This window comes from Pleuronectes platessa, chromosome 5 (genome assembly GCF_947347685.1).
Source record: "Pleuronectes platessa chromosome 5, fPlePla1.1, whole genome shotgun sequence".
In the NCBI taxonomy this organism is placed as follows: Eukaryota; Metazoa; Chordata; class Actinopteri; order Pleuronectiformes; family Pleuronectidae; genus Pleuronectes; species Pleuronectes platessa.
This window is the reverse complement of record NC_070630.1, coordinates 15149630-15221718: the sequence shown is the minus strand read 5'-3', so window position 1 is coordinate 15221718 and position 72089 is coordinate 15149630. Positions and strand designations below refer to the sequence as shown.

Sequence of the window (72089 nt, the reverse complement as noted above, 5' to 3'; positions counted from 1 at the left end):
AAAAGGACATGTTGGTGGAAATGAAAGAGGATTTTAATCAACATTGGCTTAACGTGTCTCTTTCTGGAGTCCCCCTGGGTCACAATGGATTGTAACTATCTGGAAAACTAATCTGGTATCATTCAGTCCAAAAACATGTCCCCCCTCAAAACCAGACAGATGGTTTTGGATCATCCAGAAACCAGCTAATGCACTGGAAAGAGGGTTGATACACTTTTGGCAAAATAAACCAGAGAAAAACTTTACATATTGGATTTTTTCTTTTCATGTGAACCAGGTAGAGCAGCAGTGAGGTGCAGTGGTTAGTACTGTTGGCTCACAACAATACATAATCCACGTTTCTGTGTGTGTGGCTACTGTGGCTTCCTCCCACTGTCCAAAGTAATTAGGTTAATTGGAGACTCTAAATTGACAGTGTGAATGTGAGTGACAATGGTTGTTGGTATCTGTATTTCTGCCCAGTGATGAGCTGGGGACCCGTCCAGGGTGGGCTCCATCTCTCACCCAATGTCAGCAGGGATTGGCTCCAGTTCCCAACGGCACTTAAAGGATAAGGGTTATAGATGATGGATGGATGTGAACCAAGTATGTGGGTTTGGGACGGGATAACCTTCCATATTTAAATGAGGAAGACAAAAATGAGAGTAAGCCTGTGGCCACCTCAAAATGCCCACAGGCCCATGTGTAAAGGCTCAATGTGTGATTCAAAAGTGAGGGTGTGAAACTGATCTCCTTCTCTTCCCCTTTCTTTCCATCTCCCTCTTTCTCTCATATTCACACAAACACTGGTTCCCTCTTGCTCTCCCCATCCTCCTCTTTCTCTGCACTCTGTTCTTCTGTCTCCTCCTAGGTAAGCGGATGGCATGTAGAGAGGATGCTATGGCGGCTGCTTTGCATGAGCTATGATAACAAGGTGTCAGAATTCCCTTGGGGTGGATTTGCACTACTGGAAACTTTGCTGTTCGTCGGATAACATTGTCAGATAAGAGAAATACGGCAGAAAGGGAAAAGGAAGGAAGAGGGCCACACAGACACAGTGAAGGAGAAATATTAAATTACATGAGGAGATGTACACATGCACGCCCATTAGAATAAGCAGTGCAGGCCAGACAAAAGATAAGAACACACACACAGACAACTACACACTGGTGAATAATATGTTGCACAGCATGCAAACAAGATGAATGCAAACGTCATGAGAAACATTAGCACACAGCCCAGTATTAATAAGAATTAGGTTAATTCCAATTTTTAAAGGAATATTTTAATAATTTATATAATTTGTGTGACCTTTGGAAAGAGTCAGGCTAGTTCAGTCCGCCTCCGCTTGGGTGTCAGCTGAGTTGCCTGCTTCTGCTGCTGCCTGGGACCTTGTGCCGAGGCAGCCGCCTTGGTCTTCATAACCTCCGCTCTCAGCTCCTCTACTAGCTGCAGCGGGAACTTCCTCGTATGTATTTTGCTCGTGGTGCATTCCTTGAAGAGGATGTGGGCATTTATGCCAGCCAAGTCCAGGATGTTATAAAACACAGCCACTGGCCCTGGCCATCTGATTCTTCACGTCCACACCATACTTTGTGCTGTTGTAGTACATCACAGACTCCGGCTTTGCCTTTGGCCCAACGGTGATACCCACATTTGTGTGTGCGGAGCTAAGAATGCAAATATTCTTCCTCTGCTTTCCCTGGTATATGGTGAGAATCATGTCCGCTTGCTCTTTAGCGGAGAGGGTTATCTCACGGTTAGTTTTCGGCAAAGATAAGCACACAATTATTTATATATATAATATCACCACTTATGGCCAAAATTGGTTTTAAAAATGGTATAATTTATATACAAACTATTTAAGATTAAGATACACTCACTTATAGGAAAAGACAGTCACCAGCAAAGGTTTTTATTTTTTTATTCAAGAAAGTTATGACACAAATACATTTCGAAATGATCATAATGACCGTTGTTGCGGCTCTAGTATTAAGTAGTACCTGTTAGGTAAGGGCTGTTTTCTTTGCCTGTGGTAATGCTGGTTGCAGTTTTCTTTTTGAAATGTAAAAATGACCTGCACTAATTAAAGGTAAAAGAGCTTCAAGCAGGAAGTAAAGACCGGCTGCAGGATTCAGTCCACAGAACCCTGAAGCTGCATCATACAGCTGCACAAATAGCAGTTCACCTGTTAATCTAGAGTTTGGTGTTGTTCAACTCAGTACACACAAAATGGAGAATCAGTTGTTTTTCCCATTGTCACAAACACAGGTTGTCATGAACGCCCTGTTGTCATTATGGACAATGTGACTTACGTCTCTGAGAAGCTATTGCAGATGAATGGTTCAGACAGACAGACAGACATAGATTTCTGGAATGAGTTGATTAGTTGATAAATCGACATGAAGTAACTTGGAGTTTGTGGTAGGGTCTAACTCTGTTGGAGACAGAGATTTGCAATTAACAATCTTTACTTTGTTAATCATCACACCTAACATGCCATATTTCAGATGATGTTGAAAGGATGGAGGTTAAGTACACTAGCACATGAGTTCTTGTAGAATTAGCCAATGGCAATACAAAAAAAATCTGTGTTTAATGTTGAGTTCTGGACATCACCAGTCAAATTTGGGGAGTTCTAGGTGTTATAACAGCAATTAGAGAACGTACTGCTCCTTTGTATTAATGCAGATCATTATAAATGATATCCTATCATCTTTTGTTGTCTTTCATTTAAATAAATATCAGTAGACCGAGTGGGGGACATGAAGAAAACTCACCTGGGAGCATCCCACCAGGCTTCCAGACAGCTGTTCATTTAAAAGATAGATTACAGCTTCATTTTCAAACTGTAATTAATACACACGCAATGGAGGGGGACAGAGATAAAACAATATAACAATAATACACTCCACGCCGTGGTGGCTGGGGAAATCGACCATATTCTAAAGCTTATGTAAAGTGAAAAAGTTACTTTGAATGTCTGACAAAGTGGAGAGCATCTCACGGAAAGTTGGCGTCTACTGCTCGATATAATTAAGGGAATAGGTCTTTCATTTTCTCACCATGACAGGACATAGAGATAGACTCTGCCTCAGGCTCCGACAGATTTGCCAAAGAGGAAATACTATGGATGAACATTGCCAAGAATTCATGAATATGCGGAGTAGAGACAGCAAAGTATAGGAGGGCGAGAGTGTGGGGCATTTCATAAGATAAGTGACTGAAAGTCTTGACAGAAGATGACAGAAACTTTTCAAATAAGGCTTTGATGTGTTGTAGGCACATACTTTCAGTAAACAAGTTATTATCATACACAAAGGATACAATATTTCAAAGGCAAACATATATATTTGTTTTTATTATGAGTTTTTGTGTTACGTGTGGGCACCTTGAATTACCTCGGCTTGTTGTGCAGGGATGCAGCAATCAATTGGTTTGGATTTGTCTTGGGCAACCAGCCAACAAAGTTATATCAATACCAGAATACCTTGAAAAGTACTGCAAAAATGTCTTTGCAGCTATTCAATCATTTAAGATTTTAAAATGTAACATTATTAAAGTTAAGATTATTACATATCCTCAAATATATAATACAATTGTAATAAAACATTTTTTTTCTGTAATTGCATTAATTCGCAACGAGCAGTTTGGCCTATTAAAGCTGTAAAAAGGCCCAAATGTCGGACAAAACAAAATGTAAGTTCTATTGACACATTTGATGACTTTAATCGTAAAACAACTCCATTCATTTGAGTTTTACCAACTAAAGTATTTATGAAGCCAATAACTATTTTCATTTTTCACTGTACATAATGTTGTCCGTAAATACTTTCCCTTGTGTGTCTGCACTGTATGAGAGTGAAAACATAGATATTGCCTTGCACAGTCCTGCACACACACACCCACACACACCATCACGAACAGAGCAAGAGCTGGAGCCAACATCAGTCTCGGCCTATAACAACAACCATATCCCTCAGAAGTCAACAGAGTACGATAAAAAGAAACTACAACAGCAGTGTACCATATAACAGTACGCTGCAGGGGGAAGGTCAGTGCGCCGCCGCCCCCCTCTGCTGTATAGTATTGATGTGAAAATGTCAACCGTGCCATTCAATCATCTAGCCAGCAATCATTTAGTAATCAAACCTTTTCATAGCATGGCAGAGGCAGGAGGGGTGTGGGGGGGGGGGGACAACATGTGACTAAAGAGGGAAATGAAGGGATGGAGAGAGAAAAGGTGAAGACAGTGACAGGAGGGGGAGCACACAGCAGCTGAAGCGTGCACGTCCCTGACAGCAGACAATAGACCCAGATGGTGACTCTGCCTTTGATGGATATTTCACATTCAAGTGTGAGAAAATTACTGTATCACCTACAGTCGATTGTTAGCCGTCATTTACCTTCTGCTTCCACCCTGAATGCTAATGGAGGAAGTGTCTCTTTTATGATGCTAACTACTCACAACGCTTATGGTCACATAGGAGTCTTGAAAACCAATCAATGTGATTACGTGTACCACAGACAGGTGACAGAAATGTCTTTCTATTCCACCACAGGGATCCTCCTCAACACACCGATGGGCAAGAGGAAGTAAATATGTGAATTAATGAGTGAGCCTGAAAGTTAATCATTTTTATCATAATCATAATAGCTTGACATTAAGGGCAATAATAATAATAATAACAACAATAATAACAATAATAAAGGACAACAGTGGAAAAATTACAAAGTAGCCTGGGCTTTCTGTCATAATTCTGCCCTTGTGTTGATCTTTTGAAAAGCTTTTCAAGGTATTTGGAACCATTGAGGACACCTTTGGGATTTCTGATCTGCTCAAAACTATGTTTTGATTTATTTGTGGATCTTTTGTTGAAATCTGTATGTATGGACTTTCACCCTGTTGTTTGACTTGTCTTGTTTTTTGGGATTTGATTGCGATGTTAGTTCTTTGTTTCCTGTTTTAGTTTGAAATATATTTCCTTGTGTGTCTATCCTTCTGCTTTCAGACATGCTCCATAACGGTCCCCTGAAAATCTCCTCAAATCATCCCTATGGGCTGTATGTGAGGGAGTTTATGCCAGGTGTCGGTCTGCATCCTACACCAACACTTGCCTGGATGTTTTTCCTGCTGTTGTAAATGCATCTGACCAAATTTTCCTGCTGTGTTCTTTGTATTTGAAAGGCACAATCCAGACAATGTCCTGAACCCTGTGGCGGGCATTTTCTGGAGATCATGTCTGAAAACGGCTTCACTTTCCCTCCTGTCCTGGTCTGGTTACCCTCCTTTGTTTATTGTCCACCATGCCTTATGCAGTCTTGCCTGTTTTTTGTAAAAAAATTGAATTTAGTTTCTGCATCGCCCTCCGTAGCACATGGCTATCACCACTTGCACAAATGTATGCACCAATATGTTGAAGTTCATCAGCAGGCCGTAAATATTTGAGCAATGCTTGTATTGGTATCTTGAAGAACCCGTCAGTAATCCCAATTGTTGAACTGGGTCAAAAATGTGATCAACTCAAGGAGTAGAAGGTTGACAAGGTCGGAGGACTTGGACCGCAATGTGTAACCACCGCTCTATTTCTCCCGGACTTTACCCTCTGACAGGATTAGAGGCTTATAAGGGCGACACAATGGCTGCACAATGACCATGACTTTGGGCCACAAAAAGGACACGGGCCATCGCTCTAGCAACCTTCCATGGTAGGGGGTGTCAGGGTAAGACCACCCTAAATGAGCTCGACTGCCTTCACACGGGCCAACAACCGGGCCAACAGAACAACCCCCAAACCTGCCCCTGCCTTTGAAAAGGGAGAGAAAGGGGGCAGGAGCTCAGCAGTCATGTCACCGCCTGGGACAGAAATAGTCACGCAATTCTCCAGTAATCGAGCGGTTCAGGAGTTCCATAGAAAATAAACCAACGGGAAAGAAAGAAAATAAACGATATTTGAGTACCATAATAGTTTTATTATGATTTATGAAGTTTCTAAAAAAATACTTGTTTTGTCTCCTTAATAATGAAAAAGATTTACTGCCTCCACCGACTGGCCTATCATTCAGTATGTTTACTGTGGGCTCATTTAGCCTGAGACACCCATTCCAGCTCATTTAGTGAGGATGAGGAATAATAACTCCCGCAATAGAATATAACTCACGCTGTCTCGGGCAGAATTTATAAATAAATAAAGCAGGAATAGGTGATATCACATTAGAAGAGAACAGTCACAGAACTTACGAGCCTCAACTGCAATTTAATCACGGTGAGAGTTGGGAGGAAAGATAAAGATTTAATTATAATTGTATTTCCCCCGGCATCCGGTATCAGAAGGTCAGATTGAGATTGGCACCAGTGTTCCGGTTGATCTCCCCCATTCCAATGCGACTGTTCTGCAATAAAAGGAAAGAACATGCCCAAATATCCCCAGTGTAACAGAGACAGATAAAAGTGAATGTGGCGCTCTGACAACACACTGGGGAGGAAGGAAGACAGACGCCTGTAGCCAGGGGACGATGTGCTCCTGTGATGCCGCCGAACAAGAGGAGCCAGCATCTGAGAATGCTCTCATGTAAACACCCGTTCTTTAGTTCTGGGTCTTTAAGTTGACAACAGTAACAGTTGCTGACTATTAATTCAAAGGTAATTGAACATGCCTTCTCCTATTCTTTCAGGCAGTGATGTGTCGAAAAGAAGACCGTTTAACGACACTCTCTCTGGAGTGTATTTTTGTGTCTGCATGTGCTTCCACATAGTGCCGTGAGGTTTCAGTGTACCCTCGCCTTCTCTCTCTTTTCAATTTTTATTTGTCTTCTTCCGCCCACATATTTCTCTCTATTATTTGCTTGATGATGAGAAGTTACAACACACATTCCTCAATTATGGAAAAAATGTATACTGTGTGTGTGTATATGGTATATATCACTTCAGTGTGTACCTGAGACTGGTGCTGTGCCATACCAATCAATTCCATATTCTTTAAGGAAAAAATGTACAGAGAGAGAGAGAGAGAGAGAGAGAGAGAGAGAGAGAGAGAGAGCTAGAGCGAGAGAGCGAGAGAGAGGAAATACTAAAGTTTTGTGCAATAAAATTGCTCAGGAGGTTATGGGCCACACATACACACAGTAACATGACATCACACTGGCATAGTTTCATTGTGACAAATAACCTTAATCAAAACGACTACTTGCCTAATAACCTCTCTTTATCTTCACTTCCTCTGTGAAGAGTCTCAGTCAAGCTCATGGTATCTGCGGTTGTTGCACCAGTGTCCATCGGCCACTGGAGTTGCCTCTGTTCCTAGAAGACCTCTGGCCAGGAATCAGTAACTTGCTCAAAGACAAGGGACACTCTTTTGAGACTGGTAATGTACTTAGTTTGGAATCCAAAAAAATGATGTACATAATGTTTGTATTTTGGGCAGAGAAGACAAATGGTTTGAAAGATTCAGCCTCAACAGAGAAGAGGGTCTAAGGCACCAAATTCAGGTTAAATACCTTAAAACCTTCCGTTTGGCCGGTAGAACAGAAGAAGCTTCTTGGATGACAGGAGAAATGCACTCTGCAAACACATGAATATATAGTTGCCTCTGTGCACTTGTACAACTCCTGAAGATGCCGTCACCTTAAAACTGAAAGATTTCCGTAATGAGGCCTTGCTTTTTATCTCTTTAAGGTAGACAAGTCACATTGTGACTTTATAAACAGATATAGGTCCCAACAACGTGAGTAATAACTGGAACATCCACACACAGGCAGGAAACAAGTCAACTTCTACAGCAGCTGAGAGGCACCTCACAGATTTGTTCATGGCATGTGAGCACACAAAGTGAAGCCTAATGACGATTTTAAGTGAGGCCAACAGATCGTCCTTTAGGTGTCCACACTCCAGTGATGCAGATACTGTAATGGAACACACACCCCGTGGTATCCAAAGAATTTATTTTTCGACATGTTACAACTGAGCAACATGGACCTATAGTCCTAATAGGGATAGAAGCGTGCCATGGGCGATGTGTGGAATCCATGTTGACACTTTCCACATCCCCAGACTCTGGAAATTCCCATGAAAAGAGCTATAATGGGTAGGATGTGATGTTTCTCTTCTCCAGTGTTGTGTGTATATGTACATACAATCTTGCAAAGTGAATATTGTTCTGATGTGAGTACTTGGGAGTACGTTAGTGGTTTACATTATGTGGTTTAGATATAAAATATGAATATGACAGTAAAACAGTGGTAACAAGGCATAAAATGTTTAAGTCATTTGACATGGTGCTAGCTTATACTCCACTACTCTTATCGGATTTGATCGTGTTTAAGCCATTTTTGGATATGAACTCTGGAGGATGTCCAGAGAATTGGGTCCAGAGTTCTCTGGAGTTTGCTTTCACTGAGAGTCTCTGCTATAATGCATTTGCAACACAGAAATCTCTGAAGTGTTAAGGTCACATTAACTTTTGTAAACTATTGTCACCCTTTATAACCTCTGTCATAAATCATAGTGAATTTGCCTTTTTTAGTCAGTGAAGTAATGTTTATTTTTTAGATGAACTATGAAAAGAACAGCTGTATGATGGCGAGTTGACACTTTTTGTCTCGGCCCTTTTGAGAAAGCGAGACAGAACAACAAGTAATTTAGTTTAAAGATTTTTCCCCTTGTCAAGGATACTATCTAAAAGTCCTTGCCACTGCATTGGCAGCACATGAGTGGAAAGTGGCAGTACTTTGAGAGAGTACTTAAGCCAGCAGAAAGCGGCAGACAGTGGAGAAAATTGTGATGTCGGAGGTAGGGAGTGTGGAAGCATGACTGAAGAGTTACATTAAGGTCAGTCCTTAATTACAACCCAGACTCATTCTCTGCCTCTGCTGTATATTTAAGTGGCAATAATTAACCACTGATTGGACAGGCCCGTGATGAGCAAATATTAACATAATGGTGTTCTAACAAAGTGTGTAATAAATGGCTGCATTTCACCTGGACATACCATAAATTCACAAATTAATTCCAGTACTTGACCAATGGCTGGCTCTCAAACAACAGCCAGAGACGATGGATTCAAATAAAGATCAGGAGGATTAAAGTGAAAAGCAAAATTACTGGCACACAAGTGGCTTACGTGAGATATGCAGCATTTAAACAGCATCATTAAATGTCAGCAAAACAATGTGTGTGTCACACTCATCACTCTGCTGCTCTGGTCTTCTGGCCTCACTTACTGATAAATTACTGCTGATACATTCTACTCTGCTGTGCTCTCTCAATCATGAGCTGCTCTTGATGAAACCTAAAACTTCCTGTTGATGTCTTACGGGACGGGAAGATTTCCAGGAAATCGATTGTACTTTGCAAATATAGCTTGGAGCAGGAAGGAAGATGAAATTAGCAATACTTAATGCTACTTTAAGTTGTCCTAATTTATTTTTCCTATGAGTTCGCTCTTTTCACTATTGAAAGCAGCGTGGCTCTATGGTTCGCAATATCAGTCTGCCAGTGGGTTCTCAACTTGATCCAGACTCAACCATCCCACCAACTATTGCAGTACAATGCATAGCATGAGCATGACACAGGATGTTGTTTGAATATTATTCCCAAAAGATTGATCCCACTGTCTTTGGTGATCTTTTGACATTTGACATCTGTGCCACCATTCGGTCGACATTTCAGTTTTTAATGAGATGGATGGACTACCATAACATTTGGTACAGCAAGATGATGTCCATAGAATGAATATTGGTGATCCCCCGATCTTCCAACTACTAGCAACACAAGATCAGACCAGCAAATTTATTTTCCTGTACTTTGTTTTGTCTAACAAGTCCAGCTCATTCAGTTAATAATCATCAGATTTCTTCATTTAAACATCACACATCAGAAGAAAAAAAAAATGGGTTGGTGTGTAGGAGGGGGGCTATCCTGGAGTTGGGCAATATTTCATTGAAAAATGTCAATAGAGGCATCACGATACACAAGATCAAGTTTGAAATTACATATACCTAAAGTCAACAGGTTGATATTTGACTCGTATTCTGGAGACATGGTTGACAGGTTACTGAAATAATCAATCAATGGTCTCCATAACTTAAAGCAATTTTGAGGGTCACAACCATCCGTTCTCTCATTCCCACCAATTAGCAATTTTGAGTCTCCATTTGTCCTAAACTGCTTTTCTTTGTACAAATGGAGACGGAAGGACAGAAGACAGAATTGGGAGGTTCGAGTCCTAACCGCTGTGCCCATGTGCTGGCCTTGCTAGTCAGTACATTTGAATTTTTTAATCAGAATGTTAAAACATGTTCTTTTCTTGTAACTGAGCTCCTTCTTGTCTGTTGTTGGTGTGTGTGTGTGTGCGTGCGCACACACGCACGCACTGCCAGAAAGACCGGCAGTCACTCCTCATTCACCCCTTTGCCGTAGAGTGGGGAGGGACCCATCCATATTTAATACAATTCTATTCATAATTCACGGACCAAACCTCAGCGCCTTACAAGTGAGGGACTCTTAGTCGTACGGGGCGTCATATCTCATTTCCCCTCTAACTCTATTACACTCTGTGTCTTTTCCTCTTCACATCTTTCTTTCGTCTTTGTTTCCCTTTGTCTTAATGTCTCCTTCCACAAAGAAAGTCTGGCTGCAGTATCTGTCCATCTGTCCCTGCTGCCCAACCTAACTTTCCAGTTTTTATCACTGCACGGAGCAAGTACATCCGACAACCCATTCACAGTCTCTAATAGCTTCGTTCAGAGAGAGTTCTCAGATAATCTGCAAAGGCAAACTTCCAGACTTGTATTTTAAACTGCCTGCAGGCTGTTAAAAGCAAGTGCGATCCTCTAAAATATTCCTCCGGACACATACGGCAAACAGATCTACATGCAGTGTGTTCAAGTGTTTACCGACACCTTCAATCCTACATCTTTGGACAGACTATATAACTCTGCTCCTGTTAAAGTGACACAATGCAGATTTTTCTCTCAGCTATACCCCGTTTTCCCCCACAGGTGAATTGCATGTTGAGGTCTAAGCATCCCCTTGCACACAGCTGTACACTCTTGCTTTGTAGACAAGTTGACAGAGAAGAAACAAGCAACCTCAGAAACCAAAGAATAGAACAAGAAATTAGAAACAAGCTAAAGTTTTAACTCACTTTTCCAACAACACCAGGTCAACATCTGTCCAACATCCTTCGGCCCTTTTTTTAGCTCTCACCAAAGACTGAAATATGCTGAGTTCAATCTTGTTCAGTTTCTTAATTGTTCACTTATTCTTTTCCTCTTACTCTTCTCCCCCCGACAATGTCCTCTTCGGTGGCTCTGCCATGGTGGCCACACTGTCAATGGCCAGATAGTTGTCTCTTATAGGTAGTTGCTAGCTGCGGCTCTTGTTTTTGGTATTTAGCATTTGCTGTTGAGCAGGTCAAAATGGTCCAGCACCACACACCAGAGTAAGAATGCAGTTCTAGTCGTCTATTTTGCCAATTATAAGTTTGTGTACCATTAAAAACTATTTTAGCTGTTATGTTAGGGTAAACCAAGTACCTTGTGTTGCTTTAGTAACAAGATGCAGAAAGGTTCCACAAATTATTCTTTGTTGTACTGGAACTCTATACCTTTGCCAATTCATCCCATTTGAAATGTATCAATTGCATCCTCACAAAGTGTCGACGCTTGTTTTCCACAGGCAACTAATGTTTCACTTGATCACTGCTGCAACTGCTGATATGCTTTAGTACACCACCCGATAATTTACATATAAGATTCAAGAGAGGTGAGAAAGTGATCACATGTGATATAAAATGATTATCCATGAACTGATTAATCAGTGTACTCATTAACTAGTTTGAGTATCTATTAAGTAGTTAATCTATTATGGTTATCCAACCGTATCACATCTTAGATTCCTTGTCACTTCCTCCAATCAGCTGATGTATATAATCATAGTTCTGCAGCCATTTTAATCTTGCACCGTACACCTTTAATCTCAGTCATTGACTTTTACTAATAGAGCAAATATCTTATTAAGAATATCTATCATCCAGCCTCCACATCTCTCGCTCTTGTCCTTTTCTTCTCAGCCTACTCTCCTCCCGTGGGTTGGTCAGTAATTATGGTGGATATAGGGTCTATTCTCACCTCCCCCAGGCTTAATATACCTCCACAGACTGGTCAGCAGACCATAGTCTGTGGTTATGACTCACATTAGTCTACATTTTTTCTTTTAATCTTTTGTTTTTCTTTCCTAATGTTTGCTTGAATATTCCTTTTTATTATTTATTATCCTTTTTTTATTATCCTTTATGCATTAGTTGGCTCCCTGGTGCCTGCTTTACTCTCCTCCTCACATCATGTCTATATTCTTTTCTTTTCTGTCCATCTGTGAGCACCATTCCCTCTCACCTAACACTTTTAATTTGCTCTACCTCCGCTCACGCTCAGTATACCTTATCATGCTTGTTGGGTAAGGTTGGGTATCGTTTGGGTTTTTTCTGATAGTGGTGCACAATTGTTCAATACTCAAATGGTAAAGGTGCCCAAATGGTGCCAGATCCACAAAACAACAGTCAACCATACAACTTTACAACTAACCAAATTGAAGTTGAAATTTAACATTTTAACAGTTAAAGGTGCAGTGTGTAAGATTTTGGTAAAAGGGACCTATTGGCAGAAATTGAATATAAAATAATCCTTTGTAACAACTTGATATTGTTTTCGATGGTGTGATCATCTAAATTGGCCACTTAAGATTTAAATAATTCATAATTACTTCAGGAGTGGCTCGTCTCTACGGAGGCCGCCATGTTTTATTTTGCAGTAGCCCAAACTGGACAAACTAAACACCTGTTGAGTTTTTATGACAACTGAAGGCTACCACAGGTTCTCTCTCATGTTTGGAAGGCGAGCGTGAGATGAGGAATGTTCAGCTGCAACATGAGATTCACCACTAAATTCTACACTGTGATCCTTTACATGAATAATGAATACGTAACTTTAATACACAAGTGCCTAAAACTTAACCAAAATGCAACAATTTAACACTAAATAAGTACTTAATAAAGCAAAATAGTCTCAGCTCCAACTCAACCTAAATGTCAGACATTTGCTGCCTGTGAAATGCAGCCACACTTTTGACGATTAGCTTCTGGCATTTTGTTTTCCTGTTGACTCAAGCTTGAGGTAGACAACCGCAGGCCAATGTGACGTGCCACCAGATTCATGAAGAGAGGGTTTTACCACCAGAGTTAAGTGTTCTGTTAACTAGCCATGTGCGGTAATGTTTATGGATGATAACTATTTTAGAACAAAGCTCAGGTACTGAAATGAGAAAACGAAATGTGCGTTGAGATTGGCATTGGATTTGGGGACTCATTCCTATGTTGTGTACACTGCATGACAACAGTTACGTGAGTGTGCTTGTACATGCACGCTCATTTGACAAGTGTGATCTGAACTGCAGGATGTGACACGGTGGGAAAAGGAGTCATATCACATAAAGGAAGATGGTATATTCATGTGTGGCAGTCATAGCCTATCCGACAGATATGGCCTCTTGTATTCCCACTGCATGTGTATTTATGCATGAGACACATTGGAACAGTTTTATTCCTTCACTAGGTGTGTTGGGAATTAAAAAATTAAACCCCAAACTCTTTGTGCATGAAGCGTGTGTGCTGTTGTTGTGTTAGTGCCTGCCTCAAGCCACAGCATGGTACAAACTGACTGAACAGCAGTTTATATCTTGCATTCGGCTAAGAGGTTCCAAGTACTTCACAGGTGTTTCCACTGGGATAAACGATCCATTATAAGGTAATAAATGTTGACAAATGTTTGTTTTTTAATGTAGAATGGGATATTTTGCGAGGGCTCCTGGAAACGACACATGTCACAAATTTCCCCAAAGGATACAATTTTGAAGTGATAACATGTCATATCCAAAAGGACAAAGGTCAACTTCAGTCTGCCATCTTAACTCCTCTGAGAAAAAAATTGCCTGCTCTTTATTCAATGCCGTAAATCGGGAAAAGAAAGGGAGACTTGCAACCCTTAGGTGGTAAGGCAATTTTCTATTTACAACCCAATGCATGTCTAAAGCTCCAATTTGGGAAGAATTTAAGAAAAACACACACTTAACCTTGCATGAGGGGTTTATGTGATTCTGTTTGATACTATGATCATCGTTCCATGGGCTTGCTTTTGCCGTCAGTTGTTAGAAAAACCGATGCAACTTCTCTTTGTTTGAGTGATCAAACAAAACATAATTAAAAGAAGACTGAAAAAAATTAACTTTTTGATTAAGTTGAAGAGACGTGTTGCATTTTCTGCCTTCCTCTTCACATTTTCTAGAATGTGATTATTATAATCAAAAAATAACAATTTGATTCAAATATAAGCCCTTGTACACCTTGTTAAAAAGTTATTCTACTGAATGAAGTTGTTGATTGATGTTAATTGATGGCATTTGAAAGATTATGGCATCACTGTTGCCTCACAGTAAAAGGTTACGAGTTAGAATCCCGGCTCCACCACTAACTTGTGACAATTTAAGTTCTCCATGTGTCTGTGTGGGTTTTCTCCTTGTACTGTGGCGTCCTACTACAGTCCGAAGACATGCAGACTGGGGATAGGTTTCATTCGAGACTCTATGTTGTTTGTCCGTGTGAATGTGTGAATGTTGAGCCTGTGACAGGTTATCAACCTGTCCAGGGTGTACTCTCCCTCACACCCAATGTCAGCTAGGATTGGGTCCAGCTGCCTTGCGACCTTCAAAAGGTTAAGCATATGTATGTCGGATGGATTGATCATAAAAGGAAAGTTCTCATTGACTCAAGGCAAAGCCACACATACACAGTGGCAGTTTTGCATATGGTCAGCTTGGGCTACCACCTAGGTCTTAAACCTGCCAGGAAAGTCACAGGGTGCATGCACTAAAAAGACTTACATTGATGTGATTGGTATTCTATCATTCTTCGGCACATCCACTGTGTGGGACAATTGACCTTGCTGGAGTGAGTGCCCTAGTTCGAGATTGTGAGCGAGGCAGGCTTATGCCTGCTAGGAATATTTCACTGTCAGAGTTACAGATGTAAGAGACAGGGAGTGGGCAGGTCGACCTCATGTCTCTGATCAATAGGAAACTGCTGGGCCGATTTCAAATGATAATGTAATCGATGACTTGGCATCAAAGAAAGGTCATTAAGATGGCAGCTGTGAAGCATTCATTGATTCATTAGGCTATCTTCTTAACTAGTGTGTTGATATATTTGTCTGATATAAGATAAGTGAAATGTACTTTTTTATTCGCAATATTATATCATTTGTAATACATTTATTCTTTATCCTATTCATATACATATACTCATTTTATGTTTTTGTGATATGATTGTATGTAATGTTGATATTTATGCTTGTTAATCATATGGGTTCATCCATATGGCGACAAACAAGATTGTCAAAGCACAAAGTTACAGAATGCACTCATACTGTATGTTTTGCACAGATTTGAAAAAGAAAAAAAAGACACATGAATACAAACTGAAAAAATATTATGTAAACTTGTTATGTTCTGCTCTTTTCTCACATATACAGTATGCAGACATAAGACAATCTAATGGTGTCCTCTGACATCGAGATGGGTAACTTCAAAGGCTTTCGCTAAGAAAGCTCCCACCTCTAATACCTGAAACAACTCCCAGGGGTATTGAGTACACACACTCGCATACTGTACACACACACACTCTTGCACTTCAGCAAAAAAATAAACTGATTGGTCCCAGTGCAGAGCCACTGAGAGGAGGAGTAAAAACCACAGGAAAGAGACAGAGAAGACAGTTTTTTTTTTCCCCTTTTCAGAAAATATTTAATTGTAAATGTATTATTACTTTATTTCTTTCCACAGAACTCCCTGTCCTGCTTTTGTTACTTTCGCATTGAAAACCCATGTTTTTATTAGTGCAGGCAAACCTCTAACAAGCTGTATAGGCTTGTTTCTGCAGGGCATCACAACCAACCCTCCTGGTATTGGCTATAAAAAAGCTATAACACTCTTAAGTTGTCATCCGCCCTGTCAGCAACTTAGAAGTGGCAGAGTGACAAAGTTTGAGGTGTATAGTCGGCATTGAAGCACAGTTACAATGTGCAGTCTTTGTCCTGCTTCACACACTCTTTGCCCTCGAGAAGAGCCGAAGGGGACGAAGCGAGATTGGCCTGCTCCTCGCTGGTTGCACTAACTTTGATCTCGCACAAAACCAGGAACAAGCATATACACCTCTGCTTGCAGCTGAAAGGCAAGAAAGCAGTCCACCAAACTCATGTAGGGGAGAAGATGGGACAATTTAACACCTTCACACACTAAACCCAGCTGCACTCCAAATGGATCTGCAACCATAGAGGATCCAAATAGGCCGGCACTAACCCTGCAGTTTCATTGCAGGGACCGCTATAGCCTACTCACTTGTTAAAGCAAGACTTTAAAAACCATTAGCAGGTGGGTACACAGGAATATTCAAACTGACTTGCGGATAGAAAAAAAAGTTGTTTGATTAGTGCAGATTCTCCCTTGCTGTTGCTGATCCTGCTGAGTCTGTCTCACATCAAAGCGTTCCCTTCCAAAGTTGTTTCCCTTGAATGAGTCTGCTGAAGGTCAGAGCAGATTTTACCCCCAAACTCCACCAGACACCCTTTACCCGAGCTCCACTTTTTCCAGTATAGCCATACACTTCATATATAACTATTTATAGGAGAAAAAACCTAACCAACCCAATTCCTCATTAAATCTTAAGCCATCACCTCTCACGTGTTCTTTTTCTTCTGTACCTGTATTGGAAGGCACACACAGATTTGGAATATGACCACTGCATCATGCTGCAACCTAGAACCAACAAAGTATAAAATAAGACAGGCTGCGTATAATGTTGACGAGGCATAATGTTGACGAGGCAATCGATTTAAGATTGAAAGGGCGAGGGAACGAGTTGCTCAGAGAAAGGTACAAATTTAAAAAGGAGCTGCGGGTGAATGTGCAGTGTCAAATTTAAATAATGTAATTGCTACATGTTACATACTTGAGATAAACTAATTGATGTTCCATGCATCGGTGCTTCTTGCAGCAGATTCAGTAAAGGGTTTAGGGGTTTGTTGCACCTCCATTATAATGTGGACAATGTACCACATAAAAAGCTGTATGCATTTTGCAGTAGAGGAGTTGTAATTTTTTTACCAAGGGGGATGGTCTCCCATACCCTCCCCAGGGTATACTCTGTCTCAAGATAATCAATTTTTGGATACCATTCTGGAGAGTATTTACTGTTTGCCTCTGACCACATCTCTGACCCGATCTTTTGTTTTGCTTTGCCAATGGAAGTTTCAATATTTAATAAACTGTGGATCCTGCAATTTAGTCAGACGCACTAACTATAGGGGATGGGGAGATGGCTGAGATGGGATGGCAGAGTTGGCAGGTTATTATGGGGATTTGGCTTTTTTGTTCGTTTGGCTTTAAGGGGGATGGCTTACCCCTCATCCCCCTCAGTGTTTCCCATTAATTATCCAGTCTGTGACGGCACGCCATATTCCAATTTGTCCTGCCACAGTTTCATTATAACCCAAAACTGTTTTACACCTCTCATAATAATATTAGAGACCTCAAACCTGGTGTGTGCAGTGCTACTGGCAGAACAATTGGCCGTTTGCGGTGGCACTACCTTGAGCTAGTGTGTGCTTGTGTTCAGTCGTGTTATCCTTTCGCAGTTCTAACTGTAGTTTCAAATAAGTTCTAAAAAAACATGATTCAGTTTAGACTCACACTTGAAAAAAGGAAAAAACCCAGCCCCCAAAAGTGTGCAGACTCAAACAGATACACACAAAGGTCTAAACTCCAACACGCACACAACAATAGATTGTCATTCTTTAGCTCTGGTCAATGGAGAAGCTCTGGCATTATGTTTCATTGTCCCCACCATCAAGACAGAGGGAGGTAGAGATGGAGCATATTTATGTAACAAAGAATGCGATTGTAGTAATGAAGGTGACTTTGACTCCAGACTGTTAATGTTTAAGCGAATCGTGCCCCCATCCTGTCTCTTCTGTCTTATCCCATTTCTTCATACCCTCTCTCCTCTCTCTTTATTCTCCTCAATCCTTTTATTGTCATCATTATCCAGAGTAATCTCTGCCCACCTGCTACTCTGCCTATTGATTGTCTGCGAGTCCTCTGCAACCAGCTGGGCTTTCAAGGGTACGCGCAGGTGAAGCAAAAATATACCCACCTCGTCAGGATGTATAAACTACACTGACACATTACACTACCTGCCACTGATATATATTGCATCGTCATGGTGACATGAATAAACGCCAAGGCATTATTGAAGTACTTATGGTAGATGCATTCAATCTGTAATTTAATACACTTGTGACCTTGCTTGTCCCTGAATGGAAGATGCATTGTTAAATAGGAACTGTTTTTAAACCATTTTCATAGAAAATACATTTCCCAAAAAGTCAAAACACTAAAATCCCACCATAAAGCTTGTGTTCCAGTTTTCCTCATGAAAACAATGACTGGCTTAACATGGACAGCGGAATTCAAACCATTATCTTGTTCTTAAAAATGAATTATTTTGATTATGATATTTACATAAGATGCTAATGCAATATTCCATATACATTCCCACATAGATGTTACAGAGCACAGTCTGATTACGACTCATGTCTACATCACGTCATTACCCAATGACCCAGGGCAGTTTGTAAATGAAGTATGTCAATGTTACAAAACGCTGTTACTGCATACATGTTCTCAAAATGTGACCAGCCTTGGAATATCTTTCTTGGTGGTATTGACGTGTTGCTTATTTATGTCTACGCACAACATTTCCCATAAATTCTAGACGTTTACAGGCGAAATATCAAAACTTAGTAGAAGCGAGAGCTTGAGTCCAAGCGAGTCCCCAACTTAGTTGAAGGGTTGTCGCTGGGAAGTTCACAAATATCTATAAAGTGTTTAGCTGGACTCAGATCAGTCCCTTCGTTTTTACTAAAATAAAGTATCATCTTGGAAGAAAGCAAAAGGTGACACTTGACATCTCACATTGGTTTTAAGTTTGTAATCAGTTACCTATATTTAGACAAAAATATCAATTCAAAAAATGAATAAACATCTGCAGTTACCACTTTGCAACCCTGGATATTAACTCCCCTCTTTTAAGCAATTTTTCCTTCCACTCTAGCCTTTATCATCAGCCACTAATCTGTTTAAGTAGGAGGGATCCTCTCATCCAAACTTTGACGTTGACAAAACCATAATAGCACCGAACAGAATCTCCCTGTCTGCTTGTCTAAGTGTATAAAGTCATTCAGTGTATAAACGCACAGCGTGATGCTCCTCCAGGCCAGTGACACAGTCGTAGAGATCCACTCTATGCAGCCTTGTCATTGCCTATTAATGACTCTTCACACTCAGCTGGTGCTTGATGGCCTGCTGTTCTCCTGTTGCTGTTGACTGCCATTCGTCGCTTCGCACCTTTTCCGCACCTCTTATGTTAAAATAGACTCATGGAACATGACAGGCATCACATACTATTAATGCCATCATTTAACCTTGGAGCAAATCACGTTCTATAAACGGCGCTCTACCGAGGTGCTAATAGGGAGTGATGAGAAGTGGGTGCTGCGTATTTCCAGTACTGCACAGCGCCTGTTTTGTAGAAACACAGCATGATTAGAAGTTCATTTACTAACATATGTTGCAGTTTCCCTTCCTTTAACCTCAAACTGATTTGATACTTGTGCAGTGTCAGTCCTAACATGCCTATATGGAAAATGACTTGAAAAAAGAAGAATGACTTGTGTACACGCTCCAGAATTATTGAGATATGATTTCCTCCATAGACAGTCAGACAGTTATCTTGAATTTGTATATAATGAATTGATTGGCTGGTGGGATGCTGAAGTTACAACTCCTTGATTTTTGGTTTTGACTTAACTGGTCTACAATTGCCACTTACTTTCTGTTATTGATGTCGACCAGTTTTTGAATGAGTCCAGTATACAGCCTCTTACCTTTGCATTTCCCTCTTGTGTTAGTCACTCCTTCACGAATTTTCCCATGTCACTCAAGCCCCCAGATACTCATCTAGCCACACATCTTCTTTGACACATCTAGAAACACTTTAAAGAGTATAAATCTAGCCGCATGAATGAGTGTGCCCTCCACGACTTTACCTGCAGCTCCTTTCGCACTAGCATTCATCTTCCTCGGCTCTATTCCTCCCCCTCACAAATCTCCCTTCCTCTCCCTCTTTCTCTCATCCTCCATGTTTGTGTGAACTGCTTGACTGTGATCTCTAAGTGCTCCATGGATAATGCACCATTTCATGGAATGCTCACTTACTAGTTGCTAAAAAAAGAAAAGAAACAGCAGTGAATGAGCCGTCCCTCGTATCGTTCTCGATTTTTAATATGGCTCTCATCTTTGGCTAGCAGTTTAGATTTTATAGTGATGAACTGAAGGTTGTTAGGCATAAGTGGCTGATAAACACTTGGCATTTAGAACAGCGAGGCTCTAATTTGTTCCATCTTTGCAAGACGCTAAACTAAGCTGCGTGTTTTGGCACCATTGCTGTGAAATTAAAGAATATTATAGTCGGCCTACCTCACGTTCACATAGATATATATGCAAAATGCACACACACAGAACTGCAGGTTTATACAAACTTCAATCGAGTTGTAGCTTCACTGTCTTTTGAATTGGGTTACCTTTTAATGATGCATTTGAATATTGTTTTTTATGTCTGTACGTGAGACTTACCTACCCTGAACACTGGGCAGTTGATAAATAGGCAGAGACAGGCTGATGTGAGCCCATCAATCATCCAGACCTTGGTCTATGGCAGGCAAATAAAATAAAACGTCCCAGGTGCACAGGCAGGAGAAATATGGAATGGACCAGAATGACAGTGACAGAGCCCTCCAGACATGGAGAGATCGGATACACCTAAAAGACGTTACTGCATGCAAACACAAACACATCTCTAAACACACACACACACACCTTCCCTGCTACCTTCTGCCCCATCTGCTCTCACGCTGTGGGCCTAATACCCAAACTTTTCGGCTGCATATCAGTTAAAGTCTCTGCATGCAGCATGTCATCTGTTGTTTGTTTTGGTTCCTTTAAAGAATGTGTCCTCTTCTTCACGTCAATGAAAATCATAGTAATTGAATGTACCAATTCAGGAGTCACTTCCTTTGGTCTACACCTCATACGAAGGACCTCGGGTCACAATTGAGACGTTCTGATCTTTGGAATATTTCTGTGATTTGTGTCACCACCTTGATCTGCCCTTACCACTGTCGCCGAGCTAAAGATCTACATTTTGACACGATGACATTTTTTTTATATCCCGTCTGTTTTTAACATGAGCACAGTTCACTGTCCGGTGGAGTTAAAGTCTGTTACTTACATTTAAAAGAATTGGGCGATTTGTCTCGTCATTTATAATGTGCAATGTATCCACCAGTTGGATTGGAAATGACTCCAATGGGTCGTCCCAAGAAAGATCACCCGGTTGGGTCTTTCATTGCTTGGCAATGAGAGGACGCATTTAAAGAAGGCTAGTTGCACTGCTGTGACCTTATCGGTCTTAATATGCAGCCTGTAAAGGAGGCAGCCCCTGAAATGGGACAAAGATAAAATGTCACGGTGTGTAAACTCTAGAATCATTTATTTTGTTAGATGTTTATATCAAAGGTGGGGGTAACTTTAAATCCTGCAAAGGACATATTTATTGAGGAGACTGGTATTAGATGATCTTAAGGAACGTGCCTGTTCTACGTGCGTAGTATCTAGCAGCTCACTTCTGCTTGAATACACAACAGGTAATGTTTGATTAATGTTCTCCTCAGAGGAGACTTTAATATGTTCGGAAGGTTTGAAAGTCCCTATGGATTGTGTGAGAGAATGGGTAATGACAGGTCACATGTAATAACATGTAATAACATGGAAAAGCCAAGAGGGAAAATGGAGACCCGTCATTTTCTATAAATACTGTCTTATCTAAATGTATTCTGAAAAGTCCATGTTGACTGCTGTTATTGATTCTATTAGTAGTAATAAGTGAAATTTACATTAATGTAAATAACATCCGAAAATCCAAATAACATATTAGTGAAGCTATAATATATATAAAATTCTAAAATGTCAGTTGATTAGACAATATTCCTGACATGAATATACTGAGTGAAGTTTGAGGACTAAGGAACACAGACATCTGTCAGTATCAGTCTGTCCTCTGGTCCTCTGTCGTCTGTTCTCTGCTGCTGCTGGATTTCACTGCCTGCAGCTTCATCTTTACAAGAGCTTGTTGCATTTCAAGATTTCTGGCAAGCTAAGATAAATGGTAAGACTTTTAGCTTGTGCATATCAATTTATGAAAAGGGTGAAACCAGGTGGCGAACATAGTTAAGGCATGTAAAAGCTAAAGGACAGAATTTCAATAAATCAACACCATCAGTTCCCCTGAAACTTGCTTTCAATTGAATCTGTAAGTAAACCCTGCGGCTCTTTGTGACTGATAATTAAATCATAAATCAAAACGTACTTTACAAAATTCATTTGACACTGGGACAAACACGCTGACCTGATGACAGAGTAAGAAATAAAAAGAAATCATTAAACACTCACTGTTTGTATTACTATGTCCAATCAAACTCAGGCACACAGATAACCTACAACATTAGCGCGGACATGTTGTGGTGATAAGCAAACCACAGCGGCTTTTCATTTGTTGGCTTTTGCTGCTGACGTGCACTCAGACAATTAGTCACACATCCATCCATTCAATACTTGGAAATCAATTCTGTGCTAGGTTGGTTTGAAACGTTAGTGTTGGGACATGGTTTTTGTGCAAACCACAGGCCTCCCTTCAGTCAAACTTGAAACAAGGGAGCCGCATGTTCTGGAGTGAACTCAGTCTCCCAGAGTGCCACATGTTCCCTTTGTCTTAAGACAGTCAAGGAACTCAGTCTCCCAGAGGATGTAACAGGATGCTGCATGTCCTGGGATTTGGGCAATATCACACAAAGGTGTCAAGAACCTGGGGGGTCACTCCTATTGGTCACTCTGGTCCAAGACCTGTGAGGTCACCGGGGCCAATATAAGGAGAGGTCTCCCCTCTCTTTCTTTCTCTTCTTCCATCACGCCGAGGGCGGAAGGCTGTCTCTCTCTATCCAACCCACAACCGGAGGTCAGAGGTGCAGCTCCCAGCTCACCCCTCTCAAGGAAATCTCCTCGCCCTTCAAGCTCTACAAAACTCCTCGTAGCGACGCGATGTCCTGCAGGAAAACTTCAACCAGCATCTGAGCACACGGCTCGACAGAATCGCGAATGCAGAACTCTACGACCACCAACCCAGGAGACGTCACAGAACTGCAACTGGACTGCAACTTCTTTTCCCCTTTCCCTCGGACTGGTAACATAATCTGGGCTTAATAATTATACTACGCTAAGCAAGACTGTTTATTTGATCGGTGTGTGTTTATAAGTTTGATATGTGTTGTGATATTGTGGCAACAAGTTATTTGAAAGTAATTGTTAGTTAGGCCCTTCATAGGCCTCCTTTGTAGGTCTCTCTGACTCTTGCATTATCTGATTAACATCTACACAGACACACGCATAGTCTCCACCTAATTAAACCCACCCCCATAAAGCAACCTCAGAAGAAAGGGGGGGGGGGGGCTCTTATCTTAGGGACCATTTTTAAAGCATGCTAATTTACATTCACACACTCACACACTTCCTTGTTAGTTAGTTTGATTGTTTAGTAATTTGTGTTTTTATACTTTATTATGTTCATAATAAATGTTCTTCTTTCACAAATGTTCTGTCATTAATATTGCATAAGTGAATCTTGCCAACTGTTACACTGTTAAGAACTCCATAAACCTTCAATGTTCTTTATATAATCTTTAATGGTAAAATATTGAGATTTCTAATTGAACTAGATCTAAATGAGACTGATCTTAATCAATAAATTGGCTATCTTTTCCCTTCTATGAAGGGTGGTGCCCCGCGAGAACTTTAATCAATTAAAGTTATGATTTAATATTAATATTTTAAATATAAATGTTTTACATTTTATTTTGATAACCAAATTTATTGAGTGCCTAAAGGCACACCATTCTATGGTAACACTTTTTACGTACTATTGCACAACATTAGAAAGCGAGAAGCTGTGCGTGTAGAGTTGCAGTTGCCCGTGCTGAGTATGAGGCTACACGTATCTGAACACAGGTGTGAGTAAACTTGGTGTTTTATTTTTATTTGATATCATTATTTACTTTACTCATTTTGCGAAATTTGATCATAACAGATGGCGTGTTTAGGTTTGTAATGGAAGCAGATGGTTGGCTCCTGGCAAGAGGAAGTTTAAATAGTAAATACACATCCCTCCCTGCAGTTTTCCCAATGCATTCAGTTTGTTTATTTGCACTTAATGCTCAGAAAGGTGGTGCGAGCACTTCATCATCTTCATTTCATTCATTAAAGTGTTCCATTGAGCATTCACAGTGCCTGTTGAATAAGTGAATGGTAGCACCGATTTCAAAGGGTTTCCAGTAGTCAGGGATCAAGTGTCCAGAGCTGAACATTCAGAAAGAATTTTGGACCATTCTTCTCAAATAAATATTTCAGCAGAGCAATATTCATGGGACTTCTAGTGAGGACCCTGATCTTTGGGTCATTCCACTGGATATCTGTTGTGTTTATCTGGGCCTCTGACTCACTTCACTGCATCATTGTGAGCTTACCACTAGCTCACTAATGGATTTAATGCAGAGGTAAAGTGTTATGTCTTTCGCTCGGGGCACACCGGCAGTGGAACGGCTTGCTTTTAGCTTGTGCACCTATGTTAACAGATTAGAGTTGGCACACTGGCTGCTGACTGACATTCCAGGTCTCGCTGTTATTTGTCACATTCAGCATGCGGTATAAAATCATTCAAGCATTTCTGTTCACTCAATCCATTAATGTGTTCTTCAAAGGTTGTTATTGTGAAATATGGAGTGCAATAGGCACGACTTCATACTGTATAGTACTGGTATTTATTTGAGGACACAGGACTTATTTTATACAAGGAAATACAGTAGTTTTAACAGAAAACTCAGAATGGCTGTAGGTATTTTAAAAGTTAACGTAAAGAACTTCAGGTGATGGTCATTAGGCTCTCTCGCTCGCTATCTCTCCCCCTCTGTCTCTCAACCTTTGGAATGTGAAACTGCATGGGATGTATTCAAAATGGATAAGGGAAGAGAAATGATTTGTGTTTCATTATTTAAAATGTAATTCTTGTTTATTCTTAATTAAAATATGACGACTGGGGTTAAGGAAAAGTAAGTCACTTTTTTGGTACCAGTGAGCTCCAATCCTTGGACAAGACGCTGAACCCCAATTTCCCCGTGACAGATATTAGATAGACGCTCTGCTACATGTAGCAAGTGCTGTTTTAATGTGTGTATGAACAATATTCTGTATCTAAACACGAACAACGTCCCTCCACCTCTTCCCACTATCCAGAATCGAAGAAAAAAATATCCTGGATACGAACATTGCCATCTTGCACAGAAGAACATCCTTCAGAGCCAGAGTTTGAACCATTGGGGGATGGCGCTGCGGTTTTAAGGTCCCAACAATACACTCACTTGTTCAATCGAGAACCAGCATCACATCTGTCTATCATGGTGTTCCACCCCTGTTGTTATAGCATGAAATAACTTCTATAAAACCAAACGCATCCAAAGATTGAACACTAGAACAAACACCAGAGTGATCAGTTACAAAGCAGTAATCATCTTTATTAAAAAACTATTTGACGTGTACTCTGTGTTTGATTGGTCCATGTCCTATCCACTAACACGGAGGAGGCTAGATTTATAACCTACAACGTAGCAAGGTGGTCAAGACGCTTTGGCTCCACTCTAGGGAAGCTGACCTGTCATCCTTTTTTACTTCTGGTCTACAGTGTGAATAGGATCATTTTATCTGTCATGTGAAGCATGTTTGAATGGTCACATAAAGTACATTCATCCAATGGGTTCACTTACTTTTTCGTCCCACTTTGTACAGAAATTGCTACGTGATGGCTTTCCAATACAGACCAGTGCACTCATGTTCATACAGCCCCAGTTCTACTTGAATCCCTGTATCTGAATCTCTCACTGTATGGGGTTTGTACAGCTATTGCATTAAACCAAGCAAATTACATGGTATCAATAGGGAACATCAGCAGTACATGAATTGAAAGTAAAGGAGCATGGACCGATGACAGACACACACACAGGCTGACTGAGGACGTGTAGACATCACATATTCATTGAATTTCATTCAGCATTAATCCATTATACAGATGAGTGTGTGCATTCGGTGTGTTCTGGTCAGGTGTCACGGCCGGGCCTCCTCTTCCTCTGAGATTGTTTTATATGCAATGACTTGGTGCCCTTTAAATGCTCTGCAGCATAATATAGAACTATTTATAGCACCTTGGCTGCACGACACATAAACATGCCTACTGCACATATACCTGCAGAGATACTGTCGTATGCAAACCATGCAGTCACACATACAGGGTTCAACTCTCTGAAACAAAGAATAACAGGCATTATTCTAAAATCTGTCTTTCTGAAACCCTTTTCCTAAAAAAAAAAGTCCAGTTCTACCACGCTCTGCAATCCATCCCTGACAGCTTCAAAACAAAGGATTCTTGCCTGCAGGAGATGACGAGAGGAGACCTGAAAAATCTCTGCAGTTATTTTTAAATGGTGGCAGAAATCTAATATTGGTCAGAAAAGGCTAAAAGATTCAGCCGGTGCAGGGGAAGAAAAACCTGCTGACATTTTCCCCTTTCTCTGTAATAAGCACAGTTTCTTTTCTATCCCTTTACACACACACACACACACACACACACACACACAGATATATATATTTGCACGTACACACATACATATATAAAGGATCAAGTATGTAGCTTGTACTTTGACTGAAATTGAATTTGCTGTGTTAAATAGATTGGTATTGCATGCTAAAAAAAGTAAACATGCAAACACACACACACACACACACACTTAAAAAAAGGTGTAAAATATGCAGCGTGTTTTCACTGAAGTTCAGTATGTTCATTCAGCTTTGCTCATGACCGACCAAAATAATACATTTTAATGGATTATGAATTATTGATAATGCTTGAGCTCTAGTCCATCTCTTGCGATAGTGAAACTATGAGTGTTTGTACCCTCTGGTCGACTCTTCTGTACCTGTGATTAGCAAAGAATGGGCCGTAACGTTAAAGATGATACATCTTAAATATTTATCTCTGCCAAGGTCTTATTGTTTGGTTTCACTCCTGTTCATTTGTGGGTTGTTTGTAAACGAGATGTCACAAAAACTACTTTGCAGATTAGCATGAAATTTAGTGTAAGGTTGCGAAATGAATCACTTAGACGCCCATCACAATTTTGGGGCAGATCAGATGGTGGATGGGGGTATTTTTTATCACTCACTATATCATTGGTTGATTGGGCTTTTTTGAGATTCTCACTGATTTCCCAGGTGATTATACATTTATGTTTGAGTGCAATGTGATGCAGCTTGAATGACTATAAGGGGACTGTAAGGGGGGGTATATAATCTGCCATTCTTGTTTAAGTCAGGATTCAAGGATTCAAGAACCAAAAAGGGGAAGCGCACGAAACATGGATGAGTACATAGTAACACCTCCTTTGGCAAGTATCACAGTTAATGGATACATTGCTGGACCATGTTGTGTGTACCTACTGCTGGTTTGAGGTCAATCCACAAATTACTGATGATGTTTAGGCCAAAAGGCTGGAAGGGCCATGGCAAAAACCTTCAGTCCAGATATGTCTTCAGCTCAAATTTGGTTTCACCGACTTTTCCAAGGTATCAGACTTGAATAAGCAGGTTAGATCAATAGTTTGTTCACAATCGTCAGTAGGCTACGGCTGAAAGATGCACATTTCAAAGCTTTATGAAATCAATGACTCCTCAAATATGGTCCCAACGAACAGCTGCCAGGGGCTCCTCAGAGCAGCTGCCTCGTAATGTAAAGTTTTAATAATTGAGTACAATTAGCTATTCACAGTTTTGAAAAATGTTATGTTACTGCATAAAAAATGTCAGTTCAAATGTGCTCAGCCAATCAAGGTAACGGTTGAGCACATTCAGACATGACGGCTCGCTGTAAGGCTCGTCTCCCTCGCTGGACTGTGCTTTTTGATCCTTTGCTTAAAGACAACACAAGACGTTACTCTTTCTATTTTATGGAACCTTTAATTGAAATGGTTAAGCTCTTTTGTACATGTGAGCTGACCATTCATCTTGGCCTCAATTGACAAGACCTTTGCCCTTTTTTGTTTCTGCTGAGTCTCTGTCATGTCTCTGGCTGCACATCGCTTCCTCTCTCTCTCAACATCTCTGAGTAGAGACACTTGTAGTCAAGTGAATTATGTATGAACTGGGCTGTGCTCTAGTCTTTGGGGAGAAGAGTAAAACATGCATACACTTCCTCATTCACAGGCTTTGACCCAGATTATGTTAAAATTTCCACCCTGCATTCACAACAAAATAGATCCAGGAAAACCTCAAACGCCAACAAAACCAATATCATGACAATGTAAGGGCAGGCACGAGTTTTACTCTGCATGTGTGTGTGTTTGTGTGTGCGTGGGTACATGTGTGGGTGTGTCTTGAAACGTGTGTTTGTGTGTCTCCTTTATCTTGACATAGAGCAAATCAAGTTGTATTTGCACACACACAAGGCTGGGCATGTGTGTGTGAGTACATGACATCCAGTAACTCATCCCAGTCTGATTGGCCTGAGTGGAGCGGCATTGTGGTCAGCAGAAAATAAACTGCTTACGCTGTGCTTTGTTGATGTTTTTTTGGTTTGTTGCAGATATGAGTGGCAGTCGGGTCAGCACAGAACCCCATGGGTCACACACCCAGAAACAGTGAAGTTATATTGCTTGTGCAGTGTGTGTGTGTGTGTGTGTGTGTGTGTGTGTGTGTTTGTGTGTACGTGTGTGTTTGTGAGGCTTCTGTAGAAAAGATAGACAAAAGTAGAAGAAAGTGACGGGTTAATAGAGGGGAGGATCAAAAAAGTGAAACATTCTTGTATTTTTGCAAATGAGGTTTTTTGGATGGAAATCATGCAAACCAATGAGTTGCATGTGATTAATATAACTAATGTAGTGTCCATCAAGCTGCAACATGACTGAATTATGATTTCACATGGTGACCATGGTATTAGAGGGGTGATATAAGGGGGTGTAACCCAATAACGTAATGCTAACTTTAATAGTGACATTTCCTCATGACGGCATTCATCCCTTTAATGATGAATGATGTTAATCAAAACATGATGTAGATCCCTATTCTAATCCTATTGGTTTCAAAGGTCATTGCAATATTAAACTGTGTGACATCATTGTTGGACTTCAGGGATTCCATGATGACATCATTCCTACTTTATGATTATAACTCATTTTGCAATCTGTATAAGCTTTATATCATGTCTTTCTTACTTTTCTGTTGTGTTTTTACATTTGAAGAATCGGTTTACCATTTACTTATTTAATACTTCATAGCTGCACAGATATGTCAACGCACAGGGTAATACAATGAAACCTTTTAAAATGTTCTCAATCATCAATTGAACTTGACCTTTGATCAGCACTTTTAAGTGTGCACTGTGAGCTTTTCTGACCTGGGTGTAGTCCTGTTTATTAAAAACATGTGGTGGCAGCTGTCTGAGGGATGAAATTGTAAGCGGAAGAGCTGATAATTGCAGTGATAGATAATCACAGCACTTCAAAATCCAACTGTTAGAGAATAGAGAGCAGTTTACGAATGGAGAGAATTTTTCATCTTGTGTGTTGATCCATCTTCTCATCAGCTGGTAAACTATTAATAACGCTGTGCTCATTATTTGACTCAAACTCAAAGACACAGGACTGGAGAGAGCTGCATGACTTTAAATACCGAAAAATGACTGAGATCCAAAGCAATCAACAACAGAGGAATACGGTCAATTATAGTGTATAGTGTATAAAAGGTGTTTCATTTCAGATTCATGCCACTTGATTGGCACTGCTCATCTTTCACTGCCAGCGCATTAGAGCTTAGCCGGAGTACTTTTTGTCTCATTTAGAGTCGTCTTATTGCCCCAAAAGTTTAAATATTCCTCAGACTTCTAAAAAACTGTGTTTTTACTGCCGGGAGAGGATGAGCAATGCAAAAGCCTTCTGCTCTCCCCTTCAAATTGGACATCTTTAATAGAAGATAACACTCTGTGAAACTCAGTGGCTTTTCATGTTTTGGGGGAAATTGTCAAGTCATGTTGTTAAATTCTCAAAGCATTTGTAAAATAGAACACAGGCAGATTTTAAATGGTAGAAGTGCCCAAAGGGGATGTTGTCAGGAAGAGGTTCGTTTTTGAGTTTAATTCAATTTTAACCTGGAGCACATATTCTTGGCACTGGGAGTGTCAGTATGTTCATAGTGTGTATTGACTGAATGATTTGTACTGGGTCTCGGGTAATGACATGTTTTCTAACTGGGCCGTTATTAATGGTGGAGGTCAAACATAATAATAATAATAATAATAATAAAATACATGTAGCACCTTTCATACCATAAAATGTATCTCCAAATCACTTTACAAGAGAAGATAATTAAGATGCTTTAACTATGGGACACGTTAAGGCATTAAAAGATAATGAAATAATAATCGCTTGAAATTAAATAACCAATAAAATAATAGGGAGATAAAAGAGGTGACACAGGTTGAAGACACAAGTGACAGTTAAATCAAAATCAAGAATGTTAAGCTGCTCGACAATGTTTGCTACAATCTGTTTACAACACTCTGTCGGGCTGTTTATGAGAAATTAAATTTTATTCAAGATGCATTTTGTTATCACTGAATAACAGTAACATCGTCAAAGTTAATTTAAGCACAAGTCTATTTTTATGACGTCTTGAACTGTTGAAGAAATTGAGCTCATGAGCACTTCGCAGGAAATTCCAGAGGTGCCCACATTTATATTCAGTGTAAGAATAATCACAACAATAAGAAGGTACTCAATTTAAAAATACACTTTGAAAACAGTGTGATACTATGTACTAATTATTTTAGAAAAAAGAATATCACTTATTCACTGACAGTAATGATGACAGAATGACAACGGCAATGATGGTAACGTTGGCAAGACGAATAATTATGACTTCCGCGATGACAGTGAGGAGATGATGGTTATGAAGGTGACAGTCACAAGGAGGACGACTGTAATTATGACTAGTGGAGCAACGCGTGGCAATGATAATGACTGCAACCGCATAGGAAGAAGAAAACATCAACATCAATGAGGTGATTATGTTTATGAACATGATGATAGTTTCAGTGACGATGGCGACCGCGGTGATGGCAGAGATGATGAGGGGCATATGGCAGGAACAGTGCAGCAGCCATTGCCAGGTATTACTCAGCTCATAATGTGATGAGAGCGCCTGGATGTGATGCTCGGTGCTTAACCTCGCCATGAGGTAAAGGCAGGAGCATAGAGAGGACCGGAATAAACTATGCAGTGAATTCAGATGTAACTCACAAACATGCTAATGCTGCTAACATGCTAATGTGAACGTGTCGGATTTCAGAAGTAGTATACATCGCTCTCAATGCTCATCATTCTATTAGTACATGCACATGCAGGAAACATTTCAAACTAATCAATTTTTTGGCTGCATGGGGCTCACAAGGTTAACATATCCTCAGCAGATGGGAAAACCACAGTGGTTCCCATCAAGGACTAATTCTCTACCACTCTCCTTTACTCATCCTTGATTCCATCCAACCATTCCACCTACCCATCCATCCATTCATCCATTTTCAACTATTCCATATTCCGTCCCAATAGTCAGGTTTGGTAAACACAAGTCAATCAGTCCACCCATCTATCCATCCATCCATTGTGTATTTATATATAATATTAAATATATCCATCTATCTATCTATCTATCTATCAAGGAGCGGTTCGTCCTTTTTGATTGTTTGAATAGTGCATCTCTTGTGGAAAGACAGCAAAATGCTTTTATGTGAGGGAAATGTTTGCTCCACAATTCACTCAAATAAACATTTGATGTTGACCTTTTAAGTGCCTTGCAGGAATGTCATGTCGGTGATGTTCTTATGCATAATTAAAGGGTAATCTGAGTTAAGACCATCTGAGATTTGACCTTGGAGCGGGAACACAAACTGTAAGTGCTATATCAAGTTTGACTGTAATTCTTCAGTTTTCTGCAGTTTCTCGCGAGGCCCCTTTTAAACTAAACAGCAAAAACAAATTGTATTCATTGTGATTACTCACATTTACCTTGACCTACTCATTAATGAGATTCAAATTATATTCACACTCTTTAAAAAGATGTATTGATATTTTTTACTCCTGCGAATCGTTCAGGGATGAAACTACATTGTTCAGTCATTGACAACATGTCACTGTTACCCCTGACTCACCATAGTTTATTTTAATTCCAGTTAAATTAACCCATTAGCGTGTCTTTGTCCATGTGATTCAGTGTTACATAGTAAAGTATTGCCAATGTGTCAGACATGAGCCACTACACCAGATAATAGTGTTCTTTCTTCCAAGAGGGAAAGAGACTAGTGCATGCTGTTAATGCTGATGTATCTGGCATGTTCTTGAACGTAGCTATTACACAGCACTGAACCCAGGTGAATACTGAAGCTATCAGAAAGAAAGGATCTACTAAATCTTTTTTATTTTAGCTAGGCTGAATCATTGACTGAGACCCCCCCCCCCCTCGAAGTTGGCAATATAGGGGCCATCTCCATCCTTAACCCTATGTAATAGTGCAGCCAGTATCATAATTTACCTATTTTTACACTTTTTGGACACTGCTTCCATTAGTCCAGCAGCCTTTTTGCCAAGTTAGCAGCTTCTTATTTTTTTTAATTTTCTGAGTGAAACTGGGTGATCGCATGAATCTTTATTCATTAGTTCATAATTATTTGTACTCACAGTAGCTGACAAATATACAGCAATTACTTAGAATTATATTTCAAATCATTAATACAGATTTAAAATAAGTCAACGTTTCACAGCTGCATCTGTGGCCAGTATATTGGGCCGAGGGGCTGCTGCCAGACCATTTGTGCCATCTGCTTCTTGAGGCCAAAATCTTGGAATTTAATACGGCCTGCATCTGAGCCTGCAGACCCGGGCTCTGGAGAGGACCTGGCACCTTTACATGCATCTGCTTCCCTGACTGGGAGTTACAATCTGACAACTGCACATAAACACATCATTTAATGTCTCCTCAAAGACATAAACAATTTTAGACTCCGGGGTTAGAGTATATCATGTGCCAAAAGCTCTGCTCCCTCTAGCAGTTATATTCAGCACACAGACAAACTCATGTAAAATGCATTATTGAACACTGTCTTCTGATGGGCATTTATCTCTGGGGATCATAATCACCATAATCACACCAAGGCAATTTCCTGTATGTGAAAATATACAAGGCAATAAAAAGAATTCTGATTCTGATTCTGATCATTATCATCAAGCCATTTTATATCATGTCAAATCATGACAGAAGTTATCTCAGGGCGCTTTCTGTACAGAGAAGGTGTAAATGTTCCCGCAACTTTAAAAACTCCTTTTTCATGGCCTTCTGTCGCGCATCGTTGGATTGAGAAAGAAAGACAAGATGTAGACTTCCAAACATGCATTATTAGGATGAGAGTATAAATATGTAACAGTCTGTCTTTCTCTCCGGTCACAGACAGACCTAACTCCAGAGGCCACGCTTGATGTTGAGGATCAGCGGAGCTCCCTGGGCTCATATCTGTCCTCTCTGTGAAGGATGGGTTCCTCAACCCCAGCGCGCCACAATTTGCTCATTGCATCTGAGTCACTGCAGGAGAACGGCTGGATACAGGAGACTGGGGTGAGCCTGTGTGTGTGTGTGTGTGTGTGTGTGTGTGTGTGTGTCCACCCATGCCTGCCTTCGGCCCCCTGGCCAGCTGCAGCTCAATATGGGGCTGTCACTCTACATGGAGTAGGATGGATGAGTGACATGTTTGCATGTGCACTGTGTGTGCATTGTTGTTTGGGTGCATCCACTGTGTGTACATATCATGGTGGGTTGCAGGCAGGGGTGGAAAAAATGTTTGTATGTATTTGAGAGAGAGAGAGAGAGAGAGAGAGAGAGAGAGAGAGAGAGAGAGAGAGAGAGAGAGAGAGAGAGAGAGAGAGAGAGAGAGAGAGAGAGAGAGAGAGAGAGAGAGAGAGAGAGAGAGAGAGTCTACTGCAGGACACAGCAGGACAGTAGTGAGCAGATGGAATGTTTGATCCAGAACATGGCTGAAGGCGAGCAGAGTGTTTGGCACACACTCAATCACTCTCTCCCCTCTCATACACACACACTAACACACACACACACACACACACACACACACACACACAGACAAAAGTAAGAGCACACTTTCTGCCACTGTTCAGTCAGTGTATGAAAACTATGTGCATTTACCTGTACACTGCAAAAAATACTAGCTTTTGCTTGGCCATAAGATTATGTTTGACTGGCTTCAGTTCCCGGAGCAGTGCACATGTGTAGTAGACAAGTACAGGAACAATCCAACTTTGGTATTGCTGCGCGTTGGGGTAGATGTGCAGAGCTTTGAGCCAATGTCACAGACAGAATTCTGTCTATAAACTCCAAAGTTTAGTTGTGTTCTATATTCATCATTATAGATTCAGTTCTCTTAATTGCAGTAGTTACAGTTGCTGTTGTAAAGGATGTATGTTGGTTGCTCGTAGCAACAAGAATGGGTGTGTGCTAAAACCAAGGTTCTCATATTTAGATTCTTGTGAGATTACTCTATCTGCTTGTTTGTCTTTGTGTAACCCCAGTGTCCCAGTATCATGTTGGAAGGTAATGTTGTCTATAAACTATTCTCAATGTCTGTCACCAGGACAGAATAGCAACAATGTCCGAGCAACGACTTCTGACTGGAACAGCCTATATGCTTATTTGGATGCAGAAGAAACAAACAGTGAAAGCGAGCTTGGCTATGCACTATAGGCTAAAGGCTAAGCTAAAGGCTAACCTGTACAGACCAGCGCTCCCGAGTCTTTTCCTAGCTAACTCCATGTCTCTTACGAACAAGATGGATGAGATCAGAATGAGAATTACGATACATTACTCTCCTGCTAGTATCTGGAACTTTGATGTCCATCCCCCCCCCCCACACCCACCCACCCACACCACCAGCTCTGTGTCCTGCTTTGGTTCATGCGACCAAGAATTTCTGTCTCAGTTTGCATCTGGAGCAGAGAGAGGCAGTGGTCTGAGAAGAGGATTTAAACTGATGCAGTCCCTGTTTCCTGTTATATCACAGATTACCGTCATAGCAATAAAAAAGAGTTGCAGTGTTGTAGTGTTTTGTTGGTGTGTCCTGACCTCGCTACATGTGCGACTTTTAGTCTCTACTTCCACAACAAATGAACATGCCTTCAGGTGACTGTGGAAACACCACCGCTTTTCTCCACAGAGACGCCATTGTAGGAGATTCACATTGAAATTAACAATTCAACATAAAGCAAACATAACTTCATATTAATGGTTATATTTACCCTGTTAAGGTAATCCATTTCCCACATACATAAAATTGAATTGTCAAATTGTACAGTGTACCAACGTTAGAGCATACAAATTGTAATAAAAATTCACGGCTAAAACCACAATATTTGAAGTAAGTTGCTGCTTATGTGTTGCCATGTATGGAAAAAATATAATTTAATTTGAATGTCCATGTCTCATTGATGCCACATCAGAATGTTACAGCCATCTTGATGATTTGATGCCTCAAGTTTCTAAAGTAGATGAGCAGTACTGGCACAGCTGGATATGTTTAATATTTGTTAGTCAGTGCACTTGCAGCCAGTATAAACTATAATGTAAAACGATGTATGTACAGTATTACAATATTCAAGGCTGTGGTGTATTACAATGCGGTGAAACATTTTTTAAAGTTTAACAATGTTGGGAGGTTGAATGTCAAATCTTCCTCAGCAGGAGATGAAAATTGTTGAAACATTGTTTTGTTGAAAACAGTTCCCCATCCTTGGGTAGAAAATCCCCCAGGAAAGAGTCGAGAACAAAACAGTTCTTCGCTTTGCCTAAAAATATTTGCGTTTGTGTGTGTGAGTGTTTGCGTGTGTGTGTTGGTGTAGTTATTTCATATGTTGTTGGGACCTAGATTTGTTTACATAGGCACATCAAAGTGGATGTGTCATCAGAAAGCTTGTCCCTAGCTATCCCTGCACATCTATGCATGTATTTCCTGTCTGTATGTTGATAGCAACCAGGGATTAAAGTGGGACACACACACACACACACACACACAGGTTTGTGCAGCTATATCTCAGTCAGACCAGGCTTTGGTCCCAATGAGGTGGTCAGATGGTGTATTTCCTGTATTCACTTTTGCAGAAGGCCTTTACATTAAAAAAACTTTACATTAAAAATGAAATCTGGTTATTATAAAATCTGCTCTACTTGTGATTAACAAAGTGCAGAGGAGCAAAATCCCTTGTTGCAGTTGCGAGATAGTCACACTGGCCAACAGGCAAATCAGGAAAAAACCCAGTGGTCAGGTTGTGCGTCAAAAAGAAGTTTGTCAGAAAGGTTTTAAAAATTAAAGAAATTCCTGAAAATTATAAGTTAAGTCGATAAAAAAGTGGAATTAAAACCCTGGTCTCTTGTTGGAAGATGCTGTGCTCACCAATTCATCCATCACCCCCTGCTTTGTATGCAGACTTTGTTTCTCTGTATATTACCTCACCTGACTTCCTAGAGCCTCTCTGGCAGAAAGCCCCTCGCTGATTAAAATAAATATTATCGCCAAAAGAAAGACATGACGGTAATGTTACAGGACGTAATGTTGCTTACACACAATATATGTACTGTATGTTGAGGCTGCAGTGAAACTAATTATAATAACCATGAATAAACATTGCTTTAAAATTGCTTTTCAACCTGTCTAGACTGGGGTGAGCTTCTTGTGGCCAAAAACGGTATCACAAAAATCTAAATTGAAAAAACTTTAATAAAAAATAATTGACCTCTCAAATGATTATGTGTGATAAAAAGCAACAAAAAAAGATCACCTTCAAAAAGTCCTTTTTTTAAATTGCAATTTCAACATGATTTTTAAACATTGTTAGTAAATGGCTTATCTGACCAAAAACAGTTGATACAAAATATGTCACTGTGATGTGATGTGTGTGTTTGTGCGTGCGCATGTTTATGTGCATATAGCGTATATGCGTATCTAAATTTCCTATCTCGACCTGTCTGTACCTTCTATATTGTCTCACATGTTGAACAAATGTTTGTTATTGTAAGTGTCAGTGCAGTAGCATTAACACAGTGCAAGACAATAAAGTACAGCAAACATACATAAGTGTGAGGCTTTCTTAATGCATACAAAAATGTGAACAAAAACAAATGAAAACTTAAAAGTAAATAATTATTGAATATATTGCTAATAAATGTCAATGTGGCCATTTAGCCTCAGTAACATAGGCAAAGGTACAAGGTAAAATATTGATTTATACTGGTCATACTGTTGATATTTTTTTTGCATATTGGTTGTGATGGGGAATTTATGGTAAATGCTAGAATTCTGACCACAGCAATAGCCCTTAAACATCACCCTGATCTTAATATCAATGGGCCTCATCTAAGAACTCCTGTTGTGTTTTTTTTCTGTGAGGTCCGTCCATCTGTGTATTTTGCAAGTCATATTCACCAAACATTCCTAACTGCTGTTGTAAATCACCTGTTCCAGACTGTTTACCAATTCTACCTGAGAAGGCCTGTGTTTGCTTCACTTGTCAAAGCTTTCATTCATTCCGCTGTACTGTGACAGAAATATGAAAAACATCTTTCTAATGGAAATCACTGTGCTACTAATGGGCAATGCGTTAAAGGGGACAACAATAGAGATGGGAGTCTAGAGAATGATAGAGCCTGGACTCGGTGATGTGACAGTGTTGGGTGCAGTAGAGGATGATGCTGGACAATGATCTGCATAAAAACCCTGAGGCAGCTGTCAGAGTGAGAGACATTTTCCCAACAGCTGCTCCAATGTATAAACTGCTGGGATAAAATATGCCAATAAGACCAGAGAAATCTATAAAATCTCTCTTCATTGGCGACACAAGATGATACAGTAAACAGAATATACATTTTGCATGTCAGCTATATTTATTTTTAATTAAATGCATTTCCCATGCATTTACTGGATTAAGCCACTATAATATCCCCATATTAGCTCATCCATCCAATAATTACAGAAATCGCTGACTGTCTTTGGCTGCCATACCTTGAAAACTGCTCCTACTGGATTCACATGTGTAATGTTAATGGCAGGAAGAAAGTGCAGTGTTGAACTTGGATAAATTTGGACATGTGATACGTTCAATATTAATAAACAGCCGACCAGCGATCGGTAGCAGAGCATTCGCCTGTTGTGCACCTGCTGCTTTGTCATACAGCAGTCTACTTATCTGTTTTCAGCCTGGAACTTCCCCTCACAGTTGCTAGTACATCCACAATGACAGTGTTCTCTTAACAATTAATGAGAAGCATGTTGTACTTGCCAGTGCACAAGGTGAAAAGTAGAGGTGAGGTGACCTGGGGTGGTCCAGATAGAGTTGTTCAGAACATTAATATAACCTGCTGGTGTCTGTCGGGAATAAATTAAAGGATCCAGAAGGTGAGGCGTAGATTTACATCCATCTTCAACACCTTTTTTTTGGTCCAATTAAAGGAGGCAGCTATTGTTTAAAGAGATCTACAGCCGTTCTTACATCACCTGGCATCAGCAACTTTGATTATGTGGTCTGTGATAGTGTGAGTAATGCATCATCATCATCAGTCCCCTGTTGTGGTGTATACACTGCTAAGTGTTGTGACATACTAGACCTCCCCTGCAGCTTGAAAATAAGGTATTTAAAGGTCTTTATCACCAATGACAGCGTTGCTATGGGGTATTAGTCCTTCTCAGAAGTTAAGGTTCCTTGAGATATTGGACATTTGGGACTGTCCTCCTGAATTACTGGGATATATTTATTTATCAGCTTAGAGAGGACACCTCATTGCCAGCTACCCCAGGTCCGCCAATGGCTCCCTCAGAGCCGGGTGCTTGATTTGGGATTGGCGTCTTAATTACTGTTTGTGCATTCTTAGGTTAAGGTTGGAGAAGGGGGCGGACACACTTGTGCCATTCAAACCTACTGTAGAGGGGATTCTTCAGCTACGACTTTACTTTCGTTTGTGTAGTGTCTCCCGAGTGTGAAACAGACAAACCACAGACGAAAAAGTTTCATGGAAGAAACTTGTTTTTTGTTCAAGTTTGTTTTGAGTGAGTTTGAAGACTGCAGTTTTCTTTCCGTGCTGCTTTCCGTTTCGTGAGCCAAGGTTTGTTGATAGAATAGAATTCAATTGTTTTGTAGGTATTGTGTCTGTACAGTTACGTATCAGTTCAGCTCATTCTTTACTGAAGAAGTGTTGGGGAAGTTGGACAGTGATCTGCATAAGATAAATCTACCGAATGAAAAAATCCTTTCTTACCTTGTGTAGAATTAGAACATTTCCAGTATGGTGTACTGGCAAAAGTCGTATTTAAAAGGCGTAGTGGCAGGCTGCAGTGCACATGCATAACATAGTGTCATGGTGTGTTTGTATGTGTGATTCTGTTATGTTGTGCCTACGAAGCTGTTGCAATTTCTGTATCCTTTATTTTCACAAACACACACATGCACAGAAGCAAAGTACGGTGGTGGAAGGCTGAGAGGGCACATTGTCATCCCGGGAGCCACAGGGGAAATGGAGACAGCAAGAGACGAGCCGTTATTAGGAAAAGCAATATGCTCCTGAAACTGTGTCATCGTTCTTGCATAATAAATCCCTTCTGTTTGTATATAAGGAGAAATAAAATCCATGACTATACGACGGAAACAAATACGTTTTAATATACTTGGATCAAACAAACATGTGGTATTCTGACATTCTAAATATTAATTTCTTGTGGATTGGAAACTATTTACTAGATATAAAGAACCATTCAATGACAGGAAATTAAATGTCGTCTAGAGTGATGGCTTCAGGGCAAGAATAATTTCACCTCTGAACTTTGCTGTGACGTTTGAGATGATGAGAAGGTCGGGAAAAGGTGGCTTGTTTTAACCCAGTGGTGATAATAAATAACCAGGGTAATAAATAAATGCTTGAAAGTGCCGCAACAAAAAGAGAAAATATCAGATGAAAGATAACTATATATATAGCCTATAACACCCATGCAAAGTGGTGAAGTATAATTCTTTCTACTCATATCTCTTAGAATACATTTCAGTGGCTTCCACAGACCACAGACCTCTCTCTTGTACTTGAAAACAGGTACAATATTTTACTGCTTTTCATAAGGGACACTTGTGCCATTGTAGGTTTACTTTGAATAGTGCGAGGAAAATAGTTACATACACGTCTCAAAACATCTAACAATCAATAACTATTCAATATCTGTCCCTTTTACTTAAATTGTTTCTTTCATTTCATTTCCCTTATACCATCTAAGGTTAATTCAGTTAAACCACAATCCCAATGCCCAACAATTCATCTATATCATTTACTAAGATCTTTGCATTCTAATCATAAATGCAGGACCATATTTGAGGCAAAATTTAATTTAGTCAAGGTCATTGTTTGAGACGGGGCTGCAGTCCAACGTTATTTAACATTTACATTGACAAACTTGGTAACATCAGGGACCAGAACCTCTGGCTCCAACCCTGTGACATTAAATTGCATAACTGCTCTTTGCAGAAGATTTGGTTTCGCTGTCTACATCAGAATCAGGATGGGGGGCGGGAACACAGAGGTTGAAGAAGGACATCATAAAACGCATGGCAAGAGAAATCCCAACTGTTTGCACTGCTGGCAAAATGAAGATGGAGAAAGGATTCATTTCCTGTCGCACTGCCCTTAGGGAGACAGGTAAAATCACTTTGTCAAAGATAGCCCTGTAATAGTTAGGGCCATGATGTATCACCAGAGAGTGTACAGACAAGAAATATAATGTCAACAGTCTGGATAGCGGTAGGGTGGGCGTAGATATTTTTCCCAATAAAGATTAGTTTTAATTTGATGCTATAAAAATGGGATGAGATGTCATGATTGACAGCTGAGATGGAAATACATCCAAATTGCAAGAATACTGAGATCATTAGGTGCCATGTTTATACAGTGTGCAGAAGATGGATGTGTGTCATCCATTTTTGAGTCACTAGTTTGTATAATACTTTTGTCTACATTAGTAGGAAAACCATCCGCTCTTTGCAACTGCAAGACAGATAACCCAGAGGCAAACTGGATCATTTCCAGATGCTCGTAAACAGAAAGGGAGGGGGCACAGAAATAACAGAAATCCGTCATAGTGTACAGCAAAGTGGAGGGCAAATCCTGTGTTGATGCCCCATCTTGGTACTCCCTGAAACTCAAATTTAAGCTGCCCTGTTGTGTGCTCAGCCTGAGATAATGTTTGCCAGTACTGACTAGAACGGAGTCAGCTCAAGCTTTGCGTGGCATACTCTGGTGGGGGACAGTCGGCAGAAAGCAGCAATCCGCTTTGAGGGATCCATAAATCCACCTCAAGCAGTGACTTTAATAACAGGATGACATGACAGTGTGGAAGGATCACAAATCATATAACAAAAAGGCAGCTGCTGACATTGTTTTTCTCTGTAGCAATGGAACAAAACAATAATAACTGATTGGTCAGCTTCGGTGACCAAACAATGGTGGATACGTTGGTTGTAAGGTGTGACTGAGGACTAGATGGGTGACAATGACTGGCTTGTAACGGACCAAACAAAGGATTTTGTATTAATATACAATGCATGTATATTAAGTCTATCTGCTCAATTTAAACTTCCTAAAATATAGTCTTATAGGGATCTGATTAAGAAATGTATACATCATGTAATAGCTTGTGTGCACATTAGTATGTTATGATGTTATTTCTATTGCATGTACTTTAGCAGTTCATTAGGTCTATTGAAGCTGGGTGGGTTAGGGTTGGACTCAGGTCCTGATTTGATCCCAAACTGCCCAGTCTACACATATTTATGTTGTCTCCTGTGAGTATAGGTATATATCAAAGCAGTTTTTAACACACCCCAAATATCTGATATACTTTCCTTTTTTTGTCAGAGATAAAACAGTTGGGAAAGTCATTAGATCAAAGAACAACTAAGAAAGTAAGGAAAGCAGTATAACTCCAAACACTTTGGGAACAGATGGTGTCAAACACTACACAACACATCTGAGTCTAAAAAGTAAGGAAACTAGGTTATTTTTAAGAAAGGAAATGGCTTGCAACTGGTTCACATCTGATTTCAATATTTCCCTGTCCGAGGGTAAACATTAGTTTACAGATGATGACAGGATGAGCATTCCAACGCATTTATTCAACCATACAACAACATTTCATTCCCAAGTGTGAACTTCCCTGAGCTTTGGTTCAGCAGTTTGCTGCCAGCTGAGACCTCTTTGAAGCCAACTGCAGCCAGTTCCTCCTGTCAACTTCCCTGTGTGCTGCCAGAGACCCAGCTGGTTTAGCCAGACAGACACCTGAGAGCTGCAGGAGGTTGCCAACCGGCTGCAGCGTCTGCCCTGATGTAACCCTCTGACAAATACTACTGCAGGCATCCATCATGTAATTCTGATCAGGCCTCAAAGTTTTAATTGGGCAGGGATGTTTACACAATGATTCTTCAGTATATATATATATATATATATATAAATAAATATATATTTTTCTTCTGATCTCAGCAGATAATGAAGTTTCTAAAGAGTGTAATCTTTTTTCTTTAGCAAGCAAGGTCTGAGTCGTGTACTCTTAAGGGAAAGCACGACAGCAAATCAGATCTAGTGGGTAAGACCAGTTTTGGAGGTTAAACTATCGCAGGTATCAGCCCCCCCTCCTGAATAAAATAAGCTTTTGTTACTCTACATCTCCAATAATTAATAATCGTCATTAAGGTAGATGTTGACTGTTGTAAGGTTCACATTTCGCAGAGAGCACTCCCAGCGAGTTGCTAACTCTCTGAGTCATTGATTGTCCATTTCAACAGAGAGATGTCCTTACATCCGATGGCAATATTTCCTCAGAAAATGTGAGATCAGCTTTTGCCCTTTCAGTCCCAGAAGCAGAGTCTGACACTGGAAACACCAACAACTTTTATCTTTTTGAGCTGCGGGAGGCGACAGGACAGATTTATATCAGATAGCTTAGCTTTCAGCGCAGTAAGGGTGTGCATGGAGAAAATAATGAGTTGGGAAAAGAAACAGACAGAAAGGAAGTGAGAGATTAAAACATTGTGGCAGCCGTCAAAACCTCTTACTGTAATTGGCAGTGTTGGTTGTCTTACTAAAAGGAAAGACACATCACATATTCTTATGACAACACATGCAATATGAATCTGTGCAAAGATGACACAAAATTGAGTGTCGACTTTGAGAAGTAATATACTTGAAAATATCTTGCCATGACACAGGACATCTTACCATAGCATGAAGGTAGAAAGCTACTTGGTATTGAGCCTGAACTGCTCCTTGGAGCCATGTTAGTAAAAGGGTATGTCGAGGATCAGCTGATTGTCTGAAGAGCAAGTCTGGCTTGCAAAAAACTACTTTGGGCTTAAAAATGTACTAGAACCTCTACTACACATTGGCTATATCACAGAGTAGGCAGGTTGAAATCTCCCCCATTGTGAAGCATGAAGTCTGTTATACCTCAAGAACTAGCAGACAGATCACAGAGGCAAGCTCAACCAAAGTCCAGTACATCAGATCACAGCAGCAGATATCGATACCAGTCCACATCAGCTGATGGCTCAGCTTATCGCCCTCCGTACATTCCATTGGCAAAGCTTACGTTGTGTTCTCCCCTTAAGTTGCTTGAGCTGCCTTCTCCTCCTGCTTCTGCTGCAAAGCCACTTGGCAATCCCCCTCCAAACCAGCAACTCCTTTTCATTCTAAATATGACCTAGTAATTGCCATGTATTGTCATTGAAGCATTGTTTGATCTGCGGCGGGTTGTGTAAGCTGTTGCTCTACCTGCCTCATGAAGGCTAATGGAAGGGTAGGAAGGATGTGTGCACATGGAAGAACAGGGAGGTCCCAGAATAGAGCCATGCAGAAATCAAATACATATGGATGCATAAGGCGAGAAGTGAACAGCTCATTATAAGTGTGGTAAAATGACTGTATTACTATGTGTTGCTCAAAGAGAGAAGAGGAAACACCATTGAGCTGCGAGTGGTGGGAGAATCTTGGGGCTCTCAAAAATGTAGATATCGGTGATCAAGGAATTTGGACAAGACAGTACACTTTTAGATTCATTGGGAAATTGTAGAAAAGACTGTTTGAATTGTTCTGTCAAATTATTTTATTCAAGCAATGCATGACAGAGAATAATTTTGCAAGTGTAATACATGCTTTGTCTTATGGCAGGCATATTTGCCTACTTGAAAAGGGAAACTCAAGAAGAGGTAACAAATACACATCTTTTGACTGACTGACTTTGATTGATTAACTGGCAACCAACATGTTGTGTAGAGGAGACAGCACTGCAAAATACAATACCATATCAAAAGCATGGAAAATTTAATAAAATCCTGGTATAATATAGGAAGTAAAACTCATTTAAAGTGGATTACGACAGAGGACGCCAGATCTAGAGAATAAAGAGACAAATTGATGCTTAGAACACAATGTTTAGTTCTCGCTGAATGTGAATGTGCCTGCATATATATTTTGCGCATGTATGTGCGAGCGTGTGTGCGGATACATTTGCATGTGTTGGTCTGTTGAGGTGTGTAAATGTCAGCCTGTCAGAGCTGATGCGACAGAGAGAGCAGGTGTGTGGTGAGAGACAGGTGTGACATTTAACTTTAGTTTTTATAGCAGTAACTCCATCCATCTCTGTCGGACACACACCCATGCACACACACACAAAAACCCAGACACCTTTACACATGCACATATATTAGACTCGTATAAAAAGGGAACACATTGTCTTTGATTACTAAATTATAATGCACTTTTCCCATATTTACAAGCTATATTCCTTCCAAAAATTGGTTTATCACAGCTCTAATCTAAACTGCATTATTTTATAAAAAATGTGGTGTGTTTGGTCATATAAAAACATTGTAACTTTAGTTTTCAGGTGTAATAGAGGGATTAATCAAAGGGGAAACCTCTCTGCACACACACAAATCGAAACGCCAATGCATGAAGTCAGCAACAGTGTTCCACCGCTGAGGCTTTTCATCTCACTTCTCTTTCACCGGAGTAAAACGCAGTGGCCAGAGGTCAGCCAGAGTTGTACGCTAGTACTCCGAAACCACCCAGCCTTGAAGTCTTCAGAGTATAAGGCTAGAGGATAGGATCAGTTAATGACAGACGCCTCGCCTTTCTTCCCACTGTGGGTACCAATCTCGAGAATGAAATGGAGATGCAGTGTACTATGTCTGCTTTTCACTTGTTTCGCTGATGTTGCCTCACCTACGCAGGCTTTAGGATGATTTAGGTACACGATGCTGCCTCAGCGGAACAGGGTGAGAAAACACGACCGATGGTGTCAACAGCAGCAGATCTGGGACAACAGCAGAGAGAACTGGGTTTGAGAATCATACAGAACACTTTACACAGGCTCGCACTGTAGGGATCCTGGTCCTAAGGGCAAAATCTTGCAGTTTATTCAATATGATCATTTCGAATTACATCATGCTTTGTGCAAGTGTAAAAGAAAAAAGTCAGGGCTGGCGAGGGTCTTTGGTCACCATAGGGCAGGACGGTAGAAATGAATGAGAGCATAGGTCAACAATTTCACCACAAGGTAAACTGAGTAGCTGCTCTAGAGATTTCCCTTTAAAAATTTAGAATTAATGACATTTTCATTATTTTGACGGCTTAGATTTCTCGCCAACGTTTCTTTGGAAACAGCTGCTGGAAAATTGTGTTCAGTTGTTGTTGATGCGATCTGAGGCATTGACCTTATTTAACAATGGAAAAATGTTAAGTCATTTTCTAGAAATATATAAATATATGTATATTTCTAAACCAATTTAAACATACTTGGCTCCAAAATATTGCCTAAATTTAAACATTAATATTCTCATTCAAACTAGGCCTCGACTTTATATAGGCACATTACATTGTCTATCATCAAAAAAAACTAAATAGCATACATCATTTATCTTTGTAAACCAAACCTTATTTCAATAGTTACTGTGGTTGACAAGTCAGTGAGGGCTTGTGGATGATGGCACTAGCCGAAGTCTCAGTTTGGGAGAGGAACACTAAAGCTGGGCTTGGAACGCTGTCGCTAAGACACTAAGCCATTCAGATGCTCCAGCACCAAACACGACACCATAATGGAATTATAAAAAGAAACCACACAAATCTGGGCAGTAGGGAGCAGGAGGGGGGCTTAGAATGATGGAGAATGTATTGTGTGGGTGTATGTCGTGTAAACACAATAGACACTGCTACAAAAGCCACATCAATAAAACAAGTCACTGGTTATCATGTTAAAGCTTTTCTTGTGCAACAAGGGAAATACTGCATGCAACTTATATCCAATATCTTTTCGACATTACCCTTCTTTCGACCTACTGTATCTGTCACTTGTAAACCAGGAATACCGAACCTCAGTAATGCTGATATGTTGTATTTGTGTCTGGAGCTGTGTATTTAAAGACAGAGCCCCTTCTTTCACCTGGTGCAGTGACCCCAAGTGTCTTTTACTAGTTTCAAACCAAACACATTTGTCTTTATCATGTCCAGCGCTCACATAATCTAAAAGGCAAATCCACTGGCAGACATCATTGCACCCATGGGCGTGTTCAGGGCTGGACTGGTCATCTGGAATATGGAGAAATTTCCCGGTGGGCTGCGGTGCCTTTTAGGCCGAAACAGTTGTAGTTCTTTTTTTTTGTCTGATCATCCCGTTTTAATTTTTTCTGTTTTAGACACATCTTTAAAACCTCCCCCTTAGGGCTCTGTGCCGGGGCTATTAAATAATGAATCCGACATTTTTTTTAAGTAGAAGAAACACAAGGGATGGATGGGTGGGGCCAGTCAAAGCAAAAATCCTGTGGCCAACTCGTTGTCCAGCCCTGGGCCTGTTGGTCTTAAAATGAGCTGTGGTCTGGTATAGTGTTGGCCTAGTGCTATCTGAAGGGGTCAATCTTAATTTAAGGATGTATTATCAAGATGTGCACCTACATAGTTGGGTGCACAAAGCCATACTCTGTTCTTGTTAAACATATACAGTAGATGAACCGCTTGCATGCTTCTACTTTGTACACGTGTACTCCTCTGAGGAATAGTGTGTTTTCTCTTACTCCCTGGTCTATAGTCTGTGTATGACTTGGTGTGTATTTACTGGCTGCCAGCAAGTTCATGTAGAGCCAGAAACCTCTGGCATCTGAGGTTAATAACACCTCAGTACATTTTGTTGGAACACATTTGTTGGACTTGTAATTGTAAAAGCACCTGTAAAAGTAATTAGCTCAATCTGCACATAGACAGCCCCACACTCAGTGGACACAAATAATGTAATGGCTCCATACAGAGAACAAGATGGAGCTACCGTGGGCATGCACCCAACGTTGGAATCTTTAAAGCAGTATCATATTTTGGAATAACTATGTATGAACATGTTTCCAGTGTGGTATTATAATGGTGTGTACAGTCACACTCAATTACCAGTTAAAGACCACTTGAGCATTGTTTTAATGTCACCATGAACCTGAAATTACTCCTGATCCTCTTGTCAGTGCCCAGTTTCAGTTAACATGTCTACAGGGACAAGCAGCTTTAATTTAAAACACAAGTAGTTTAAAACCATTTCTTCACAACACAGGCCCATAAGGAAAGATTGGAATGAAGTGCAACAGAATGCAAAAAAAAACTGTGCAGAGTGTATGGGCAACATAAATACACATACCTATGTCATGCTATAAAACTCAGCGTGCTGCTGAAGTAGTTTCGAGATTCCACATCTGCCTCAATAGGAAGAGTGTCAAGGAAAGATAAATGTGCGATCAGCGAGTTACTGTATGAGCTACAGGCATATATAGCATACCCTTAATCATTTTAATTGGCCTTAACTATAAAGGTCAGAGAAAAAAAAAATCTCCTGAGGTTGAATAATTGATGGCAACTTGTTGAGAAGGTGACTTTTTACAAGGAGATGTATTTTTCTGCTGCAACAGTTATTCACATAAGAGTGATAACCAAGAAAAATATGAAGTTACGCAGCATTAACGTAGAATTCTACAACTACATATCTTGGTATTTATTTATTCATGTTTTGGTGTTACCAGGAATCTTAGTGTGCATTAAAATGTCCTTGATACGATGTTCAGACTTAACAACTTTCTTAGTCTTGCAGTCATTGATTGTAGATTTGTAACCTGTGATCAATCCAGTCAGAGGGGCCGATGTGTCAAAGAGCCTCTTGAACTGTGTCTTTAAAGAGTTCACCCATAGCCATTGGTAACTATGGATCTGGTGCTTTATTTTTTTTTTTTCAATATAATTTTTTTGTTTGTAACCAAATAGCATCAAAGTCCTTCATCTGACCTATATCAAGTCACTTCGAGCTGAATACATCCTAGGTATGCATGCAAACACTTTGGTTTTCCAAGCACAGTACCAGTTAAGCATCACATGTATTCCACTTCTTCCATCTGAACAGGGTAGAAGACTTCCCATTAACCCACAGTAGGTCTCACCCCTGGAGTGAAGTCTTACCACATCCAAATTAAGCAATTGCACTTGAGACAAAGTCAACAGCTTCATAAAACTGATGTTCGCCCCCAGTGAGAAATTTTGATAAGCATAATTTTGTGTTGCAAATGAACCAAATACTTGTGAAGAAGCACATGGTAATCACTGCAAATATCTGCAGATGGCTGTTTTGAAATGAAAATAGATCTTGCACTGAGTGTTCTTCAATTTGACAAAGGAAACATGAGGGGAAAAAATATTTGAGGCCAAAAGGCCACAAAATAATACAATTTATTTCGGGATTTACACAATATGATTGAGTGATTTTGATTTTTAAGAATAACTAGGAGGGTAATTGTAAAATATTACTTAGTTCTGAACAGACATTTGCAGTTTTTAAAAAACATTAAAAAAAAATATTTCTGCCTTAATAGATATTAGGACATTAGATTCCTAATGGAGCTACTAATTGCGCTCAGCCTGCAACATTCACATATGAATGCAACAAATTAAAAAATGCCATATATCCTGCACATCCTCTGCAATACGGCAGTCATTACTGGAAATACTGTAAACACTCTTCTACTACTTCTGCTCACTGCTGCTCATCTAACGGAATACCCCTGAAGAAGGTTTATCCAGGCAAGCAGCGTAATATTTGAGCCAAACTCAAACTATGTGTGTGTGTGTGTGTGTGTGTGTGTGTGTGTGTGTGTGCACACTCATCTAAATGTCAGGCATTTAAAAAGGCTTGACAGCCCAATCGGCATTCTATGTATCCCTTTTAAATCAAATGTAGTCTGAGACTTTTAATACAGACGTATTATTTAGATGAAAAATACTTTTCTTCCAAAGATCTACTCAGACTGTTAAAAAACAAAAAGTAGTATTATAAGATGATGTTAACACTGTTATTTTGAAGATCCAGGACCAACATTGTAATAGCCCCTTTTCATAGATAGTCTGACATGTCATAGGAGGAAAAGCAGAGGTGTTACTGAGAACATCATCCATGGCTGTGTTCAGTGAAGTGTCCCAGTCGGACATGACCATGTGACAGTGAGTCAGCATGACCTGGACCATGAAACTGAAGCCGCCATCAAACATAATGTTATTTTTCACCTGTGCTTCTCCTACTGTGGCATATCAAAGTATATGCTTTTAAAGGCCAACACACAAAGACAGGCTGCATACGTTTGGATATTATTAAAAACTAACGCTAAGATGCCAAGTCTTGAATCCTTGATTTTCCTCATAACAAGGTTTAGCAAGGAGAGGCCTAGTTTTGACTGACTTTTTTATTAATTGGTTAAAGAGGAATTTGAATGTCAAAAGTTAGAGGCAAATATTTCCCACAAATACTGATCAACAGCTCTAACAATGTAAAATATGCAGCATCTTGCAAACCTGAACAAGGACAATCACTCCATTACAGATTTTGGTGACAAGTTAAATAAAATAGATGGGATAATTAAAGCTGGAACCTTCAAGTCTAACAACGACTGATTCTGCATTCACACCAAACATTAGCAATTGCTGTGTTGTATCTGCTGCGGGAAAGCCGGAGAAACCAGCTCCATTGTGTGTGAGTCCACACGACCTTATAGGGAAGCACACAGCTTCACCATCTTCTCCAGGAGCAACACCTGCATGGCTGCTGTTTCCAGTGCTACCTTAGGCGGACCAGTTCCTTCTCAACGCTGATTGGCTTTCGGGACATTTTGTCACACAAATTTCCAGGCCAATGACATGAAATGTGACTCTATTCACATCTTTGCATAAATTTCTATATAATCTCATTATGCAAAAAATCACATTTGGTGTGAACGCATCAGAATCAAACGTTTTGTTTCTCTTTTGTTATTTCACCTTGTAATTGTTGTTTTACAGCAAAAATATTTATGAATTCATCTGTCTAATTTACAGTGAGGAAGAGGTGAGATGGCATCGGCGTTGTTGAAATATGCAACCGGACAAACAGTCCCAATTCTCAAAAGGTGATCTATCACAAGTAAATGTCAATTTCGTGAAACTATGTTGCTTGTCTAAGGTTAGTCAAGTTCATGATATATTTCCTGCTCCTGTTGAGGCTGCCCCGAAATGAGCTGCAAATATTCATTGTTCCCTGAGGAAGAATACTAATGTTTTTGTAGCACCCATGACCTTTCCCATTAACAGGCCTCATTTTCCACTTGTTGCAGATAGCTGTGAAAATGAAAAGGTGTTGAACACACTAAGGTCTCCTAAAGGAATAAGCCTTTGGGAAACCTCTTCACTTTACACTTTACGTTGATGACACAACTGTAACTGGCAGGAAATGTGCAGCGAATCGTACGCGATCACTTTCGATGGAGAGAAGATGGAAAGTGCGATGTTTTATTTTGAATATAACATACAATATGGATTCCAAAATAAAAAAAGAGAAATTGATGCTTTCCAACTGTCCCAATACTGATTCTTTATAGTCTCTTTATTTATTTTCTTTAAGTTAAGACCTGAAACACTGATCGAAGAGAAGGGAAGGAGAGAATGGTGTGAGGTTGGAGTATTGGAAAGAGTGAGAAAAGGTGGGGGTGACCTCATAATTCTCATAGGAGTTCTATAATTACTTGATGCCATTAGACCTGCAGTCTATAATTAACTACCTACTGGGATTAGCATGAGCAAAGTCACTGGGAGAGAGGAGAGATAGACAGCGAGAGGGAGAAAAAGCAAAGGATAGATGGAGAGAAAGAGAGGGATAGAGTAATGTAGATACAATGAGGAGAGGGAGGTAAGATGTCGGAGAAACAGATGACAGGTGGATGAATAGAAACAGAAGGAATGTTTTATTCTCTTAATACAGAAATTGGATGATACCACTCAGTAAACTCTGTGTTTTTACTGTCTATTCTAGAGAAGATACTTTCTCATTTAATAGTTACTTATTCACTAATGCATTTTGGAGCTGACACAAATATATGATGTTTAAGAAATGAGTGAATCTATGGAGGTAAAGTGATGGACTTAAAGAGACATGACGTGGGTGATGGACAACTGGAGGAACAGTGGAGCATAATGGATGTTGTTATGACCGTGAAGTGGGGCATCTGAGCACAGCTCCAGTGCTGCTTTGGCCGTAAGAAAAAGAAATGACCATTGATTAAGTGAGCGAGAAGAGGGATGCGGAAAAGAGGCTCTAATTCCATTGGATGTTTGGTGGTAACCATAGAAACAATAAATGATGCTGAAAGAGAACGTTGGGAATAATGCAGATTTGAGCTTTGAGTCGCTCAAGGCTGCAACTTTGAGAGATAAAATGGGTTAATTGAGTTAAGTACTTCATGAGTAGTTCTATTATTACACTGCTTTGAGTTTCCTTCTCATTTAACCAGAACTGGATGCATCGTGGATTACATATGCTTGATACACACACTTTAGTTGTGTGGTGAGAGCCTTCGTGTGTGTGTGTGTGAGACAGTGAGACAGTGAGAGAGATGGACATAGGAGCAGGGGGCAGAGAACGAGACAGAAGGAATCAGTGTGTGTGTGTGTTGAGGTGTGACTGCCCTGCTCTACTTGACTAATGAGCTGGTGTTAACTCAGAGGAAGTCAGAGCTCATTCTGGCTCCGCTTGACCCCGGTGCTAACACTAACGCTGTGTGACAGCGACATATACACTGACTGCCACCATCAACCCCCAACTCTATTCATTAACTACCATGGACTGAGTGTGGGTACACCTTTGTGTGTCTGTGGATGCATGTGTTTATGTACCTTGCACTAAAGACTATCTCACAAAAGCATTTCATCTTTCATATTGAGTCGTATGTGCACGTTTTGACTGCATCGCCAACATTGCCATGACCAGCTGCCAGTCTGGTGAAGATCCCCAGTTCAACAGCAGTTTTTCTTCCTTTACTCCTCAAGTGTTGTCTCCAGTAGTGGAAGATGAACGGCCAGTGTTAACTCACTTACTTAGCAGCATCAGCCTCGCCGGCCTCTTGTCACTTTTTAACAATGACTCACTGTAATGTGCATTCTGCCGTGAGGTAGCAGTGCTGCTCGAAGGGCATTTTGTAACTTTTTGTCTGATCTTCATTTATCTACTTTGAATAGAGACCGGAAATATTCGGAAAGTTGATATCGTGCGAAAAAGTCTCATATTTATTTTTGATACAATTAGTGCAGATCAGTACAGTGGAAACTGCTTACAGTGATCACATTTATCCCCGGCTGAAATGAGTTGATTACTATAACTTAACTACCTAACTTCTGTATGATAGTCCCAGAGCTTGAGGGAAGGTAAAAACGCATACTCACACACACACACAAACACCCACACACACTGGCCCACTGTTCCTGTTCACTCCTTTCTCTCTTTTTCTCTCACAGACTCAGCTGACATCTCTGACCCACTACAGTTCAAACGTGGATTTGTTTACGAAACGACGCCACGATATCAACACTGATCACCCCATAATGATCAACATTTCTTTTAAAATGAGTAAAATCTATCTTCATAGCTGCGCGCGTATGCATCGGCCCGTCCTGCTCGCTCTCATTATAGTTCACCCTAAAGTGCACAGCTTAGTGGACCTACTTTGTAGGAGCGTGGTCTCGATTGCACTTTAATAAGGGGAAAAGACAGTGGAGAGTAATGTGCAAACAGATCAGAGGATGCAGATTCATCAACATGTGTTCTGCTGCTCTCATACAGCTGCAGGGATTTAATGAACTGAAGGAGAAGCTCTTAAAACAGTACAGAGACACTGAGGACAACAGAGATCGTTATAATCTACATTTTGCAGACACATTCAGACTGATTTACTTCCTGTTTTAAAAAGGACCAGTGCAGAAATTGTAATGACATACTGCCAAGTATGATTAATATCGAAGTTGAGACGCTGTGCTCCTTTTGAACTGTGACAAACGGAGTTCACTTTGTGTCCGGTCTGTTTGTCTGACGGCCTCCTCTTCCTCACCTCTTCAGCAGCTCCCGTTTAGAGTCTAATCTGTCTGTCACACTCCTCATCTCCTCTGCTCGCTCCTAATCTCCACCTCTCTCCTGTCCTGTTCCTGAAAGTTACGGAATCAGGATGTGCCAACTAAAATCTCATCGCTCGTTCATCATCATTTGATGATTGTATCATAAACATATCTCATTAATTAATGTGTTTTATGCACAGTCCTAATTGAGCTTGCCAACAATATCATCTTATGCAACGTAAACTTTAAATGCAGAATAAAATCTCATCGGGATCCATACTGATTATTTAAAATGGGCTGACAGCCATATAACACAACAACACTACTACACGCCAGATACGGCCCAATATGTACTGCAATCAGGTCTCTAATGCTCTTTATGACTTACTGCAGTGTATTCTGTTGCTCTCTCCTCTTGATCTTTGATAGGGACACATGTCCGCCTACGTCTTGGAGATTGTATTCAGCCTGCAAATTATTCTGTGGTCATCTGCAAGACACCTTTACACCACCGCTTTCTTTGAATATATCTCTGTATCCTATGAATTAAATTACTCCCTTCACATTGTCACTATTAAAAAACATGTCTTTTGTATATGAACCAAAATTGTAACTGCAAACAGTTGCCACAGAAACATATAATAATTAAGTATGTATCTCCCTGTTCTTTATGAATTGATATACATTTAGTATCACTTTAATCACAATCAATTCAATGAATGCATTCCAAATGAATGGCCCAAAATAAAGTACCCTACACGATTTGTTTGGTTTCTGTGATCCTTTCACTCTTGAAACAACTTTGCAGGGGACAAATAGTTAACAAGAGTTTGAATGTCACGAAATACGGGAACAAACAAGAGTTTCCCTTAGGCATCTAAAGACACTTTATTTCTACCACATGAATGCTGTGAACTTTCAGATCGCTAGCAGGAAAGCCTGAGGCGAGAGGCAACCTGCCATTCACTGTGTGTTCACGAGACCCCCCATCAAATGGCTGTAGGCTGGGCAGAGGAAGAAGCCCCTCCACTGAACAACTTTTGGATAAAAGGGATTTGGATGGGCTTATACTGAAAGGTTAAAGCATTATATTGAAATTAATTCCTAGGATTTTGATAACATGCTATAAATGGCAGAAAATAAATATTAAAAATATATATTACATATTACAAGAGTTCAACTGCAATATATCATCTAAGGCTTCAACAGTTACCAGAATTTTATCATTTCGGAAACAAATTCAATATAATTCTGTTCTCAAGGCTTGAAAGGTTGTTGTACTGGAAATAATATGAATAGCTAGGTTTACTTATATAATTGCATTCATCTTTCAAAGTAAATATTAGATGCAAAATTCCAATTTGAAACATATATATATACACACCTATAAGTTTGTAAAGCAATCCAAGACCATTCTATCAATTTATTCACAGAGCAATGACGATATAGGAATAGCTACACAAAATACATTGTTTTGAATTTGTTGCACCACTCCCCTGGTACTGCAGTGGGTGGTCCTCTTTAATAGATCTTACAAGCGATTGTTGTCTGTCAAGTGACCTGATAAGCTGCTAGTCATGGTCCATATGACGCAGGGCCGGCCCAAGCCTTTCGGGGGCCCTAAGCAGAATTTGATATTGGGGCCCCCCCTCCCACCTAGCGGAGTCATTTGCGCTCGACGATTATTGACAAAAATGTCACACTACAATGATTTGACAATGAATTAATTGACATTATCAATTGTATTAATACTGAATTACGTAGATGTGATTTCCTGTATTTTTTATATGGCCAGCTGGAGAAGGGAAATACCTAAATTTAAGCATATTCATAGCATTTTGCTTTTTGACTTATTGAGATGGTGACTTGGGCTTGGGCTTTAGTGCCCCTTGACCTCTTGGGCCTGGAAGGCTCATTCAGTTGCTCTCATGCCAAAAATATTCTAGACTTTTGTCCCTTGATAGACCCCTGTATTATTATAGTCGTTATTTACACCAAAACAGTCACCTTTTAACCTTAGAGGGCACTTAGATCACAGATTTATTTTAAACTTTCATATTCAAAGTAAAGCATCAAGTGTGGTTTACTGAAGTTAAATTGTAAAATAATTAAATACCACAGCATTTGTATTTTTTTTTAAAGTATCAGTTTAATAAACAGATCTTTCAACAGATTTGTAAATGTGCAATCTTAAACTGAAATCAAAATACACAAACATTAGTATTATCAAAAATAACATTAAAAAATAAAAAAATAAATAATGATAGTGCCTCTGTATTCCAAACAAACGATCACAAACATATTAAATAAATAATTTGCAACTGTGCAAATGCGTATTAAGTTAGCAATTTCCAATTACAAAATAAAACCAAAATAGACAAGCATGAATATAATAAAAAATAGAACGTTACATAGATACATAGATTAAATAATGAAAGTGACTCAGTATTCAATTAACCTTTTAAACTAACTATTTGGAACTTCTAAAATCAAACTGTTTCAAAACATTCAAATAAACGATAATAACAAAACTGATAAGTCAGTAACATGACAGCAAGGGTTCAACAATCAATTATTGTGAAAATATTCCCAACTGTCTCAATACAATGTAACTGTCCTCAAAATCTTTCCTTCCTAGCTTTTCGGGAGGCAAAGTCATTGATGACATCATTATATGATATTGCTTGGCCAACTTTGCTATTAATACTAATAACAATAAAAGACTATGTAGCCATTTGCCATCAAGAAAAACCTCACCTGCTGTATCATCAGCTGTGGAGGCACTGACACTTGATGACACATCGGGGGCAGGTACAGTTGGTTGTGCTCCAAAATACTTCAACAGTGTTCCTGAAAAAATAACATTGCAAAAGTGCATAGTTGATAGTGAGTTTATGAAAAATGAGTTTATTTTGCCATCATTACTTACACTCATCAACAAACAATTCCACACCTAACCATTCCTATTCTAGTGAGGCAAAATAAGGCACAGCCTAATTGCAGTGTGGTGAACACTTAACATCCTAAATATAATATTAATACAATATAAGTATATTTTTATCACAGACGTCTCCTCACTTCAACATGGTGTTTTCTCATAAAGACCAATAGGCCATCTCTCAACAAAGATCTTAGAGCAGAGCGCACATTGTGCTCCATCTTTGGCTGAGATGTCACTTTTACTAACGTGCACAGGCACAGCAATGCTAGCTTGCATCCCTTACACCTAGAAGGTTAAGTTCACCTTTGGCTGTTTCCTCCAATATAAACCGATATCTCACGGACTAAGACTCTGCACTTAGTCGCTGTCAGACTCACCACTATGTCACATTTATAAAACAGTACTGTTTTCATGTAGCTAGCTACTAGTGCTAATGTCCACCTCAGTCAGCGAGCTAACGTTAGATTAAGCCTGGCAAGAGCTAGCAGTACATGTTTGATTGAACATCCTAAACACTGCCAATATCGTTGACATCTGATATACACCTAGATAAATGTATATTAATGAGATACATACACTGTTGATGAATATAGCTCATGTGATGGCAAATATAAGATGACATTAACTCGCTAGCTAGCTAGCTAGCTAACTCCTATGATAGCTTGAGCTGCTCCTCCCTCAAATGAGTTCAAAACATATTTTAAATAATCATGCAATCATACCTTTATCTTGCTCTTTTTTCTCATCTTCTGTCCTTTTCTTTTTCCGTTTTTGGGCACCAGAGAGATACGTCCTTTTAGATGACATGCTTATATATGTCCCTTCCAACTTAACCTTGAGTATTATGCAGTGTCTGTCTATGACCGCAAATTATCTGTCAGCAGATTGAGCACGCAGTTGATATGCATGACTTGAACGCTGGCAGATATATTGATCGTAAAATCAGAATTTTCTTGTATAGATGTATTCTTTATTTCATTCAATCAGGTCACTTGTTTAAGTTATTTAATATTATTATTATTATTATTTTTAATTATTTTTAATTATAAATTTTTTTTTCCGATAGGGGGCCCCCTGGCGGTCAGGAGGCCCCAAGCGCCCGCTTGTATCGCTTATGCCTCGGGCCGGGCCTGATATGACGGCTTCTCGAGTGTGCACTGGCTTGTTGCTGCAATTGCGAATCCTTGAGACTGATGCTGTGCTGTGCAGCGTGAGGAATCTCTGTCAAAATACATACATACCAACTACACCAAATGACTGAGAGCAGGAGGAAGAATAAGCAGGAGACAGCTCGAACGACTGGGACAGATACTGCATCCGACGAGGCATCTATACCAAGCAGTCAGTTGTTTGATGATGACGACTTGTGTCATAACTTTTCCCTTATGGTTTGTCTTATCCCTCTCATCTGTACCATGGGACAGCTGTATGGAGGCTGCGGATGTATAACTATCAGGCGATACATATGGGAGTTGTCTGTTCTGGAAATCCCTTGGCACATCAAAGCTACAGAATCTACTGAATCATCTTTTCACTGCTGAAAAGTCAGTGAAGAGGGTAAAGACATGTACTACAGCAAATGTACTGATGGATACATAGATGTGTAGATTTAGGAAAAGATAGTGCATTGTGGTTGCAGGTGGATTTCTTCTTTAAATGAACACAGGGAAATATATATTTTTTTAGATAATTCCGATGTTTAACACAAAGTATTACCTCCGACATAGAGGTTATCTTTCCTCTTGCCTGTCTGTTAACAGGATTTCACCAAAAAATACAAATAAACAAACTTTGTGGAAGTATGCGATGTAGGCCATGAAAGGACCTGTTAAGTTTTTCAGCAGATCCGAATATGGCATTCCAGGAACTATGTCCAACAGAATTCATTCAATCTATGGCGGTAGCAGGGTTCCAAGGATGTATGCATTCTAAGACTACCTTTACCTGGGACCTTGACATGCTGGGTTGCCGGTGACTTAAACTTTAAAATAACAATATGGCGATGAGCTGTTGAACTTGGCAAACAATAGCCATATTATCACATCTAAAGTGATGAACAGTACATGATAAACATCTTTCCTGTATTCCTCCTCTTGTTGGCTGTAAGTTAAGTCAAAAGGAGAAGGCAGAGATGAAGTTCAGATGAGGATTTTGTTGAAAAAGGCTTTGAAATAAGTGATGAGGGGGGGGTGAGGGCACCAGCTGGCGAAGGTGGAGGGCAAAGGGGGAGCTGGTGGATGGCAAAGCTGAGCTGAGCAAGGAATGAGGATTAGAGTGCTGGCAGGTGAGGTAAGGGATTGGGGGAAGCTGGCGAAGGATGGGAGCGATGAGGAGCTGGCCGGCGAGTCAGGAGCTTGAGGGAGACTGGAGGCTGGTGGAGATGGGCAGGCTTTAGAATGATGAGCTGGTCCTTGAGCCTGGCAGGTGGAGAGATGAGTGGGCAGACAGGAAAGCAGGGGGTGATCCCGAAACACAGGAACAAATGGTGGTTCAAGCAAACACAGAGAGATAAACCAACATGAGGAACCAGGGTTCAAGTACTGGGCTGACGTAATGATCATAGACAAGTATGTAGGCATGAGCAGAGAGTGAGGAGCATCACACCACACCCGTGGCACAGACACTGAGAGACAATAAAAAAGGGTAACACAAGTTGTAAAAACACTTGATACACAGGGAAATGACTGGAGTCTGTGGCCCTGACCATGGCAACCTAATTCTTTACCTCCCTGCATTTTACTACCCATTTATTTATATAGCCATTACTTCTGCACTTACCCACCAGTCCAAACAAAGGTGTTTTATGCATAGTTATTCATAACTGCCCTGCCAATCACAGATCTGCCATGCAGTGTACAGCAAGCTGCATCTGCATAAACCCAGAAATAAGCTGCGGTGTCAACACACGGCAGATTGATGCCACTTACCTCCATTTGGGAACTGGCATTCATTTTATGTAGGACTTACTGGGCTCTCAAAAACAACAGTGTACAAACTATAAATCAATTTAAGACGAATGTACTAGGAGTCGGGACAATGAAAGGGTAGGTTTATAAATTGAATTACAGTAAAGATGTGGAATGGAGTCAGAGGACTTGTGGTTGACTTAAGTCATGAATTTGATGACTTTAGACCTTAAAATCCTAAAGACTAGCAACAAAAAGTATGCCACAGTTGACTGTGCAATGGGTATGACACGAGCAAGTGTGTGACCAAATCGCCACTAACCAACAACATAGTACCCCGTCCTGATGGCGTGGCCCCCAAATACATGTTCGATTAGAGTCATTGTAAGCCCCATCATGCTCTGACCGCTCATTAAACTAGGGTTATATAATGTAACCATTTATATTACCAGCTTTTATAGTATTTTTACTGCTTTGTCTGTCAGCTCTCCCTCCCCTTTAATCTCTTTCCATCTCGTTATTCCTTTATTATCACAAAGGCATGTGCACAGCCACACAGCTGCCCATGTCCACACATTATGATCAGGCCCCTCTCAGAGTAACGCAGCAACTCTCTTATCTCCGTCTCTCATTCTCTGTCCCCGCTTCCTTCCTCCAACCCCTGCCATTGCCCCATGCCTGCTGTTCATCCTAGTGTGATTGATGGAAGGACGCATCCATCCCTTCCGCCGCCACTCAGCACTCCTCCGTCCCCAAAGCCCCTCCATCCTTCTCTCTTACCTGCTGTCACCAGATGGCTCACCACCTGCCTCCAGCAGTCAACAAAAGCTGCAATTACCATTCATGTCCAACAAAGGGAAACTCGCAGAACAAATGCATAGTGCGCACACATGCAAGCGGGAAAACACACACGGATGAGATAATATCTAAATAAGTGACATGCACACATATATAAATATACTAAGTCACATCAGGATTATTACAGATCCCAAGAAGAGCGATATTTATACTTATCCCACAAGTGTTATGCACTGAACAAGGCTCATGGAATGAAGTTAATTGTTGCATGTAGAATCTCAAATTCAGGCCAATACTCAGGTAAATGCAGGTACCTCTCCATTTACATACACGCCCACACAGTTGAGTAAATGATGGGTAGAGGGAGAGAGATTTGTTTGAACTACGAGCCTCTGTCTTTATATCTTAATGATGGTTATTATTCTGTCATTCTGTGACTCTCGCTATGCAGACACGTTACTGACTGCAAGATATCTATACACCTTAATTACACATGATTGATTGTGTGGTTGTGTGTGTGGTTGTGTGTGTGTGTGTGTGTATCATGGTGTGTGAAGGCAGTTCCCTGTTGGTGCTGATGTGGTGACTGACAGCTGTAATAAGCAGAACCATGGCTACACCGACAGTACACCGTGGCCCCAGGCTGCCAGAAATCAAGGAAATAACGCACATATGGAAACGGCTATGAAGTATTTATTTATTTCATCCTCAACTTTTGTTATTAAAGGGAAATGAGAAAATATAATCTGTAGGTCCATTGTTCGATATGATATGCATAATCTTTAATCACCTTTATCCAGATTTTCTTCCTCCCTTTACTCAACACTTCCAGAAAGGTTCATGTTCCTTTGGAGTAGCTGATACTGTGCTGTGGCTACATTTGCTGATTAATATATGTAGTTTTGATTTAAGTAAAACAAAGGCACGTTTCAAATATAGGGCATTAAAAGTAGATAATCTAAATATTTGCACATTGTAGTGGTTGACTTACCTCATATCCAATCATATCACTTTATGTCTGTGCTTCATGCTCAAATGGGATGATTTATAACAGATCTTTAATATTACAAAATAAAAACTTGAGGATCAGATTGAAAATTGATCGAGGTCTTACACCATAATTCTCTTAAAATTATAGGTTACTTTAGTCGTATAAGTGACTGGGCCTTATGGCTCCTGTCCTTGCAGTTGATATTTACAACCTGGTGAAAGGGCCCATTGCATTTAAGCATTATTACAGTTTCAAGAATTCAAACGCAGGTTTTGAGATATCCTGCTAACTGTAAACTCACAATACAAGTTTGAAACACTGCCCACTGTCGCAGATTGTTTGCTCATTGTTGGGTTTCTGTATAATATTGTGAAGTGTTGCTTGTTTATACTGGTTTGAAAAATGGGTCTAAAATGTATATATATATCATCACTTATTGATTACAAGTATTTATAAGAGCATGTGTCCTTTTCATTCAAATGAATGTCCTATTATAATAACATTACTTAACTGTCACTTTACCTCTCCGAAATAAAACAAAGTCAATATAATAATTGAGAGTACCTGAGGTAGACTAAACTGATCTATCCACAAAACCAACCCTTATAACATTGTTTGCCAGAATTGCAAAGTTAGACTTCTCAAATTGTGGAGGTCTGCATATTTTACACAATTGCTCATAACCCTAACAAGGTTACGAGTGTAAAACAGGAAATAGAAGAACAACAGAAAAGCAGTGACTGCTGATGAGAATGGCTCAGCAGACAATTATTACTGGCTCAGCTAATCCAACAAAGGGAAAACTACTTTACGTAAACCTCAAATAATTGAACACAGAAGTGTATCAATCTAGATGAACCTGATCCATTTTAAGTTAACTTAATCATCGTTGTCTTCAATTATTGTCCTCTCGTCAAAATAACACACAACTTTCACTGCCATCATGTTTGTTCTTTCATTTGATATTAGCCTTACTTCACTTCTATTTTGCAAGTAGTAAATACTGTCTGTGTAGTATTATAACTGGGATGACTAACCTTACATTTCTAATTGTGTCCCTATCCAAAAGGTTTTGAACATAATCATATAATAATTCTCTCTGATCTCAGTTGTCTCAACCTAACTGCTTTTGTGTTGCTGTAACTCTTCATAAATCTTTTGTGTGCTACTGATCTCATTATGCTATAGATTATTCTGCCTCCTATTTCCTGAAAAAATCTCAAGATTATAAACTTTCTGAAAGAGTGAAATGTGCAGCTCCAAAATCCTTTAGAATTTGTTCATTGTATTTATTTATTCTCTTTTTATTTAGCATTTTAAGTGAGTGTTCTTCCTGTACACACCAGTGCTTTTCAATAAACTCACTTCTTCAAATTCATTCCCAAGTGAACATTGATTTGGCTTTATTGAGAAGTAGATCCCTTATTTGATGCATGGCCTCACAATGGCTTGAGCCGTCAGTGAAATGTCTATAAAGAAGTAGAGCAATGAGAATTGCAGCAGGGGGCGAAAAAATGAAAATAGTCCTCACTGATCAATTCATCACGCTGCTTTCTGTCTCCCTTATTTAGTCAATCCCTGGTTATGATGGATATATCAAATATGATTTATTCCCCTCTCATATTTCACATCACATCTGAATATATATTATTCTAAGGAATGTTATCGGTTATTGCTGCATTCAGGTTTGAATGTGCACACACACACACACACGCACACACACTCTTAGCAAGAGGATGTTTCTCACACAGGGAGGCCAATCAAACTTAGCTTTTTCCTGGTGCAGCAATCAGCAATGACAGGCACAGCAATTACATCAGTTAATCATGTAATATCAATTATTCCACTCCACAGTTCATAACACTTATATGCAGACAAACTTTCACATATTGCAACAGATAAAGGCATAAGGCATATCTGATATGTTTTCAGTGTTTACAAAGGCAAAATTATTCAAATGTACAGGTGTATTATGGAGTAGTGAACATTTATTTTACAATATTGATGAATCCATTAAATATTTTACATGGTATTCTATGCACTTTTCTCACATTGTATATTTGGTCCAGTTTATCCTTATTTTTGTCATATTTCTGACCAACGTTTTTCATAACAAACTTTTTTGCAAAATAATTATTCAACTAGAAATTCAACTTTAAATCTCTCAGGGATTAATTACAGTTTGCCAGAATTTATTTAAGTCTATCCAGCGTTTTCTTTTGTTGTCTGCCAAACGGCAAAAAGAAAGGAAAGTTTGAAAGCATTACCAGGTATTTGCATTACCACTGCAAGTTTGCCAGACATTGGTACAGTGTGTACCGAAGACTTTACAACCAAACCCCACTGTCCCCTCTGACAACTCTATTACAACACAATCAGAGGAAGGGGGAGGTGCTGGGGGGGGGGGGGGTCTACGGGAATAGAAGGAATCCCACCAAGCTGAGATGGCAAACAGTAATTCTACAGAGCAAATTGAACTTGGAATCCAATTCCATGGACAGATTTGATGTGCTTCTCAAACCTGCCTTGGAAAATTAACCAGAAAGAGGAAGAATTGCATATTCAGTTGTATTCATTCAGATCAGCTATATGGTGAGCACATTAAATAGTACATTTTTCTAGTTTATTGTATTATTTCCGCAAATTCCTGGTATTCACACTGTATATGGGTTGTATTTGTGTATACTGCATAGGCACGTTGATAGGCTATTACATCTGAAGAATACTAAGCTTGGTTCATTTGTCATTGTATCAAATCACAACAATATTTGTCCAGTGGATAGCAAATATTGCTATGGAGCTACTTCAGAGTTATTCCTTGTCATAGTGAGTCCCCCTCAAACAGCTCTACAATATTCTGTCACTCTTTTAGTGTCTGTGTTCTGGAGTTTATGTGCAGAGCTTTTTTTAAAACAGTCCATAATGCAGAGTGAAGTTGGAAAACATTGTATTCATCCTACCCAGTTATAGAGCAATGTTTTTCATATAATGAAATTGAATCTTTATTATTATTCACAGCTGTGGCATCTACATAAGTTTGAATTATTATTTACTTTGGTTTTTTAAAAGGTCGTTATTTTCTGAGGTGTGTTAAGCAATCGGTACAATCTCCAGGGCCATGTTCACAACTTTTCAAAATAAAAGCTCTGCAAGTCAACTCGATATAAAGCATTGCAGGAACAAAATGAAAGTTGTGTTTGTATCAGGTGTTGTATAGTTTGCAGTTCGTCAAAGTTGTTTTATGCATTATATTCTTTTGTAACTCTTTTTCATATTTGTTATATTACTAATTTTGAAGTTATAATATCAGTAATAGCATGGCTAGGTGGAGCTGAAGAACCTTCTTAATGTTTGAGTATTTTACTGCAGCACTTGATATTTACTTTCCTTAGTTTAATGAAGACTAATAGAAAGCGGGAGAATGAGCCTCTGCTAAGGCCAAAAAATCCAAAGGATCACTATCCACCTCTTATAATGGTAGTCTGATAGTCTGTACCCTATTGAATACGTACATAGATATCAGTATAATAAATATGTCGGATTTCTTTTTTACATCAACCTCCATACATACATTCCTGAGAAATTTCCAGAAATGTCAAAAAAAGAAATGCAGCAAACTTTGCACTGTAACAGGGGAGAGATAAAGAAAGTCTTGGTTCAGCCTTTAAAGCAGATCTTCACTGAACCTTAATGTGTTATTTCCTGGCCCAAGTCTCTTTCACCCGCCCTGTTGTATTGTTGGTTGAAACGTGTTATGTACTTTTTTGCGTAATCCTGCTGATAAACAAACCGGTGAAATCACATCCTCAGTGGTGCTGGGAGCAACTGCACCCACTGGTCTCCCATTCACTTCAGCATTTAGAGATGTTGTCATGCAGATACAGTCTAGTCCTATGTGTGTTACACGAGATGAACTGTTATTACTTCCTCTCAATAACGGATGTTGATAAGACTGCTTCATTACTTACATGATTAATTAGAATAATTTAATAATAGGCAGTTGTTTAGAAAGAACCCACTATTTATTGTGATGGCAACCACTTGCTATAGAACAATCCATGTGTGTGTGTTTCTTAGTGAGAGTGTTTATGCAGGAGATTCTTAGTATGGACACTTATTGCTTTTCCACCAACTTGCATTTGGGCCTCAATTCAATTAGTTGCCCATTGTTTTTGACTAATGAATCAGCAGAAAGTGAAGTGCCCTCTCCACAAGTCAATTAAATCCATTCAAAGGCTCAGTAATTGTTTAACACCGCCTCAGGTAATTATGTCATATAAAATACAGTCACTGTCACCTAACAGAGAGTGTGTGTGTGCGTGTGCTCTGCAGCTTATCTTTATGTGCATGTGAGGACCAACCCCCGAAGGAAAACCTGCTTTGTCAGGACATCTGTACTTTTGATGACTTCACATTAGGGAAATGCTTGATTAAGTTGCCTTATACCTAATGAATGTTATATGTTTCCGAGGTTGTCCACTTTTAGTCCGTAAAAACAGAAAAGTGTGTATCAGTCTAGCCCCCCCCCCCTCCTCCCTATTGAACTGACTCTGGTACTGCAGGTGGAATTTGATCTAGATGAAAGAAGAAATTATTTCTGAATTAGCTATGGATGTGGAGCTTTGTGATTGCCCATTTCAGTCATGTTAGAACAGGACGGGTATTAGTTTTATCCATCCATCCTTTGCCATCTGCTAATCTGGGCTCAGGTCGCCAGGGGGGGTTCCTGGGGATCTTGAGGCATTCCCAGCCCAGCTGGGATATGCTATGCCTCCAGCGTGTTGTGGGATAACTCCGGGGATTTCTTCCTGGTAATTGTTTTAGTTTTGTTTTTATTGTTAATAGTATTTTCACAGAACAGTGCATTTGGCAATTTTAATCAATTTATACTTCAATATATAGATATTTTATTTGAATCATATGCAGATTTCAACACAAAACAATTGCTAACTGCTAAGCATATGTTTAATGTTAGGTTGATTCAGTTGAACCTTAATTCATTGCAATCTGGCGTAATCCAGGAAATAAAATAAAACTAAAACAAACTATTTAGTATAAAATATAAAGTAACTTTTTGGGACATTCATTCAGATTGTCTACCGCCTCCCACTGATTAGTTTTTTCTGCACCATTCTGGCTTCAGGGGAGGTCAAAATTATACACACACATGGCAATGAAGTGTGTGTGGTTAGAATATATTTGTAGGTTCATGGATACTTGCAGCTGTGCTAGTTTTGCCCATACAATACTGTAGGTAAATTAACCTATTAATCTAAATGCACTCAAGCTGTGTCTCTCTGTGCTTGCATGGTATTAAATTCAAGATGGCTGCAAGTGTGTGTCTGTAAAGTCCCTCTTGCGTTAGTTCTGCGCTGATTGCCAAGATGAACAGAAGCCCTTGGAAACCAAGGCTCACTGCAGGAGACAGCAATGTTTAATAAGCTCTTTGCCTGTTGTGTATGGATGCAAGCACTGTATACACATTACCATGTTAAAGTTTGGCTATATGGTCTATCAGGAGGGTGGGATTAGCATTATGCAATGAATTTTTTTGCGTTAATGCTTGTTTAAATAACTTAATGCATGAGTTTAAAATGTTTGTGTGTGTGTGTGTGTGTGTGTGTGTGTGTACACATACGTACCAAGGAGACCAACTTTGGCTTGACAGCAGAGTGGAATTACTTTGCCTCGTAGTGAGCACACACACTTTGCCCTTGGGAGGGCAGCAAAGAAATGTGATTGCAAATGGCTTGATTGAATCATTGCGTTGTGATGCCATATTGTGCTAAACATACAGGATGACAAGGGTGTAGACTTGGCATTTTGAAGAAACAAGCTAAGAGCCTATTTCAAATTTGTCCAGGACTTCCTCAGAAAAATATGAAATGAAATGCGTCCCTCTCCTTTTTGATTGCAGTGTTGCATACATAGACATTGACTGATGATACTCCCGCTGGTGTTTCGGAGAGATCAGTGACTAAACAGAACCTGTGTTCACAAAGTGGAACCATGGAATTTTCAGCCACATTTAAAAGTCCCAGCCTGGAATAAGCCGACCTAACACCATACCTGAACCTAATTATGATCACATTCCCAGCAACCTCGGCTTTATTTTGTCGTAAGCAGTTATTAGACAATGTTAGCATGTTAACCATTCAACTATGATTAGCCGATAAGCCTCAGCATGTTCAAAATGTATCCTTGTCTCTTGACATGATGATATTAGAATTGATCTCAAACCACTGATGTGCCCAAGTAGCCATCCATGACCATACGAAAGGCTATAGACATGTTCAGTTTAAAAACAATGACTGAGGTAGCAATAGTAGGATGAGTTACTTACAGGCACCATAGGGAAATTAAATAAGTTCTACATAGTACGGTTTTAGTAACAGAAACAAAAAGCTGCAAAATAATGTAAAATACTATGAAACACAATTTTACAACTAACTTATAATGGTGGCAATTACTTCTCATGTACTTACATCGCTCCTCTACTCCCTTCACTGGTTATCAGTGGCTGCCCTTATCCGCTTCCAGAGAGTAGTACTTGCAAACTGTGCTGCGAACAAATCGGGTCTACATCCAAGACATGGTTAAATCCGTACACGCCAGCTTGCTGCTCCCTCACTGCGAGGGGCACCTACAGCCACTCAACAAAATCACGACTGTTTGCTGTCCTTGCTCCTAAATGGTGGAATGAGTACAACCGACTACACCTTGGTTGAGAAGACGATGTCTAATAACCATCGTCAACTCTGATGCTGAAAAAGAATAATACTAAGGAGCCCTTATAAATTGCATGTAGCACTTTGTGGTTTGGCTTTTTTGAAGCCTATGTCCTTACATGATTCTTGCTGCTCTGGGTTTGTACCCTCATGGCTGAATGATAAAAGCTTCAGCTAAATGATATGTTATTTAATGTAATTATTACATTGCCAAATGTCAATGGCCAAATATTGAGCAAGTTAAGGATGACCATTTGTTTTTATGTTTTTTTGTTTGCTCTCTGTATTGGTGCCCTGCGTACTGCAATGAGAGGGCTGTGGTCTTTACCTGACGTGATCCTTTTTAAAGTCTGCAATCCATTGATCCACATCATTTTCAGCTCTGGGTCATAGTTTAGGATTAAAGAATGAAGATAAACTGGTACATTGAACTTCCATTATAGTATAGCTCCCTACGTCTACAAAATGTTAACTGTATGCTTGATAAGCCTCACACACCAATGTTTTCTAATTACAGGGACTGTTTTAGCATAGTTTCTGGTCTAAAAGTCAGTATTTATTTTCAAATGCCAAACTTGGGAATAAAAATGTAAAACGCTTACTAAAGCACATTAACCTAAATCAGAGAGGGTATCAGAGGCCGTTGATTCAATTTTTTCTTCATTTCATTAGCAGGAGTAATGCCCTCCACTGCAAGTCTAATATGGGTGAACATTTTCTTTAATCTAATATAACAAGTGCATGCGATCTTCATCACTTGTGCACCATAAACATATTTTACAGAGATACATACATTTGCTATATATCCAGTGGAGAGGAAGAGTCCAAATGTCTGTCTCTTCCACTTTCTGTCGGACTCAAATCTATAAAAGGGCACAGACGAGCTGTGGGATGAGAGTGACTGATGGATGTTTTATATAATGAATGGACTGGCTTGTCAGGATGTGGCAAAGAGCAAGTGGAAAGACTAAAAACAGCCTCATCCCAGTGGTCAAGACCTTAATGATCTCAGCCAGCCACAAGACTTCCACAGAAAACAATAATAATTAGGGCTGGGCAGCAGATTGATACCAGCTCTCTGCGTGTGTGTATTTGAGTTTGTGCACGTGTGCGTTTGTGTGTTGTGCTCGCCTTTGTGCGAGAGTGTCCCTCGAGGGATATAAATCAATGTGTCACGTAATTGCTTGAGTGACCTTTGTTGATAAGAAACGGTAGCCTTTTGAAATCTCTATCTGTCTCTGTCACTTTGGCCATCTTCACCTCTCCACCATTGCTTTCGCTCTGTCACAAGCTCTCACATCATTATACTCACACGCGCAAACCACTCAAAGAATCTATTTGCTAGTGAGAGCTAAACAGGGCAACACTGTTGAAAATTCCAGATTAGAAAGGTGCACACATGTTGTGTTAAATTGACGACATCTTTCACAAATAGATTATACAGACATGTCAGATGTGAAATCTGTAAAAAAACCCGGGCCTCATTGTACGGACATGTTGCCTTTCATTTATGACAAACACAGCAGGTGATGGTTTCCTGGTTAGATGCATTCACAACAAACACTTTTCCACAGTGTTCAGATGAGGGGTGGCGCAGCATGAATCAGGCAGGATATGGACATCTTGTATCCTTTTTTTGTACAGCACATTGAAACTTGCGTCTGCTTGTTTTACCAGGAGCTCTTCAATCGTCTTTGCAGGGTCTTCGTAAGTATGGCACCTCTTTTTCATCCTGCAATCTTGGGTAAGAAACGTCATCGACAGGACCACTCGCTCCCAGTGTATCCAGAGTTCTTACTAAGGGGCTGGCAGGAAAAAGTTAGATTTTCCAGACCCTCTCACTCTGACATTTCCATTGTCACATACATCTCCTTCAGCAGTGAATTCAGTGCATGTCTTAAGGCAGCTTCATATTCGTCCTTATCATTTTGAAAAATTATCTAGATCATCATTTGCCTTGATTTCTATTTTGACTATTTGTGATGTGTCTTTCCAAGAGTCTTACCAGTCTTGTCAATGGCCTTGAAAATCTACTGACACTCATCCCTGGCACTAAAATAACACTGCATCATTTTATCATCCTTACATTCCCTTTTGATGAGAACGAGTTCATATGTAAATGCCATTTTCTTCCAATTTCAACTCTGTATTGGACTTCCGCCCCTTTTTCAGGATGGCCCTGTCCTCTCTCACGTGATTGGCCCCTAAAAAAACTCCAATAAACGGTTTGAAATCAAAAAGATAGAATCCAGATAGATTGTCAAAATATCACACATCATTAAAACGTCTCTATTACCTTTGCCTTCTCTCTTCTCTCTCTGCTGTCAATTCAAGTAACTTTTTCAAAAAGTCGTGACCACTTTTTTCCACATGATCGATGATGCGTATCCACTGTAAACTGTACACCTCACTCTCTCATGTATATTATGCCTCTTTTTCTCTCATCTGCCAATAAATCAAAATCCCTTCTGCAGTTCTCTCTTCCCATCCGCCCCGCCTACGTTTTCACTTTCTCTTTCCGTCTCATGTGCCTGACAGGTTTGTCATTTACAGCGGTGCGTTGTGTTAAATCTCCCCCCTGCTGTGGCGGGAGCCTGTGGAGAAGGAAGGGAATAGGGGGTGGTGCAGAAATGAACAGAGGAGTGATTTGTCGTTCCAGGTAGTTGCTCCTTCGGGAAGCGTAATGGCGATTGGCTCTTCAAAATGTCTCCCATCTGTCATGAATGTTCACCGCAGATGGACACATACAACAGCTCTGTGCCTAAATGGGGTGCGGCTGTGAGTCGAAGATCACGGCAGCATTTGAGCATGTGAATGAGGATGTGTGTGTCTGCTGCAGACCGTTCACACTATGGATCAAGACTTGCTCCTGAAAAGGAGACATTTTATGACCTGGGAAATTGACGTGTTTTGTATTGTATTGTATAACTCTATCTACCATCAACATGCTTTTGCCATATGTCAAGCAGGACAAAATGAAACACGGAGAAATATGTGTAAACATGTGGCTTCCCATCCTGAATGTTTGTCAGGACTCTGTCCTTTGTTGAATATTTGATTAACTTTGTCCTTGGGAGCTTTGTGATGAATTATTTTTGGTCAACTGAATGCTGAGGACAAGCAGTTTCCTTGTGTTTGGACTTTCCTTTGTGGATTTGTATTTCTGGATTTGTGTTTGCTCTATATTTACAGTCGGTTTGAATGTGAGTGTGAATGGTTGTTTGTTTCTAAATGTTGTTTGTGCAAACAGCTGGCAACCTGCCCAGGGTTAACTCCATCCCTTATTCAAGAATGTGAGCTGCCCATTGCACTAGATGCCCCTTAAAAGATTATAAGTAGATACAATAATAATAATAATGCTAAACTTTATTTTTAAAGGCCTTTTCATACATAAAATGCAGCCCAAAGTGCTTCACAATAAAATCAAAGACATGAAATAACAGATCAATGAGTACGCTATTACAAATAAACAAAATCTTAGGAAAAGGATTTATAGAAAAAAAGATTTGATTTATTAATGCAAGCTCGTGGAAATATGTCTTGAGTTGTTTCTTAAAACTGTCAACAGAGGAAGCTGTGTCATATGTGTGGTGGGAGTTTGTTCCAAACCTTTAGTGCATAGCAACAGAAAACTGCTCCGCCAAACTTTTTGTTTTTTGGTTTATTGAGCAAGCCAACGTTAGACGACCACCGGATGCGATGGATGGAATCATTTTCTTTGTTTGTTTATTTGTTTTTCACTTTGTTTCATGTTTTACTTTGAAACATCTTTCAATGTGTGTCTCTCTTTTTGACTTCCTGTCTGCTCTTGTGATAGTCCTCC

The 72089-nt window shown here is 39.9% G+C and overlaps 2 long non-coding RNA genes across 2 annotated transcripts; one reads left to right on the top strand and one right to left on the bottom strand.

Moving 5' to 3' along the window:
• Positions 1–25537: 25537 nt before the first annotated feature.
• Positions 25538–53421, top strand: LOC128440144 (uncharacterized). Its single transcript, XR_008338482.1, has 3 exons — positions 25538–25646; positions 33845–34009; positions 53309–53421. It is a non-coding gene; the product is annotated as an uncharacterized LOC128440144 (long non-coding RNA).
• A 2417-nt stretch (positions 53422–55838) lies between these two features.
• Positions 55839–57789, bottom strand: LOC128440143 (uncharacterized). The gene is made up of 2 exons (XR_008338481.1): positions 57566–57789; positions 55839–56752 (listed from the first exon to the last, which is right to left on the bottom strand). It is a non-coding gene; the product is annotated as an uncharacterized LOC128440143 (long non-coding RNA).
• Positions 57790–72089: the final 14300 nt, after the last annotated feature.